The sequence below is a fragment of the Manis javanica genome, chromosome 1 (genome assembly GCF_040802235.1).
Source record: "Manis javanica isolate MJ-LG chromosome 1, MJ_LKY, whole genome shotgun sequence".
Lineage (NCBI taxonomy): Eukaryota > Metazoa > Chordata > Mammalia > Pholidota > Manidae > Manis > Manis javanica.
The window spans coordinates 127,356,790-127,428,878 of record NC_133156.1 but is presented as its reverse complement, the minus strand read 5'-3'; the positions used below and the strand labels follow the sequence as shown (position 1 = coordinate 127,428,878).

At 36.5% G+C, this 72,089-nt stretch overlaps 1 long non-coding RNA gene across 1 annotated transcript; it reads left to right on the top strand.

The window, feature by feature from the left end:
- Nucleotides 1-42,252: 42,252 nt before the first annotated feature.
- Nucleotides 42,253-47,681, top strand: LOC140848983 (uncharacterized). Its single transcript, XR_012130360.1, has 3 exons — nt 42,253-42,450; nt 45,515-45,817; nt 46,899-47,681. It is a non-coding gene; the product is annotated as an uncharacterized lncRNA (long non-coding RNA).
- The last annotated feature ends 24,408 nt before the right edge of the window (nt 47,682-72,089 follow it).

Sequence of the window (72,089 nt, the reverse complement as noted above, 5' to 3'; positions counted from 1 at the left end):
ATTATTCTTTAAACGCATGAGTTTGTTATTATTTGGATTTTATGACTTCTGCAACAGAAATACTTTAAAAAGCTTAACTTTGTCAAGGTTTCATGTTTCAATTTAAAGCCAGTACAATATGTTTCACAGTACTTTTAAAAAGATAGTATCTATTGCAGTAGCATGGTGGCTTACACAAAATTTTCAGAGCCACTTGACATTGTAACTTAGTAAAAATGCTCCCTTCATTACTCAACTTTCTGCTTTTTGTGTTAAAGTAAAAGCCTTTTGTTTTCTGTCCTTTACTTATTCAGCCTAGTTCAAACTGACCATCTCTAAAAATCATCAACTTATGTAAGGTGTTATGAAATGAGCCCTACAATACTAAAGATTGTAGCACATCAGATGATTATAAATTAGTAGAGAGGAAGGAAAATTCTGGGTGATCTGGTGGCCTTCTCTTTAAGTAAAGTATCCTCATTTTGTACATAGGTTAATAATTGGGATTTTTATATGACTGTTCTGAAATGATCAGTCTTGTTTAGATTAACTCCGTTAGATTTAGATCAATGTATAATGTATCATATTGCCTGATGAAATAGTAGAAATTTATATATTTTAAAGAAATTGTTAAGAGATTTGGAAAGATGAACTTGAGGTTTCTGAGAATAATGTGTCAAAAAGGAGAAGATATATGGCGGTATAATTAAGTTATTATTATATGGTGCTATAATTAAGTCATTATTATATGGAGGTATAATTAAGTTATTATTAGGGACTCTATTACAGCCTTTTGATCCTTACAATTAAAGCATATGGTCTCATAAAGCCATCTCCTATGAATTCAAATGAAATAAGCAAGAAACATAAATAATAGCTCATTTATTATTTTAAGCTGCTAATATTTGCCCTAGGACCAAATTCCTGCCAAAAGAGTTTCTTAAATTATTCATTCATCTTTAATTCTTGCCTACTTTAATTTACATTTGGAAGGGCTGAAATTTTAATAATCTGTATTTTAAATCGCTATTGGATGGTACAGAAATTGCTGTTCACTCTTTATGAACCAAGGTATTGACCATCTATAATTAATATAATATATATTGAATATATTTTATGCTGCACAGCATTATAAAATACTGTATGGTCCCTGGTATACCTGCCCTCTGTAATTTCCTAGTCTTAAGTGTGAAGTGTGAGTGGGATTTGTGAATACGATGGGATATCACTCTGATGATTATTATGTTAAACGGCAGAAGGAATTATGGTCTCTAATCAATTGACTGAGTCAATTGAAAGAGATATTATGCTTAGTGGATAATACCTTAACAAGAGAAACAGAGTTCTTATGGCCTTAAAGAATCAAGATGCCATATTTAAGAGATGATCAGCTGGCAGGGAAAGGCACTCAGCCTGCAGGAGCTAAGAACAGCCCCTGTTGACAGTCACCAAGGTAACCACTGTCCTAAAACCACAAGGAAATAAATTCTGCCAACAGCACGTGAGCTTAGAGAGATTCCTGGCCTCAGGTGAACTTGCAGACCTGGCTGAAACTTTGATTTCAGTCTGTGATATGCTGAGTAGAGGACCCAGTCAGAGAGCACCTAGAATTCCAAGTTAAAGATCTGTGAGATAATAGAAGCTGCTAAATGTGGGGTAACGTGCCACTTGACAATAGAAAATAAACACAACACTCTTCCTGTTTGGAGGGAATCTACCATTACTTCAGTCTTGATGAAACTGAAATATTGAGGGCACGCCCTTACGGGAAACTGTGTGCAGTCCTTACAGCCAGAGGAGCAGGTGTCCACTTCTGTCAGAGCATCTTTGTTCTAAAGGAGTCTTGCTAGTCACCATTCAAACTTCATTTAATGGATGTATTTTAAGACATGGGATAAATCAAAACAGGTTCTGATTCAGTTCTGGTTCTACTTCCTATGAAGATGCTAAACTCAGCACTACTCTTAGTTGCCACCTCAAAGGTCAATGCCAGGAGGATGATAGAAGGAAAACAAGAAACAGAGAAAATGGTGAGAAAACCATGAAGTGACAGAGATCTGTGTTGATCTGGTGTGGGTGGAATGGTGACTTTGGATTAGAGCAGGAGGCATCCAGGCACCACTGTGGCAGGATATACAAGACAATAATGATGGAGTCCCACTCTCTCATTTGCTACCTCCACTTTGGACCATAATTCAATGACCACCCATCTGTCCAGTTTCCACCATCATGGCCCCACTCTACACTTGGCTTTGATAAAGTAGTGCCAACCACAGTCTGCCAGGCAGTGACTTAATGCTCTGGTCCATGTATCCTCGTGAGTCTTATCAGGACATCATTGATTTCTGTGACTTAAGTAACTGAGAAAAATGGGTGGGGCTCATTTAACTCTAGGTAAATGTGCCTACTACTCTCTGAACTAATATGACTCTTGAATTAAAATGCAAAGTTTAGTCCTTTCTAAAGCCACTTAAGTATTGGTGGAAAAGGATAAAACTTTGATTTGAGCAATTAGAGGAAGAAATGACTGAATGTGACTTTGGTTCTGAGGGCTTTTGAAGTGGAGCCTGGTCACCGCCAATATGAAATTCAGGGGTGACAGTATGGCATTGTCATCAGTTTCCTTTTACCCTGATGGGCAAGTAGCCAATGATATCAAGGGATTATGAACTCACAGGCTTACATACTAAGATGTTTAATAAGCACAATTATGTCAAAGGAAAAATAATGCTGGATCATAGCCCCCAACAGAAGCAGACATAGTAGAAGAAATGTCATTCATATTGGTGTACTTAGGGAAGTTAAAGTGGACACTTGATGATTACACTGGGGCAACAGGAATGAAATTGGACAGCTCCATGTAAATTGACTTATTGTGAGTCTACTAGTAAATACATAAAACAGATAAGGAAACTTATGAGCAATATGAGGGAAAAAATATTGCATTGAAAAAAGAAATACGGAGCAATATTAAACAGAAAAAGTGTTGAAATCAGTAAATAGGAGGGTAGATTGTCCTCTGCATATGAAGCACTTCTATAATCAGGCCTCACCTTCCAGATTTTACATCTTATGAAAATTATTTCTAATATGCAATATTTGTCTTCATGTGGAAAATGAATATAATTTCTCAGTCTACTGACTCTCTGCTAAGCTATGGAATCTAAATAGGATGTAATAAAGTGATCTTGTTTCCATTGTATTACATTAATAATTACCTCTTATTTATTGCAAATGTAATAATCTAAAGTTTATTACATTGATATAAAGTTTTATTTTAAAAATACGTTCATTTCACTAAAAAAAGGAGTGAGGCAATTTAAAGAATATATTAAGTAAGCATAGTGTATATAGAAAAGAAACTATTCCAAAGATCTGCCAATCATTGAATTTCAAACAAACTTTGTAAGTGAAAATTGGGGAAAAGGAAAATTTAGTCCCAAGAGGGAGGGAGGGAAAGAGAGAGGGGGAAGAGAGAGAAAGAAAGGAGGAAAGGAAGAAAGGAAGAAAGAAAGAGAAAAGAAAAGGATTGGAGCATTTGAAACTCAGTGTGTTCAAAGCTCAGGAAGTAATTTGGTATAATGAAAGTATAAATTACCCTGGGGACATGACAAGAAATAGAACAGATCAAGAAAAATACCGTAGTGGGTCAATATACTTATGCTATACTAAGAATTTTGTATTTTGTATTTTATCTTGAATATAATGGATATTATAGTATAATATAATTAAATAGGTAATATAATCAAACCTCTTTCATAAAGATTACTTGGCAAAAATATGCAGTGGAAAGCAGAAAGGTGTGGTATGTTAGGATGCCAAAATCAATTTGGAAACTATCGCAATAGTCCAAGCAAGGTGTAAGTGTCTGACCTGCTATGTCAGAAGAACAGATAGAGAGGGAATAATAAATAAAGACAGTATTACAGAGGCAAAAATCAATGTCTAAGTGGATGACGAGACAAGAGCCTCAATGAGAGGATGAATACTGAGATGTGTCCAGGTTTCTGACTTAGATGACTGCTCAAATTAATGTCAGTTGTATTTAAATTAGCAGTATTTGTTCTTATATAATAAAGAATAAACAAATTCTTCTTGACAATTAATTATGTGCCAAGCTGTGTGCTAAGCACATTTCCTACATTACCTCATCAAATCCTCCAAAGTGGCAAGCAAAGTTGGTGATATTATGATGTACATGTTACACAAGAGGAAACTAAAACTTAGAGTGGTTAAATAGTTCACCTGCAGCACAGGAATGTGAACCTAGGCTGCCTTATGCCACCAACTGGACTTTTAAACTCCACCTGCCATGCCACTGATACTGTTTATAAACGCAAGCATACAGGAAAATAATGAGGGATTAGGGGGACATAAAATGACTTCTCTTTGGTCATACTGAATTTTGCATGTCTGTATCACATTCATAATGCATATTTCTAATAGGCAATATTAGAGGAAGTAGAGTGGTTGCTAAAACTTGAGAATTACCAGTAAAAGAGTAGTGGGGAAAGCATGGATGTGCAACAGGTAACTCCAAGAATGTAGAGTTTAAGTGTTTAAGAAATTCATAGAGGGGATAGAGAAAGATTGACATTTTAGTGATAGGTAGGAAAGCTGCAAAAAACTAATACAGAGAAAATGAAGGGGATAAACAGGAGAAAAAGTGGAATGACATTACCAAGCAATTAAAAATTGTTAAAAATGAAGAAGGTTCAGCATTGAAAATGTCACATAGAGACCAAGGAAAATGAGTACTTAAAAATGACCTATGAATTTGACACGTACATGAGCATGAGCAACTTCAGAAAGAGCAGTTTGGGAGGAGTAGAAATGGATTACTCTGTGCTAATGAGGTGTTAGAAGGTAAGGAAGGGGTAGTCTATTAAAAAACTTGTCTGGGGATGGGAAGGAGAAGGAGTAATGATACAGAGGAAAACGGATTGAAAGAATGGCCTTGTTTTAAAGATTACAGAGTTGGTATGTCTTAATCATGAAGGAAAACACTAGCAGAGAAGGTAAGAAAATAAATAGGGGAGAGGACAGATGGTGGAGAAAATTCCTGAAGAAAAGTCTGATGAGGATTCAGAGCACACCTAGGACCAGCGATTGATACAATGTATGAGACGTAATGGAGACCTGAAGCTGGTGTGGCATGGATAGCAACTGGTTTTTAGGTTAGGGTAATACATTGAAGGATTCTTATCCAACAGTCTCCATTTATCTGTGGAACGTTAAGGCCAGGTTTCTCTCTCTGAGAGAGCAGAGAGATACCCAGGAATGGAACAGATGATACCCAGGAAAGAATTATAAAGACTTGGAACAGCATCTCAGGGAAAGAAGAAAGGAAGTTCTTGGTTGGGGACATAAAAGCATTGCCAAATACTCCTTTATTCAGTCATGGAGGCTGGCTGCAGGGAGGGAGGGAGATGCTACGATTGATCAAGACTTTAGAATTGGCCAAAAGTGGGACCTGCAAGTGGGACTTTTAGGTGAAGGGAAAGCTATGTGCAGAATCACCCTGACTGATGGGTATTTGACTGGATACGCAATGTAAATGAATGGAAAGGATCACATTACTACAGAGCAGTTTTAGGTCAGGACAGTTTTTAGTGTGTGGCTTTGGAGTGAGTTGCAAAGTGAATAGTAGTGAGAACTTTACAATCAAGATTGCAATGAATGCTGAGGTTTCATAATGAAATGGCCATCTGAATTGATACTCCAATCCTATAGGAATATAACATGACTTGAGTTGAAAATCAAGTTGCCAAAGACCCTAGTGAAATCCAGTTTCCTAGTAGAGGATGATATAGCCGGATTTCACAAGGCTACAGGAAAAATAATTTTTGCGTAAAGGTGTAAGTAATATTTTGGGATTTAGCACTTGGATCTCCACTGCCTTATGCAACTCCTTGATATTTTAGGGAGAAATATTCATTGTTGCTTGTATTATCATTGCAGTGTAGGGGCTGTCTTAAGATAAAGGCTAAGTGAAAACCAAACACCAGTGGGAAAGGACAGGCTTCCTAGAGCACATTGGTGATGGTGGCCCTAAGAATCACGAGTATGATTACTTAGGCTGATCCCAAAGGAAACTTCATCCACCTCAAACACTTTCTTGAGGAGAGATTCTCAACATATGCACTAATATAGAATACTTAGCTACTCTATTTAAAACATCTGTAGGATTTTATCGTGGTTTATTTTTCAGTATCTAAATTTTACATTTTGGGATAATGCTCATCTCAGCAACTTAGTATCTCCAGCGAACAAACATAAATTAGAACACAAAAGCCCATGCAGCTATTTACCGGGTGGGAAAATCTACTAGGTGGAAAAAACTCAGAATAGAGTGAATGTAAATTATATATTTGTGTGGAAGAACTTAAGTTGTGCAAAATATGCTATTCCATCAGCAAAACTCATAGCATTTATAGATCAGTAAAACATCTTTGAACACTCTTCAGATATCTGGCTTAGCAAAAACATGTAAAAGCACTTAGTCCTGTGTTTTTTCTGCTGGATAGTAAAGCCTGTGAATACTTCACAATGCAAATTTAATCTTCATTTTTCTTTATCATCTATGTCAGCCTCCATCCATGCTGAATTTGTAGAAAATATTACCATTTCTGAATCAGACATTTGAGAGGAAAGATTATGGGACCTCAAGGCTGTAAGGGACATTAAAGGTCAGGAGCCCTTCCACACAAATAGGCAAACATTTTCATGGTCAGAGTTGCCATAATCTCCCACGGTTCTCTAATGGAATGCTTGTCCTACACAGTTATCTGTGTGAGCCATAGCACTCAATGACCTTTCACTCCACTGTTCATCACAGGCAGCCATGGGGTTGGGTTGTATTGGGGTCACTTCTGTAGTAATGAGACAGTATGTTGAGCATGTTATTAGCTGAACTGTATCCCTCTTTCCCCCTAAACTTCATATGTTGAAATCCTAATCCCCAATATCTCAAAATGTGACAGTCTTTAAAGGGGTAACTGAGTTAAAATGAAGTAATTAGGGCAGGTCCTAATTCAGTATGACTGCTGTCCTGATAAGAAGAGAAAATCAGAACACAGACATGCATAGAGGTAGGACTGTGTGAAGACACAGAGAGAAGACAAGCCAAGGAGGGAGGCCTCAGCAGAAACCAGTCCTACTATACCTTGATCTTGACTTCCAGCCTCCAGAATTGTGAGATGAGTTTCTGTTGTTGAGGACAGTCTGTGGTACTTTAGAAAACCAACCCTGGAGTGAAAGGGAAACGTCCCCTAATATGCTAGTAAGCAATCTGCAGGTCCAGTTTTCAAGACTCTTCTCTCTGCCTTACCAGTGCCAAACTGGTTATCCTAGCCTTATACAGATGGTTCATACAAAGAGTTAAAGTGGAGAGAATAAGACTGCTAATGGATCTGTGTGTGTCTTCAAATCCCATCTTTTTGTACTATTTTTGACCTTATATTTCAGAAGAAAGGTTTAAAAAACAAGCTTAGCTTTCCCTGGGGGTAACGAGGTAGGAAAAAGAAAGAATTTAAATTACCTGCTAATGAGTACAACTCCTTGGTGTATAAAGCTAAACTTTAAGTCACTAATTCAGAGATTTTTTTTTTTTGTTTAATGTATGATTTCAGAATACACTCCAATTTAGTGTTTAGGGCATTAGGAAAACTTAGAAGCACAGCTTGAATGCATTCTAATTATAAAATTAAAAGATGGGATATTGAAGTACTTAGTATTCCACTTACATACTTTCAAACAATAATGAGTGTTTCAACATAGGCAGCGGTCTTATAAAATTCAAATGGATGATAGCTGGGTTATGGTAAATATGAGCAAAATGTGATTTCCTTATCTGAAAAGAAGTACATAGAGTGAGAACATACCAAATATTTGCCTGCAAATGTCAACAATATAGTAAACGTCAGCAATCTTTTGAGGGATTACAAAACAGATAGAAAATGACAATAGTAAAACAAATAGTATATATTGGTAATTTTTTTAATAGAGAAAACATTTCCAGTAGATAAACGCTAACTTTTTCCACCTTTCCTTTACTGTGTGATGTGGTGAGAATTCTCCAATACTGCCACACAATTACTGTGAGAAACTTGATGATCATTTGATGAAACATCATGTAACAGGTTGTGTCCACTTGCCAGATGAAGATATGGTAATTATAACTGTGCTGTGAATTGTCCCTAACTAGGAATCCTCATACTACTAATATATAATTAGCAAATAACATTTATTAAGTGGGAAAAGTATGTGCATCTTTTCAGTTGGAAAAACTAAATCATTAAGATAAGTTCTGATGCATTTGCCTCTCAACTATGGCCCTGAATTCAGGTAATGTAGGCTATTTAAGTGGACCATTGATGAAGGAAGAAAACAAATAGTCTAAGACATAGGTACGGATAGGAAGCTATGAGAAACTGTGGACCCCTTCCTATTGAATTTCGGGATTAATGAAAAAGTGTGATTGAAAGTGTAAAAGTGATTTAAAAGTTTATTCTTTTGCTTAAAATCCTCTACATTTTATAGGCTGAATACATTTTAAATTGATTATGAGACATCCCAAAAGAGCAGTTTGAATAGTTTGGTTGGTAGTTAATTTGGACATACTATAAAAATATTTCATTCTTTTCAAAACATGGCTTCACAATAAATTTATTGTACTTAGTTAATATCATTGTTTTATTTCAAATATATATGATTTTCATTTTGTTTATCTTTCTTTTATTACAACTTCTAGCTTAAGATGAAATATTATCATTTAAAAAAATGACTTGATAAATAGGGCTGATGGTTTAGTGTCCCATCTTTCAAGCATCTCACTGAAATGACATATGTCAGTGTGGATTTTGTTAAACGACTCATTTACTTTCTGAAACAAGGTTTTTTAAAATACTGTGAAAGCCTTGGTTGATACCAAACTAGGAAAATAAAACTGCAACATGAATTCTGTCATCACTAAAAAAATTAAAGCAATATTAACAATAAAAGTAGAGTAGAAAAATATAAAGACATATATGTGTATTGGTTCAAGTTTGGTTGGATATTCTTTTTCACTCAGCTCATTCCTGAACCCGCACCAGTGACAGACCTGAAGGACCTGAAGCTGTTTGTTCTTCTGATTTTTTGAAGGGAGAATCAGGAAAACCTTATTGATGGTGAGCTTGAGTCAGAATTGAACAGACAAAGTGGGATTCCAGGAAAAGAGGAGAAATGTAAAAAATCTGAGATTTGCAAATGAAAGGAAGCATGAGTAGCCCAGAAAGAGGGAACTCCTTCATGTCAACAGGTAGATAATGCGGTGTAGACAGATGGTGATTGATAGGTTCATTGAGGAAAACATTAAAAATAAAGGTCTGCACCATACTATGGATCCTATGTATGTACTTGATCATGTGAATTTTTTCTCTTACGGAAACAAACTGTCCCCTGCCAATCAGTTACGTCATGAGGGATGACATACAGAAAAAAAAATAAAAGGAACTTGGTATCAGGCTTGGAAAATAAGCCACAGATACAAGAAATTAAGGTCAGAGAATGACTTTTGTCCAATGGAAAGCATATTGGAACAGGCTGATGGTGATGCCCATCAGGGGTGAGGAATCCACAATCTCAAGACAGAGATCACAAGGTCACAACAAAGTGCTTGTTCATTGGGATCCACAAATAATTCTACAATCAGAAGCAGAAGCACTGGAGGAAAGAAGAGGATGCACACTAGCTAAATACACAGAACATGAGAGCCATCCACCCTGTGCCCTGCAGCTGTCTGAGCCCAGTGGATGTGGAACGACGGCAGCAAAGCACCAACTCTGCAAACAGCCTGGCAACAGGAGAGACAGTAAACTACCATGTCTAGAAGACACGGTCCCCAGGAGGTTGGCTCCTATACTCACAATGAATTTACCACAAATTCAGAATGAAACATCATTCTCATTTGGACTGAGGATTAAAAATTTATTGTGGTTAAATTAAATTTAAAATATGAAGTAAATTTTAAAATATGAACAACCAGTTATCACCAAACATCTGAAGAAAATAAGCAGCATTTAAGAGTGGATTCAAAAAGGACTTCTCCCTAATAGTTTTATAGAGTAAACACTTAACACTTAAAAATTAAAATTAGTATAATCAATATTGAAAGAATACTGGAAAGTTAACACTTCACTTTAAAATCACTTAAATACTGAAAGCATAGGTGCTAGAAAATATAAATTTCTTGGGGAAAAAAATAATTGCCCAAACAAAATTAGATAGAATATTAGTTGAAGATCATAATTGAAATGGCTGGGGACAAAATTAGGGAATTAGAAATCTTTAATACAAAAATTGAGAAGAAGACTTATGGAATTAATCCTTCCTATGATATTTTCCCATTTATCAGTCATGTGAAAATAACTGGTAGATTTATTTATGAACTACTAAGTGACTGTCATGATTCTAGAAAGTTTATTTTCACAACACATTGTAAGTAAGAGTATGTCACTACAGATGAATATTTCAGAGGTTTAGAAAGACTAGCAATTATCTTTAAGTCATTTAGATAAGATATTCAGTAACCATCCTGCCTCTTGGAATACTAAAATATTTAAAGATTTGGGTATTTAAACCTGGATTATGTATAAATACTGGGGTCCTGGATTCAGATAACTATCAGAAGTCCAAATAAGTATGCCATATTGTATTGAAGTACAACATTTAGTATGTTGTAGTAATACATTTTAAAGAAGAGAATTTCAGTCTCAAACATAAATGTAGTATACACTTACATACACTTCAGAGTGAATTCTTCCCAACCGGTAGTTTAGCAGCACCTTGACATCTATGTACTATAGCTGTATTTGCCTAAACTGGGAATCATAGCAAATCATACAAATAAGATATCTTTCTGCCAATGACTGTGTAATTTCTCATACTGTCAATGGTAATTTTGAAGTCATACATTCGTGGTGAAAAATCTTTGTTTCACAAATTTTTATGCGATACTCAACATGATTCTGGGTTTAGCAATGGCAATCTTACTATGCTTTCCTTTTTTTTTTAAGTTATAACTTCTTGCTGGTTGTATGGCCAGAAATTGAACTAGAGTGGCAGAATGAATACATTTTATATTATACATTAACATTTTCTTAATAGTATAATATCTGTATAATGAGAAAAAATATAAATATCTTAGCCTCTCAATGACTTTCATTATCCTTCTATTAAACAACCAAAAGTTGGCTTTAGCATTGGCATTTTTTTAAGACAGAAAAGTGAATTGAAAAGTTAGATTACAAAGATCCAACATATTTCAACTGCTGATGAATGTTTGAATTTTTTTCCATAGATATTCAGTCATTTTTAACTCACTTACAAAATAAGTGAAGGTCCAAGCAGAAAAAAAATAGTTCCTCCCTGTTGTTTCCTGTCTATCAATATTAATAAAGGGTACATATTTCAGAAAAGCTTTTAGAAAATAGAGGAAAAAAAACATGTATCCAAAACCATGGAGATACTCTGGATTTTTCTCACAAGAGCTGTTGGATAAATAACTTGCCTGTATTATGCAAATAGTTTGCCTTTTTTCTGTAAATACCATTATATCATTTACCCATGAAAAAATGGGAAATATGCATTTCTTCAGAGAGGACTTGAAACTCTGAAGAGGGATATAAGTAAAATTCTTGTTCTTGAAATACCTATATGAGATAGAGTGGTGGTCATGTATTTTTAAATTACATTCTATAACATCCTAAAAGGCAGCCAACTAGAATTCTTGTATCACCGACAGCAAACCAGAAATGCAATGAGAAACGAAGAGAACCAGCTGGTTAGTGACGGGGCTCAAAAGCATTAAAGCACATGTCCATCCTAACTTACTCAGAAGCACTTGAGTTTTTGTGTAATAACTAAAACAATATGTCAGGAATTTTCTATTGGGAAATAAAAAAGGAAAAAAACATAAACTACTTTGATTGCAGATAATAGAACATTCCTGCTTTCTGTAGACTGAGTAAATAAATATTGTCTGTACATTCAGACTCTGTCAGTCAGCTCTGCCTGAGTACAAGCTTAATAGGCCATAAATGCCAGAGCAGGAAAAGACAATAAGTTGGAGAACTGTTATTGGCAGCCTTAACAAGCTCTGATCAATTGATTTATGTAGAAAATCCAATTAGACCTGGCTGACCAGAGCTCCCTTGATGTCAGAATGAAGTCCAATTGTAAGCAGAGGTTGTTGTTAGGATCCCCCTCAACCAATGGAATTGATTAAGTGTTTAAACCCGCTTTGGTTTAGTTCCTTAACAAAGACTACCATTACTTTTTCACACATATTAAGAGTCAGGCCCATGAAAGAAGACATAACAAAGACTTGGTTGGTGAAAATAATCATGCGATTTTGCATATATTTATAAGTCACAAAGTATGCTGTTTTTCTTAATTAAATACAAATTTAAGTCTTAACAATTCTATGGGAGAAAAACAAACAGTGAAAGAACACCTTCCTATGGTCTCCATTTCTTGTCTTGTCACCAGAATTCCATAAAACTTCATTTAAGTTATTTAAAAAAGTATTTGGCATAGCTGTTAAAAAACAGTTGTCTCAGTGAGCCAAGATGGCAGCATGAGTAGGGCAGTGGAAATCTCCTCCCACAATCACATATATTTTTTTAAATACAACAAATACAACTATTCCTAAAAGAGAGACCAGAGAATACAGTACAACAGCCAGGCTACATCTACATCTGCGAGAACTCAGCATGTCATGAAGGGGGTGAGATACAAGCCACGGCCCCATGGGACCCGAGTGCTCCCCCACCCCAGCTCCCCGGTGGGAAGAAAGGAGTTGGAGCAGGGAGGGAGAGGGAGCCCAGGACTGCTAAATACCGAGCCCTAGTTATCCGCACCAGGAGCATAGACACGCACTGCATGGTGTGCTGGATATTAGGGAAACGGAAAAGTAAAATATATGAGCAGGTCCCGAAGCCGGCTCTCCTGGGACAAAAGAAAAGCATGTGCTTTTTGAAAGTCTTAAAGGAACAGGGGCCTCACTGCTGGATGGAAGCATCCCAGCACACTCAGCCCAGCAGCTGGGAATCCTGGAGAATTTCAGGTGCCCCAGCCCCCTGGGAGACAACACAGCCCTGAGGGCCCTCACCATGATAAACAGCCTGCCAGTCGTTCCCCATCTGGTGCCGCCCCACCACAGCGTCTGAGCAGCTGCCCAGAATCTCCTCATGGTATGCAACTGCCTGGGCCAGACCCAGAGGCTGTCGCTGATGTGCAGCTGCCCAACACAGGCAGATGAAACTGGGACAATGTGCGAAGGGTCGCCATTCTTGCAGGAGAGCACACCCAGTGTGCCTGCCACTTCCTGCAGGGCTCTTAGGCTACCCTGATGACAACCATGGCAGCTTAGGGGATTAATCCAGAGGCTGTGTCAGGTATGCGGGTAACTGATATGAAAGGACTTTGTTCTCCCAGATGACACATGCACTACCTGCCTACAACTACCTCTATCACCATGAAAAGGCAGAAAAATTTGGTCCAGTACAGAATTACCCAGACAACTCCCAAGAGAGAGCCTAGGGAGATTGATTTAACCAATCTTCCTGAAAAAGAATTCAAAATAAAGGTCATAACCATGCTGATGGACATGCAGAGAAATATACAAGAACTAAAGGATCAAGTTGGGAGGGAGAATACAGGAATGAAACAATCTCTGGAAGGACTTAAGAGCAGACTGGATGAGGTGCAAGAGGCCATTAATGGAATAGAAATCAGAGAATAGGAACACAGAGAAGCTGACGCAGAGAGAGATAAAAGGATCTCCAGGAATGAAAGAATATTAAGAGAATTGTGTGACCAATCCAAACAGAATAATATTTGCATTATAGGAGTACCAGAAGAAGAAGAGAGAGAAAAAGGGATAGAAACTGTCTTTGAAGAAATAATTGCTGAAAACTTCCCCAAACTGGTGATGTTGAATTTTGTCAAATGCTTTTTCAACATCTATGGAGATGATCATGTGGTTTTTGTCCTTCTTTTTGTTGATGTGCTGGATGATGTTGATGGATTTTCTAATATTGTACCATCCTTACATCCCTGGAATAAATCCTACTTAATCAAGATGGATGATCTTTTTGATGTATTTTTGAATTTAGTTTGTTAATATTTTGTTGAGTATTTTTGCATCTGTGTTCATCAGGTATATTGGTCTGTAGTTGTCTTTTTTTGTGGTGATTTTGCCAGGTTTTGGTATTAGAGTGATGCTGGCTTCATAGAATGAATTTGGGAGTATTCCCTCCTAATCTACTTTTTGGAAGACTTTAAGGAGGATGGGTATTAGGTCTTCACAAAATGTTTGATAAAATTCAGCAGTGAAACTATCTGGTACATAGGTTTTGTTCTTAGGTACTTTTTTGATTACCAATTCAATTTCCTTGCTGGTAATTTGTCTATTCAGATTTTCTGTTTCTTCCTTTATCAGCCTTGGAAGGTTGTATTTTTCTGGAAAGTTGTCCATTTCTTCTAGGTTATCCAGTTTGTTAGCATATAATTTTTCATAGTATTTTCTCATAATTCTTTGTATTTCTGTGGTGTCCATAGTGATTTTTCCTTTCTGATTTCTGATTCTGTTTACGTATGTAGAATCTCTTTTTTTTCTTGAAAAGTCTAGCTATGGATTTATCTATTTTGCTTATTTTCTCAAATAACCAGCTCCAGCTTTCATTGATTCTTTCTATTGTTTCATTTTTCTCGATTTTATTTGTTTATGCTCCAATCTTTATTATGTCCCTCCTTCTACTGACTTTGGGCCTTATTTGTTCTTTTTATAGTTTCATTGTGAGTTTAGACTGTTCATTTGGTGTTGTTCTTCTTTCCTGAGGTTGACACTATTTTGTTTATTCTGGCCTGCCATATTTACATTTTCTTTTAATGATTAGAAGAACAAAGGAGCAGGGTTAATTTTGTCCTCATCTAGGAACAATTGCATTTTGTAGCATATAATCATTTTTTTTTAGATTTGTCATATTTAAATTTAAACTTGATCACTCATTTGTTCATAGTAGCCAACATAGTACTTGGCATGAAGTGTATGTTTAAATTATTGAGCAATAAGACAATAAATGAAAAATATACCACATATCGATGGGTATCTATTTGTTTTATCCCCAAAGAGTGTAAACTCTCTTGAGAACAGAGCACATGGCATTTGAACTTTTCCTTCACAGTAGGCACAAAGTGCATGACATGTGATAAGCTCTCAAATTTGTTGAAGGAATAGAATGAACAATTAAATTCATAAATGATATCTGTTGTCCACAAAAGATTACAAATATTTCACAAAGTTACACCGTAAAAAACATTACTTGGACTCTGATAGTGCAACATCAATCTCTTTTCCACATTTTACTTTGAGAACTTTCTTCTTCTCTAGAATCTTACTTAAAAAAACAGCTTCCAAATATAGTGAAATATTATTTTAATAGGCCCCTTAATGTTTTGAAATCTTGGACTTTTTAGTCCAAGAATTCTACAAAGAATTCAACGTTGTTCAGGAGTAGTATTTGCACAATGATAAAATATAAATATTTAAGCTGGGCACGTGAGTATGTGAGACCACGTTAGGAAAAGAAACTTCGTGAACTTGGTGAACTTTTTATCAAATCAATTCTGTTAAATCTTTTGGTTTGTTGAAGCCAAGGGAACTTTAACCATATGCTATTAAGAATTTGACAGAGACTAGTGGAACCAAACATGGGAAAAAAAACACTGCTCACTTCACGACCAAATGACGGTTGGCCCCTTCTTGAGAAAAGCTTAATTAATTCATACTAATGCACAAGAAGTACCAGTAAAGCCATGGACTCCAGGTTGTAAACTACTCAAAAATGTGGGGGAAAGTATTTTCTCCCAAAGGAACTTCATGAGTCATGATTTCTTTCCAATATAGTGTGAATAACTAGCTGCAAGTGGTGGGTTATTCTCCTGTGGACTGTGAATAATAACCTCTGAATGGCTTTCAAATTCCCAGGAAAATAGTCACACTGAGTCTTCAGTTTATATCAAAACACAACCAGAATTAGAGAGAGAGGGAAGCCAGAATGTAAAAAAAAAGCAGTAAGAAAAGAATGCAGTGCTAAGAAAAGAGTGAAAAAATTAAGAATAACAGTGAACACTGAATAATTTTTTAAAATTTTCCCTAATATTCCTTCTCGTCAATTGTGTTGCTAACTTGTAAAATTTAAGGCATGTACTATGTTTTTTGAGTTTTATTTTTGGTCATGATATATGAGGCATAGTAGAGAGTCTTTTTATATAATTGGTATCACAAAAATTCAAAACTCCTAAAATTACTTATTTTACATGCTTGATCTCATCAAAAAATCATACCAATTTGATAGTAGGCATAACTAGAAAGGGAGACTTCTGGTTAAGGAAGCATTTTGTTTTGTTTTTACTTACCTGATATGCCCACTCCAGACACAAAATTTTTGTGTGCATTATAACCCCTGAATTAGCCAGTTACACCAAATTAAGCTGACAGTATTATATGGACCCTATTGAGACAAAGAACTGACCAATATAACAATAAACAAAATACTATGTATATAGAGAGAGCATATATATACATAGCATATATATGTAGCATATATATATATATATATATATATATATATATATATTGTACACAACATAAATGGATTCAATTTATTATACTGTTAAATTAACCTAACAACATACAGCTTTGGGAATCCACACAGAATTTGTTCTACACTTTCAGTGACTGTCAGTATTGTAATTTTCAAAGCTTCTGTAATACAAAGTTTATATAAATGAAAAAGTTATGCACAGTAATTCACTTATGAAAGACAATTTTGGCAAATTTTTTCCATTTATTAAAGCTGGTTTCATCACAGAGTGAGACTGTGAACCTAAACATCCAAATTCAATGAAGTCATGTTTATAAAATTCATGTAACTTAAACAAAATGAGGTAATAAAATCAACTGGAAGCCCAGAAACTTTGGGTACAAGCAGCAAATTAAATAGTCTGTCCTCCTTCCCAGCTGGGCAAATTCCAAGGTATCCTTCTGTCAATGTGCTCACATCCCAGCTGGGCAGCTTGAACCCTCAGCTGATGACTAAATGAAACAGGCTTTCTCTAGAGGAGGGCCATACAGCTGGCTGGGTCACTGTGCCTATGACCTCAAACTCAAGAAGACCTCTCCTTTCTTCAAATTCTGTCCATGTACTTTGAACCAACTATTGTGTTAAGATCAACTGTAGTGTGTTCCGTAACAGTCAAGTAAAGATAATAATAAACATAGTAAAAATAATAAAAAACTAGTAAACTAAATAAAATGCCTTTCTGTTAAAAATCAGAGTTCCTACATAGTAGGATTAAGTCCTTAGATAGAAGAGTATAATCTCCTCTGGTCCGTTTGAGATTTCTTTTCTTTTTCTTTCCTTCTTTTTTTTTTTTATCTAATGCTTTCAGCAATTGTTTAACTTCTCTGTGATTCTTTGGTCAAAGGAATAATCATTTCTTTAAATTCTCTGAACAATTTGATTCAATTCTTTGTACAATTATTCCTGATTCCTGTTTTAAATACAGAATTTCTCTAACTTTATTGCTTGAGTGAAGCTTCCTCTAATTCTCTGAGAAAAGAAAATTACTTTTGTTTTATGTGTATAACCTTGCAACTTTGTGATACTCTGAGCCCATTCTTTGTGGCCTATGCTTTTTGCCTTGATATAAAAATGAGACGCAGATTTAAATTCCTTTCATTTCAGGGGAATAATATAACTTCCAGATAGGGACTTTGCTGAAACCAAATCTAGAACATGAGCATAAATACAGTTATTACCTTTGTAATGTTATAAATATAATTCCTGGCTCTACAGCTTCGTGTTTTACAATTTCTGTAGATAGTGATTCTTAGACTTCTGGGATTTTGAAACATTTAGAAAAATGAAGAGCCAGGGAGTCACTTTTTAAAAGTGAACTTTTTCTAGGTTAGTATAGATTTTTTTTAAGTGATTTACTTGTCACCAATATGTCATAGAAGAAATATTTTAAAAAATAGGAATAGATTTCAATATAAAAGATGACTTTTCAAACCATACAGACTTAACTTTAAAGAAACACTCTCTATATCATCATCTTATTTCTCTAGCTATGATGGAAACTTCACGGGTTGGCACTTTTCCTAAGACAGGAATCTGGGAACCATGGGCTTAGCTTGTCATGTAGTCACTATATACATGTTGAATACTTTGTACTTTAAAGCCTTAAACATATACATGTGTTATGTGGTACCATTTATTGAATTTATTTATTTCATAGGAGCTGTTTTTATATTTTGCGTATATATGTTGTAACTATAACTTTTGGAAAATTAAGCAAGCCTTGTTTAATGGTTTTTACGTTTTCTGTTGCTTGACATATGATTCTATCCTCTCATTCTGGGAAATTGTGACTTTGCATGATATATGTTTAGAAGGATTAATATAAATTTAACAAAAATACTGAGAATAACTGCTCTCAATGATTTATTAGGTAAGTAAATCCAATCAAGAAAGATTTGGAGATTTGTAATTTATCGCAATATCTAGAACCAAAAGTATATATTAGTGAAACTACTTCATTAGGAAGACAAATTGAGAAGACATGTCCAAAACTCAATCTCTTTCATACCCTATGGGCAACCACTTCTATTATTTTCTTATAGATACTTTCAGTGATCTTTTATTTGTAGATGTAAGCAAAATTTGAGTTAGATATTTTACATGTTGATCTTTCTTTCACAAAACTAAAAGCTGTAGACTTTAGATGCCTTTTTTTTCACTTAATAAAAATATCAAAGATATTTCCATATCATAATTTAGACACTAACTGTATTCTATCTCTTTTCAACATTTATTGAAGTATACAAGCCTAGAGAAGTACAGCTTTATATATTTCATGCAAGAAAGTCATCAATTTGCTGTTACTGTTTTGCAACATACATAGGACACCTTTGTTTAATAGTTAAATGTTCACAGATTATTTCATTAATTGATCATCAGTTTAGAAGGAAGTTTATGAAAAAACCATGTTAGAAAGAGTCCCAATTTGCTTGTTGTTCAAGGTGAAAAATAATTACTCATTATATAGTTACTTGGTATTTCCTGTAAACCCTATTAAATGTATGCTGGAAGCAATGACTCAGGAGCTCTGTAGATCTTGCCAGTAATAATGAGCAGGCACAGACATACTATAGTAAAAGAAATGGAAATAACTAAGACAAGCTAATAGGTTCAAATGCTTTAAAATCCTAAGGGTCATTTTATTTAGACTAACGATTTCAGATTTACTCAGAACATTTGACTTATTTACAAAGCCATTTCACATTTATACAAATATTTCACATTAACAGTCCAGAAATACTGTAGACTCCTGGCTGGAACAAGTATAGCTCTTCGTTTAGGAGTGTAGGCTCTGTGTCTGATATAGCTTAGTTGTATTCCAGGAAAATCATACAGTGAGCTGCAGAACTTGGGAGAAAAGTGCATCCCTCCTAACTCCAGTTGTCTGATTTGTAAAATGGGGAACTATTTCATAACATTGCCATTCTTAAATGAGAAATATATGTTTAGCAAAGAACTTAGAAAATAGTACACATTATTCAAATAAAATGTTGATGATGATAATAATGATGATTAGAACCCCAATGAAAGCTAAAATATTAACAGAAATTAAGTTAAAACTGTACCTAAATTATGTATGATGTTTAAGTTCCTTTTTGAAATAGGCATTTTTAAAGAACTGAGTGCTCAAACTTATATTTAATTCAGATAAAAAGTGAATTTCTGTCATATATTTTTATTCTGGTAGATATATTTTATTGAAGATTTAAGTGGTGATACTTCTCAATGTGATTGAAACTATTTACTTTGTAAAACAATTGTAATAATGCTTCTGATGCTAACTTACAGCGATGTTAAATTTTTATAAAGATATAAAAGAATTTAAAATAAATAAGAAATATATTTCTAAATGTAATAATTCATAAAAAACATACATACAAACATAATAGATATATGTGCGAATGTGTGTATGTGTGTGTTTGAATGTGTATAAAAGTCTTGAGACTGAAAACAATATGTGACAGAAAGGTTTGAATATACCAGTGTGAGTTTTGTTAGTCACCTTGGGAGAGTAAAGCATTTATTTTAGGTCTCAATTATACTATGTAATTACACTATGACTTTGTTGTACTATATTGTACTCAATTGCTTGTGAACCTTAATGCAGCTCTTAATGTGTACCTAAGAGCATACAACAAAAAGCTTAGAAGTGTATTGTACTTTTTATTCATAATTTTGTAGTCATGGATTTAGGTATCACTCACACATATCCAGGAAAAATATTTATTCACTTTTATTATTTGTATTTTTAAAAATCATATGAATCACAATAATATTGTTGTCCTCTACTTTATCCCTCAGTTTTATTCTTCTCATTACATAACCTCTGAACCTCACTTCAAACTCTCTTCTGAACTCCCTAGTATAATTCTACCATCCATTATAATTACATTATCCACTTAATTTATCTTCATTCTAGCTCAAGATCTTGCCTTAATAAAACTGCACTGTTTGCAAACATTTCCATAGGACATGTGGATGCAATGTGGACTGTCATCTGTTCAACAGAAGGGAAGCTGAAGACTGGCAGAGCTGGGTTAGAACCTTTCTTCCATTTACTAGCTGAGTGACCCTAGGCAAGTGATTTCAGCTGATTGGATCTTAGAGTCCTCATCTACAAAATGAGACATTTAGTCTCAACTCACTCAACTCAAATGTTGTGGAGATTAAATAAAATGATGCATGTTAAGTTCCCCACACAGTTCCTGCACACAGATGATTGTTGGTACATAGTAAATATTACAATTATTCATACAATTATTTTCTGAAGTGGTGGCATTTTCCAGATCTTGATTTGGGACAGTTCTGTTTTGTTAGGCTATAGGGCTCCCTTCAGAAATGACCTAAGTAGGAAAGATGAAGAATGAGTGCAAAGGAAGCCCAGATGGGAACATCAAAAATTTATGTTGGCAGTTTTTTATTATGTCTCATACAGATAGCAGTGCTGAAAATCCAAATGTATAGTCTGTATTACAATTATTATACAGTGCTTTTTAAATAGACTGCTTTTTGGTAACTTTTGTTGGGTGTCTCTTGAATTCTACTTTTATCAGAGATTTTATTCACAGAATGATGAGAATGAAGCATCTTATCCATAGTATTTTTCCCTAGAATTGGTTAAGTGATTTGTATTGGGTCTGCTCTGAATATTTAAATCAGTAGAATTCCATAACTTAAATTTCTACAGTGAGTTCCTATCTCAGTAGTGAGAGAGCAGGCCCAACATATGCTATTTCTTTCATTGATTACTACTAAAAACTCTAAAGTAAATACAAAAAGAAGCTACCTGAGGACTCTAAAAAGAAAATAACATCAGGCAGTTGGGGTAGAAAGTCAAATCTTGAAGAATTTCAAGTACCACAATGAGTTTACTGGTTTGTTGTCCTTTAAAAATCCCAGCTTTGAGATGAAAGAACCTGAATTCCAGAAATGCTTGCAGGTACAGGCAGTAAAAACTCTGAGAGAAACCATTTATTTCTGTCTTGAGTCTAGGGAAAAAGGCTTCTGTGAGACAACAAGTGTAGGGTAGGGAAGAATTCCTTGTTTTCCTCAGATCTCTCTCCCAGCACTGCCCAGGAATCCCCAGTGTCAAAATCTCACTGCTACTGTGTCAGGGATGCTGTCAATGCAGCCATGTTGGCACCTCAATTCTATCTGGCAGAAAAAGCTAGGAAAAAGGGGATCCTGTGGTCTGAAGAACATGGGAGGATTTGTTTTTGCCTACTATTTTTTCTCCTACTTTTCTCTTCCTGCTGACCCCTTGAGAGGGAAATCAGTTATGTGGATATCCACATTTGCACAGGGGGGGAAAACCTTGAGGTCAATAAATTTCTCTGTTCAAAGGTACTGGAGAGGCCAGGGAGGAAGGATCAAGACAATATGCTAAATCTGAACCTGAGATGACATAACAGGCTTACCCCTGAGATGCACAAGAACTGAACGGTTCATTAGTAACATATCTGAGGCTTTGAGAACTGGACTATAGTATGAACTACCACTCAAGTCTTCCCAGAGGAGCAATATCCTTCATCATAAAACAAATCTTATTAAGATAACTGAAATCATATAAAGTATACCATCTGTCAGTAATGGAATTAACTTAGAAATCAATTATCCAAAGATATCTGGAAAACCCCAAATATTTGGAAATTAAACTATGTAGCTCTAAATAACCTACAGATAAAATATTAATCTTCAAGGAATTATAGAAAATATTTTAACTAAAAGAACATGAATATATGATATATCAAAATTTGTGGGATTTTGGGCTAAAAGGATGCTTAGATAAGAATGTATACCAGTAAATTCCTATGTGAGAAATGAAGAAAGCTCTCAAGTGATCTAAGAGTTCACCTTAAAAAACTAGGAAAACAAGAATAAATTTGAATTATGCCAAAAGAAAAATGTTAATAAAGAGCAGAAGTGAGGGAAATGGAGAAAAATAAATAGGAAAGTCAATAGAATCAAAAATTGCTTAAGTAACAAGTTATGGTCTTTGACATTGTGAAATAAAAAAGCAAACAATAAAGTAGTAATCATACAAGTGAATAAAATGATCACAAGGGGCCCAGAAAGAATACAACCAGTGGTGGAGTAATTCCTTTAGGTCAGGCCTTGAGGAAGAATTCTTGATCGTCACTTTAAGCTGACGTGCAGAATCTCACCACATAGAGAGTTTGTGAAGGAGAATGAAGGTCTTTGAGACCTGGAGGTAGAGATGCAACATACATAACATTCCTGAAGCAGAGAAGAGTGTATTTCTACAAGAATAGCAGGATTAGCACTTACTGAATCATAAGGATCATGGTACAAATTATGGGAGACATGCATTCAGTTTTCTATTCAAGAAACATTTATTGAGCGCTATTACTTATTCTAGGTGCTGCTATTAGGGCAGCAACAAAAAATGTCAAAGCAATTGACCTTATGGAATTCTCAAAATTATGGGGGATCATGATAAAAAACCAGATAATAATTTGTCCAGTGGTTATGAGTGTTATGAAGAAACATTCCATAAAATGTTTCTACTACTCCAGGAAGTATATTAGAGAGTGCGAAGGAGAGGTGACAGTTGTTTTTTAAGGTGAGTGGTAAAAGAAAGCCTTTTTGATGAGTACACTTTGAGCAGAAAGGAGAGAAGCCAGTCATGAGGATGACCGGCTGAAAAAGATTCAGAGGAAACAGCAGCTACAAATATCTTGTGGTCAATATATTTGGGAAGCAGTAAGGAGTTGAGTGCGGCTGGAAGGAAGTGAACCAGAAAGAGAGAAAGAAGACACCCACATCCCATAGGGCCCAGTGGGCCATGCTAAGACTCTGGCTTTCAGGCTTACAGCAGAGAAGTGATACAACCTGAGTTCCTATTTCTAAAGGTACTTTCTGGCTGCCCTGTGGAGAACAGACTGGGGAGGTGGGCAGGAGTTGGGTAGATGAGAGGCAGAAGGAAGGAAACCGTACTGGAGTGGGTTGAGTGGGAAATGGAGGAAGAAGTGCAGACAGATGGTTTAAACAGAGTCCAAGGGCTTGTTGTCAAGAGTGGAGGGTCTGACTGAACACAAAGACCTGGTAGGATACACTTGGTTACAGGATGAAAGACAGATGTGGTGGCTCCTCTGACATGGTGTAGGCAACTTCAGGTACGTCTTTTCTGGTTATCTCTGTGTTTGTGTATTTCCCTATAGAACTGACAATAATTAATCTCCTCAGATTAAAGTGCATGGAGGAGATATTGCAGACCTGAGGTAAGAAGAAATACTGTAAAATATATTGTTTGTGAAGCTAGAAAATTTAGTAGAGAAATGTAACATATAAGTTTGTAAGGATACAGTAGAAGCTCTAAAATCAAATTTTTGGTTGCATCCTGGCTCCACCACTGAGTAAGTGTTTGGCCCTGGGCTAACTATTTAAAATTCCTCAGCCTCAGTTTCTTAATCTACAAAGTGAACATAAAAATAGTACCTATATTACAGGTTGTTCTGAGGGTTAAATGAGCTATCCCCTGCCCCTACCCACACACTTTTAGAATAGTCCCTGACTTATATGATGCACTCAATAGATATTTCATATTTTTATATTATTTAGTATTCTTAAGTTTTATTGTAATAATTTTGCTATTTATATAATTATTTTTTTCCCTAGTTCTAAAGCACTTCCAAAATAACTATTTGATTTGATTTGAACCCCTGGAAAATTTGGAGGTAAAATTAGTCAGGGTTCTGAAAGACCCAGGGAAAAGTTGACATTGCAGTCTCAAGTCTGAAGGCAGTCTAGAGGCAGAATTCCTTCTTCAGGGGACCTCAGTTTTTTCTCTTAAGACCTTCAACTGATTGGATGAGGTCCTCCCATATTCTGGAGATAAATCTGCTTTATGTAAAGTCTATGATTAAAATGTTAGCGAAATCTAAAAACCACTTTCATAGTAACATCTACACAGGTGTTTGACTAAAAACTGGATACCATGGCCTAGCCAAGTTGACACCTAAAATTAATCTTTATGTGGTATAACCATAAGGAAAGCTGGAATCTAGATCTTCCAGCTCATGTTCTTTTGTTCTTTTCCTTACTATATGTTCTAAAAAGCCAAATACGAGTATTTGGTATGATAGGCTTTCCTATCACTTCACAGAAATACTTCTACCAAACTTTCAATTTGACAAAAATTTAATAAAACTATCAGAGAAGGTCAATGTAGTGAGGAAAGGATGTAGATTTTAAAACAAATGACACACACAAACAACTATTAACAAGGAACTATAACTTTACATCATGTAATCTTCACCTCAATCTTAAAACTTTCAGTAAATTATAGACAAGGAGGTGGTTATTAGGAGAGATAATATATTTGCCATAGAGCACTCACACGTAGCGAGGCTGGGACTCAAATGCAGAAATCTGTGATTTCAGAGGCTAAGCTCTATTTTAAAATGCTCTGTCTCCTGGTGGAACTTGAAAATGGCAGATGTTTGAGTTCAGGCCCTATCACTGGTCAGCCATATTACTTGGCATATCCTTTAACTGATGTAAGTCCCAGTTTCCTTCTCTATAAATGCTAAAAACAATATCTGGCCATTCTATCTGGCAGTACTTTTTGAGATCTACATGAGAAAATCTATGGAAAAGTTCTTTTAAACTAAAATAGGCTTCATGTGTGAGTTCTTGACTATTTTTATAGTAAGGAAGATTACCATAATAATACATATTATTGTGTATATTTATCATATCATATTATATATACGTGCATGTGTGTGTGTAGTGTGTGTGTGTGTTTATATATATACCTGTTATATATTGTTCTGATGAATTATTTTAAAAATGAGGCTACATCACTATTGCTGATCTTGTAAACTCACAAAATTTAAAAAATAGAGGGCCTCAAGTCTTGGCAATTTACTCTGATTTTTATTACCTCAATCTTATTTGAAAAAGAAACAAAAATCAACGCAAATTAAGGTAAGAAATGTTGACTAGTTGATAATTCAAGTTTGTATTCAATCCCAAAGAAAAATACTAACAAACGCATTTTAATTTTAAAAGGCATCTTATCATCTGGATGCTTTTACTCTGCTGACACACACCTGCCACATACTACCTGAAGCAGAATTGGACTCATATGATTAACAGATACATCTCACAGTCATTTCTATGGGATGGGCCTGCAGGGCTCCAGTCATTTGGGATTTATTTAACCTCAGTTCTGTGACAGGTCAGCAAGAGCTGGAGATATAGAGCAGCTAAGATTGTGACAAAATCCTACAACTCAGTTGAAGAGGTTTTTTACTTTCATTTCCTCCAAATACAATAAATATCTCAGAGACTGTTCTTTATATTTGATTCTAATAATGAAATCCATAAAGTGTTAAATTAATAAAGTCATTGAGAAGTAGAAATTATAGGAACATTCTATTACATGTGGCTAATGATACTTCCTTGTGGTCAAAACTTTCTGTCTATGTGAAGAAAATTTATTATTAAATATAATAATCTTCTTCTAATTATCTTCCTTAAAATATAATTTAGTCATTTTGATACAGCATTTTCAGTGCTGTGAAAATGAAAAGTTGGTAATATATACTAGAATCTCTATACTTTCCTTCATTACTATATTTTCCTTACAAATTATATTTCATCTTCTCTGTTACATATTAAAGAGAATATTAAACTGAATTCCATTTGTACACACATGCACTCACACTTCTAAACAGAATGAAGAAACTACAATGGGAATTAGTTTGGACAACTGAGCAAACTTCACCAATATAACTAATTTTGTCTTCTTTTAAACTGTGACTTAACAAAACATTGAATTTATCCTTGGTCGTTTGCTTATCACTTTTCAAGGGGGAAAAAAGTCCTCTAGGAATGTGGGTGACACTCTATTCCTACAAAAATTCCTCTCCTGGTTTTATATCTTTTATTATTCTGTCTACAATAGAGCATTTTTTATACTTTTAAGTTTATGTTTTGTGTTTTGTTATTATTGTTTTGTCTATAGTATAGACAAGATTACACGATTTTTTTCTGTTTTTTTTTAAATTTCTCTATTTTGGGTAAAAATGCAAGTAAAGAATCCCATCTGATCTTCTTCACTAGCTCCTACCTTACAAAATACATGTAGCTTTTTTAAGGCTGGGTTACTTGGAATTTTATGTTATCTCTTATATTCACTTAGTTTCATGTCTTGAGATGGTTTATGAGCCCTAATCTCTAAGTCTTTCTCTTCCACATTGGTGCTAAGATCCAGTTCCTTGTTTTGCTGTGGTTTTTCTTTTGTTCTCCAGGCCAGTGACTTATACTATATTTTTTTTAACATAGGTATCTTCTATCTGATGATAAGAAGGGCTATAAAGTCCCAGTTCCAGCACACACAGGATTTACAGTCATTTACAGAGGATACCAGTAGACCTCATTCTCATTCTTGTTATGTGAAAGCTCTTGACTTTTCATGATTTGCTTTTTCTAACATTATAAACAGTTCAGCAAACAACCTAGAAGTGATCTCTGATTTCAGGACCATAAAATGATTCTTCTACAAAGATAGTCATGTCATCTTTATGAAATGCAAATCATATTAATCTTCATCTCTTCTCTCATTAACTTAATTTTAATTTAACTGATGTTTGTTGAGAAATTGTGGCAGGTGATTAGGGTACAACACTGAATTAAAATGAATCAGTGCACATAAGAGCTGATGACTCAGGAGGGATTCAATAATGCATAGCGATTCTTTAAAAATGTGAGCAGTATCAGATACCATTCTTTGTTTCCTCTTTTATTAGATCAAAGAGTGTTGATGTTAGGTATTGTGCTGGTAAAGAACTTAGAATTTAAGAAAATATAAATAAACATGGTTCCTACTTTCAGGAGCAAGCAGTCTAATAGGAAAAGTAGATACAAAGAGGCCATTGGGATGCAATATAGGAAATCTAAAGAAATCTTTTGAGTAATTTATCAGTCCTATAACAAAGGCTTACTTTCTTATAGAGAATGGGTTTTGAGGCAAACACTGATAAATATGTGCGCTAGGAAACAAAGTAAAGTGTTATTCTATCAATGAGTAAAGCAGTTATTAGACCTTGGGGTGAACAGAAAATAAAAAATAAGGAAGTGTAGGTTACTTTTTGAAGTGTATGGAGGAAAAGGGTAGGAAAAAGATTGATGAGGAAAGTGAATTAAATGAAGTAATGTTCATTTTTTAGGTAAAATTATTAATTAAGTAATTAATTAATAAAAAACTAAGAATTTGTTGTGAGAATAAATTCCTGATTTCAAAACCACTGTTGCCAGTTCTTAGCTGTGTGACCCTCAGCTTGTTACATAGCCACATTTTTATTGTTTTTAGAAGAGGAAGAATATCTCCTCTCAGATTGTTATGAAGAATAATGGAAAGATGGTAAGTAAAAGATTTGATACAGTTACTAAATCTAGTAAGAACTCAACTGGCAGACAGAATAATAAGAAAGTGAATTAAGATGATACAGATTAAGAATTTCACTATTCACACTTTCAAGAACTCTAACCTTGATATTCACTTAAGATAACCTAAAGTTTACTTTTGTTTTTATCCTGTTTTCTTGTCACCCTTCCTTAACCTGCTCCATTTCCACTGACCTGAGGGAGGTTCCCCAGATATGGCAGTCCATGTTATGTCAATACATCTTTGATTACATGAAGCTTCTATCTGAACTGTTTTCCCTCCACCTTTGCACAACTCATACCGTTCACATGGTTTCAACTTGGTTTTCAACAATTATGAAGTCCTTCTGGACTCTCCATCTTAGTTAGAACTCACCACCTCCCTATATCCTTCCACCACAGCACCAGACACCTCTTTTCACACCCCCCTTTAAATTTCATTCCAGTTTTGCTTCAGTGACTACCTTCCCATTTTTCACTTCTTTAAGGATAACCTAAACATCAAGACTTCCTTACCTTTGCTGCCTATATAACCAGCAAAGTACCTGGTAGAGCTAAATATTTTTATTTTAAACAAAGAACTTTGTATAGATTTGTGCAGTTACAATTATAGAAAGAATAAACAAAAGAAACATAATCATGAAATCTATGTAGTTGAGGAGGAAAGTCAAAGCAACAGCAAATTTCAAACACAATCTTCTGCAACAATAAGCATTTTACCTCTCAATTACTCATGCATTTCCAATCCATCAGCATATCTGTACATTCTAAATCCTAAATGTGTCACCAATCTCTGTTACTTTACTCTACCCCTGCATTAATTCTATTTGGACTGTTGCCATATCCTCCTATTGTATTTTCCAGTTTTCACCCTCACTCATTAGTCCTCAAACAATCATATCTCCACATACAAACTAGAGTGATTTTTATTAAGCATGTACCAACTTATGTCATTCTCCTGCTTAAAGTCCATCAATGTCCCTCCCTATAAATGATGTTCAGGTGAGTAAGAATAAAATCTACATTCTAACCAAGGCCTCCATGGCCTTTGCTCACTTCTCTAACACCATCTTTCAATATTCCCTGTCCTATATGCAAATACTCCTGAATAAACTATGAATTCTATACTTCTTCCTAAGGTTGGCTCCTTTTTGACATTTAGGTCTTAGTGTAAACAGTTTCTCCACAGAAACATCTTTCATGAACACCTGTTAGATTAATCATGGCTACGTATAACCAAGGCAAAACAAAACCAAATAAATAAAGATGTGAACAGCTAAGAATGGAATTCTCACATGATATAAGCAGACAGGGTTGGGTTGAGACAGTGACTAGTTCTATCCTGTCCCTCAATTATCTGAGTGGAAGGGGAGGGTTCCTATTTTAAATCTTATCTCATAGCAAGAGGGCATATCTCTGAGCTAATTTTCTTAAAGCAACTTCTCCAGTAGCCCCACATTTCACTTCCAAGTATTTCTCATTGGTGAACTTAGTCTCATGGCAAAATAAATTGGTAAATATAATCTTTAAGCTTGGCAAATTAAGTCAGAGGTCGTTAATGAATCAAGAAATTAAAAGTGGATGTTGGGTTAACAGCTAGCAGTCTTCACCACCATGTTGTATATAAATTATCACCCTTTCCTACCCTGCTCATCTATTCATCTCTTACTCTTGTATCATACCATCTTATTTTCTTTCCTGTATAGAAGCTATTCATCCCTTAAATTATTGCATTTATTTTCATACTATCTGACAACCTTGAACCACCACCACTACAAATATGAATCCATGAAGCCAGGGGCTCTGTGGTTAATCGGTATGTATTCCTAGTGCCCAGGACATTACCTACTTTTAATAAATCTCAATTCCTATGTCGTACATGAACAAATAATCTAATAAAACATGCTAGGTAATATATGCCTGAGAGGTTGTGTGTCTCTACTTGGATATTTGTGTTGCTTTTATCAATTTATATTAACTAAAATTAAAAGTTTTTAAGTAATTCCCTATAGTGTCTCAATTTTTCAAATTTTATTTTCTTAGTGTTCTTGTACGTCCCCCAAACAAGCAAAAACTTCTCATTCTTTATTACAAGAAGACTACTTAGTCCCCATCAACACACTTTTAGCATCTGGCACCTGAAACAAATATGTTAGTTTATTTGTGAATCATTAGAATCCAATTCAGACCAGTTTGGACCACAAAAACTAGTATTACATTTACAGAATGGACAGAGGGGTTGAAAAAAACTGCAGGGAGAGTGGTGTTTCTGCTGGGACACAATATTAACTAGAAATGGGTACTTGAATTCCGTTGTGACCTCAGCACTCAGACATTCCCTTGATCAACAGAGGAGCTTTCTCCTGTGGAGTGACAGGATTCCCAGCAGCTCCAGAGGGCACCTAGTCACATACAAATACCAACGAGTCCCTCACAGACCTTATCGTTGCTCCATATCACACACATACGGGTATCTCTGAGAATAAAACTATGTATCTATGTGTCTTTTGTTCTCTGCATTGTGACAGGTTACCTAGAGTATATGAAACCTCTGTATCTATAGCACATCCTTAAACTCAAGAGAAAGTAATAACAGGAACCCTTACATACTATGAATGCAAGTTTACCTAACTAAGTTTGTATGACATTGTTAAAACCAATGTATAGTAAGACAATACAATTTTTATTTTCTCAAATGAGAATTAAAAGAAAAAGCCTGATGATGTAAAAAAATGAGTGTAAGTGGCCACTATATTTTTATTAGAATATTGAAAGATTCAAAATAGTTTTCTAGTGTATTTTTTATATGCATATTGTCCATGTTCTTAATATTTCAATTTAGATTATTCAGGAATACAGGAATATTAATAGTACACTTGCAATTCCTCTTTCCTCTGCTCCCAACTATGAGTTCAAGATTGTTTCCTTCAGGCAACTAAAATTCCTTCCTAGCACTTTGCTTTTATCTCCTCCATTTTATCACACATCCCGTCTTACTAAAAGACTAAATTATATTTAAATACTAGTGTGAAAAAATATATTTATCAGAGAAAGAAAATGATATCCTTTATTTGAATTCAAATTGATAAAGACATTTCAAATTTTATCTGGCATAAGACAGCATAGTTTGCAAATAACAAGTTGGAGAAGAATCTGTAGAGCATACTGGCATACACCAACTGAAGGTTGGATTTAAATAATTAGTGAAATCACCATTTGTGTGCTAGAAATATGATATTTTAACTCTGCACATCACTGCTGCAGATATCAAGTCTAGAAAGCTTGATTTTGAAGTACTTATGATCTACTATAGGGGAATTTTACCTTCAGGTGAGAGCCAGAAGCTGTGCTGGTGAAAATGAATCATTATCATTAACAATCTCCTCATGGAAAAGCAAGGCTTACTAATGACCGAGCATTACTCAGACACAATATTTTTCTGTTTTTAATCACAGGGTGTGGGATAATCTTTTTACAAGGGCACAGTATTTTATCTTTGCAAAGGTCCACTGAGAATGGGAGGGATCATTCATAAGGTAACTGTGGGGAATTAGACCACATTATGACTTATCTAGAAGTTCCGTGGAGAGAAAAGGAGTGCAGCATTTCCACATAAGCAAAACGTGGGCACTTCAGGATCTATGCAAGACAACCAAGCTAGATAAGAAATCTATCACATCCTCCCTGCGGCATCTGCTTGAGGCCTGCTTATATCAAGAATGTTGTCAAGCTGGAAGTGCAATGGCCAGACACCAAATTCACATAAATATTTCTCAGCTTAAATCAACTTTCTCATAATTCTTGTGGCTTGGTGGAAAAAAGTAGGGAACTGCTTTTATATCACTCTCATTTCTAATCATTAATTAATGGATTTGTTAAAGCTATTATAGTTTGTTCTGCATTTCCCATTTTTTTTACTTCCTTGCTGTATATAACACCCCACTTACAATTTACAAAATATTAGTAAAATACTCAGCCATGCAAACATATTTCTATCCTGCCTTTGCCTCAGTAAGCGGGTATTTGTAGCCAGGCAATTGACTGTGTTTTTCAGAATGTTATTGGGAAATAACTCAGAAAAAAAGATAAAAAGTATAGTTTTTTTTTTCCTTTTAGACCCTGCTTTTACACCATACAGATAATTTTAGCACTCTTTTCTTCCATGACAGTTTCTGACATGAATCCATCAATACTAGATTCATCGCCACTTCCTTGTTTGCTAGCAACTTTAGAACAATTGTATTGATCCATAAATAAATGGAAGATAGTTTGGCTAGCAGTTTTTTGGTTCTGTAGAATTTATATAACTTACCCAGAGATTCCAAAGGACTATACTGCACTGGAGAGTGGTTGGTTAATACTCAGTGGGATACAAAAAAATATTGAAATGGCAAGACCTAAGATTCTTCTTAACCATTAAATCCATGGACCCATACATTACAATTCTGTAACTGGTAGGATTTTGTTTAAATATTAGAAGGTTAATATTGGTAACACTGCTTTTGGGAAACCAATATTGAGGGAAGTATGACACAAGAAAAAGAGTAAGAAAAATCCTAGGATTTACTACTGTAACAGCTGGTTCAGAGTTAGAGAGATAGTATATACTTTAGAAACCTCAAACAGAAAGTGGTGTGCAAAAAACTAGAAAAGTTTGATACATTGAGATCTTTTTCTATGGGAAAAAAAGTTCACACAAAGGGAAATTAATAAGCCTTTCAGCTTCCATACACTACCCTCACCCTCCATCCCCTGGTTAAGAAATGTGTAGCTTTCAACACCAAGGAACAAAGTGTATCTTATAAGTACTATAACTTTCTAGGACAGAGAGACTTTCTCTGTGATGAAGGGGTTCTTGGTCATATGTCTGAGGCAAATGAGGACAGGAGTTCTAAGATTATATAGAGGATATTGGAACCTGAAAGTTTTAAGGTAGAATGGCTATACTTTTTGTATCAAGATAACCTTTGTAATAATTTACATAAATTGAATGGATTCAAGAGAATAATTTTGCAAAAGTCAATTATCACAACTATTTAGAAGCCCAATGTCCTTTTTTAAGTTTGACTAGGATTCTTTTCTTCAGGTTATTGTTGAAAGTATGTCAAAGGATAATACACCGATAAGTGTACATTTTTAACCTTCCCTAACTCTCAGCAGATTATGAGATGAAATGCACTAAAACTGATGGCACAGAGGTATTAACCCAAATAATAAAAAGTGCAGGAACTGGAACGTTAAATCTGAAAATGACTAATTTTTCTCCTTTCTAGAAAGAATTATAGGATTTTTTTTTCTTTTTACAAGAAGGAGTTAATTTTTAGTATAGAGTTTTGATTCTGAGGTTATATTTTCTTGTCCAAGGAGTAATTAGAAAATACTAATGTCTCATGGTTAAACTCTATGTATGTACATGTGTGTGTGCATTCGTGCATATGTATTATAAAGACAGATCTATGAACCATGTGGAAGTGCCCATATTTGATTATTTTGGACCTCTAAAATGGTAACTTGTATACTTTAACCTGGAGTCGACAAGACCATAAAATGGGAAAAAGTTATTTTTCTTCCCATTTTCATACCTCAGTTTCCTGCACATAGGAAGAATTTAACAATTATTAATACTTGTAAAGATAAGCAAGTGGACTAACTCAATGACCACTGTTAGCAGTGAGAGGACTGACATTCCCTAGATGGCATTTGTGTTCCCACCACAAGCAAATAAATTTTGCCATCTTTCAAATACAAAAGCTTTAGAAATGAATCTGTTTCACTACTCTTTCTTATACAGGTTTGTAGATCTGAGCTTTGTTATTGCAGTTGTTGTTATTGGCACTGCTATGTAAGTGTCAGAGCTATTCTGTCTCTATTCTTGGCTGTCATTTTGTTCTAAGTTGCTGTGGTTTTAATTTGGACAAAGTTGAGAAAAATGAGTTTCTCAAGCCTAAGTTAAAAGATGGATTGATTATAGATATTAGTGTCTGAAACTGTTAAGAGTTACAACATCCTTCCTATGAAATCATAGAATGTTAGATTTGGAAGTAATTTGCAAACCATTTACCTCAAATTTTAAGCAATTCATAATGTAAGAGAAGAACTAGAAATGATAGGAATTACTCCAAGATCATGAGTTAGTTTTTTATTTTTGAAACTGATTAATGTTAAATTAATGAAACTAGTTTGTAGTTAAAAATTTCAGACCATTACCTAAACATATATGTTGCCTATTATTTAAATATATTTTGGAAACTCAATTAAATTATTATTTTCTCAAAGAACTCCAGTATGTCAGTGTTGGCCATTCTGGGTTTATGTGTCTTGGTTTCTTTCACTTCTCCAAGAGATTGTACTCCCTCCCGAGCAATAATAAGTGACTCCAGTTTAGGTGTGTTTGTTCAGTATCCGGTTCACACAGGTTGTCTGCAAGGCTGTATGCATTACACTGTTTACATATTCCAGATTCTAGTTTGCCACTTCCTGATTGGAGAGTCTGGGTTCAAATGCCTATGTGAACATGTGGTTACACATCCTAGGCTTGTATGCCTAGCAGCATTATGTAATGACATGCCAGTACTGTGGTAAAAGGAATCATACAATATTTTAATTCAGAAGTAAAAATGTCTCTCCACACAGGTCAGATACATCTAATAAATAGCAATCAACAAATAATTAATGATCATAGGGTTATATATGTAGATCTCTATGTAGCTGTGCTTTTTGGGGTTTTTTTTTGAGAATTCATTTCAGCCAATGCACAAATGGGAGCCAGTCTAAAATTCTGATTTCAAGGAAATAGTCTTACCCAATCGGATATCTATTAGCAATTCTATGTGTACCCCTATTACGCAAGTTATTATGTCTTTCATCCAGAATGAAGGTACCTTGCTAACATTTTAGAAAATTTGAAAGTTTTCTTCTATATAGCCATCATGTATTCAAAAGATGGGTTGTTTCATTAATAGACAAATTCATTTTACTACATATATGGGGTTTTTGTCCATTTAGTACTGCAGTTACCAGTTGGTTGTTAGAATAAAAGATATTTTTTTTTCTAAATGAGTGAGAGAGAGAGAGAGGGAGAGACGTACATAAACAATTTCATTCATGGTAATATTTTTAGTCCCATTACTTAGAATTATTTTCTTGCCTTGAAATTGACTGATGAATGAATTAAATATATCTCAATTTTCAAGGTAGAAATGTTTCATCAAACAAATTATTTCCTTTTCCACGGATTACACTGGCAACATCATTTTATAATTAAAAACAAAACTTGGAAAGAATGCCCATGGTAATATAAAGACCACATGAAATAATATTAATCTGTCCCATATAACTGTAAAACTAGTATGCATAAGATTCTGTATGTGACATTAAAGAAAATTCCACTGTTTTCAACAACAGTTGCATGAGCCAAATTGGGATTAACAGTTATCAGTGCAAGGTTTCTTTTCTTCTGAAAAATAATGACTCTAAAAACTCTCTGGCCACTGATTTTCAACTTTTATTTTCACAATTGATCAACAGCAACAGCAACAGAAAAAGGAGACAGTTGTTAATTCTTTTAGTGTAAAGCAAGAAGACTTACTAAAATAAAAACTATCTGATAAAGCTAATTTCTTGATTCATTGAAAGCCCTAATATCTTAGCTCAAATTTATCAGTTTGTAAAATAAGCAAATATTTGAGGAAATTTTGAAAGTATTTTGGTGTTTGAAATAGAAACTTTCATGGAAAGTTCTTATGGCCTTTGGGATCAGCATCATTTCCCCATTTCTACATCTACTTTAAGCTCCAAGATCATTTTATATACTCTAAAAACTCAGAGCATCACCCAAATGTGAGACCTGAAACATAAAAATCCTAAAAGAAATAGGAAGTGAACTCCTGGATATTGGCTTTTGCAATTTTTTTCTGGGCATGTGTCCCTACGCAAGGGAAACAAAAGCAAAAATAAAAGATCGTGACTGCATCAAACTAAAAAACTTCTGCACAGCAAAGGAAACCATCAACAAAATGAAAAGGCAACCTACTGTACACGAAAATATATTTGTAAATGATATATCCAATTAGGGTTAAAATCCAAAATATATAAAGAACTCATACAAGTCAACAATAAAAAAATAAATAATGTGATTAAAAAATGGACAGAGGATCTGAATAGATATTTTCCAAAGAAGACATACAGATGGCCAATAAACACATGAAAAGATGCTCAACATCACCAATCATCAGGGAAATGCAAATCAAAACCACAATAATATATTACCTTACACCACTCAGAATGGCTAATATCCAAAAAACAAAAAATAACAAGTGTTAGTGAGGATGTAGAGAAAAGGGAACCCTTGTACACTGTTGGTGGGAATGTAAATTGGTAAAACCACTATGGAAAGCAGTATGGGAGTGTCACAAAAAAAGACTAAAAATAGAAATACCATATGACCTAGTAATTCTACTTCTGGGAATTTACCCAAAGAAAACAAGATCACTAATTCAAAGACTTATATGCGCTCCTATGTTCATATCAGCATTATTTATAATAGCCAAGATATGGAAGCAACTAAAATGTCCATTGATAGATGAATGGATAAAGATGTTGTATGCATATATAATGGAATATTGTTCAGCCACAAAGAAGAATGACATCTTGCCATTTGCAACAACATGGATGGTCTAAAGGGTATTATTCTAAGTGAGATAAGCCAGACAGAAAAAGCTAAATGCCATATGATTTTACACACTCATGTGAAATCTAAAAAGCAAAACAAATGAGCAAATAGAAATAGACTCGTACATAAACTGGTGGTTTCCATGGGGGTTGGGGGTGGGGAGATAGCTGTAATAGGTGAAGATTATAAAAAGGTACAAAATTCTTATCACAAATTAAAGTAGTCATGGGGATGAAAGTACAGCATAGGGAATACAGTCAGTAATATTGTAATATCTTTGTATGTTGACAGATGGTAACTATACTTATCATGTTGAGCATTTAGTAATGTAGGTAACTGTCAAATCACCATGTTGTATACCTGAAACCAATGCAATATTTTATAGCAGTATTTTATATCAACTATACTTCAATTAAAAACAATAAAAATTCAGAAGTAAGTTCTGGTCAAAAGAAAAAGATTTGGAATGGTCTCTGACAAGATAACCAGAATACATACCATAAGTGAAAAGCCAAGAATAATGAAAATGTCATAAATATGGTGGCTCACAAGGTTCACTCATTGGTTCCAAGCACAAATTGTCCCCCTAGTGCATGGAGGCACTGTCTCTGTTCACAGAATCTTCTATCAGGAAGCTTACATTTAAATATGGAAGATATACATTATTCTGTCAATTTAACTAAGCTTATAAACCTTCATGGTTTGATATTTTAGAAGTTTGTTACCATTTAAATTCAGAAAGAGTTGCTGGTGTTAAAGGCTGTTTTTTTACATGATTCATCCGTATCCCTTTAAATGTCTAACTAGTTGGGGTAAACATCTAATAATGTAGATAACTGAGAAAATATGTAAAAGTAAATAAACACAATAAAATTTTGGACAAAAAAAATAAAATTATTGTGTTGTCGTGACTGTAATATTGCCATTGTTGCTGCTTCTTTAATATCAAAATAGTATCACCTACAATTGATCCCCTGTGGACAACTGGTATTAGCTGAGTAGGGAAATGTTTACATGGTATGACTTTGAAGACATATTCCTGAGTGTATCCCTGCTAAACTACTAACTCACTCAGCTGCCTACCATTATTAATTCTATGCCTAGAATTTCATTGTTACAAATGAATTACTTTAATTAAAGCATTGTGGCTTCAGGAATTTGCCTTTGAATGGGTATTAATCTGTTATTAACCATTTCCATTTCATCACAAAATTAGTCAATCTATTATCTGAAGAAGCCAGGGAACAATCCACCCAGCCAGCATAAATGTAATAGAGTGAAATGAGCACATACTACAAAAGCAGAGGTTGTAAGTTGGGCCTCAGACTCACCTCTCTCTGGCTGTGAGCTTGGGTGAAATTATCTTCAGGCTTCATTTTTCCTCATCTGGGATATAATTCTTATCACATATGGTTGTTGTGAAAAGTCAATAAAATTATATTTGCAAAGCACTTATCATATTGCCTAGTAAAGTTATTCAGTAAAGGTTAAATTCCTCCTCCTTTCAGCAAATTTTTAATGAACACCTAATATACCCACACTCTATGCCAAATGCTAGAAATACAATGGCAGAAAAACAGGCATGCTTCCTACCTACTTGGAGATTACATTTTAGTGGGAAAGAAACAAATTAATCAAAATCTTATACAGAAACTCCTGGTACTAATAGACATATTAACAAGAGGTTCACAGACAATGCCTGCATAGACTGAATGTGTCCCTGCAGAATTCATATGTTGAAACTGAATCACCAATGTGATAATATTTGGAGGTGGAGCCTTTAGGAGCTGATTAGGTCATGAAGGTGGACCCCTCATCAATCAGATTAGTGCCCTAATGAAGAAAACCCCAGAAACAAGTATCACCCCTTCTTTAAAAAATAAAGTAAAAATCTAACTGTCTTTCACTGAGTGGTTTACAAGTGTTGTATTAATTTCCCTTTAATTCCATTTATACTCATTGAAATCAAAGAAATGGTATTTCAGTATTATGGAGTCTAAATCTTTATTACCAACTATTTAATAAATAAATGAAGTTGCATTGATTCCTGTGGCTGTTGTAACAAATTAGTACAAACTTGATGGCTTAAAACAACAGAACCCCATTCTCTTTGTTCTGGAGTCCAGAAGGCCAAAATCAGGGCCACGTGTCAACAGGGCCACATTCCCTCCAGAGTTTGTAGGGAAGCTGTGTTGCCTCTTCAGGATCTAGTGGCTGCAGCATCTGTATCACTTTTAGCTCTGCCTCCATCTTCAGATGGTCTTCTGTCAGAAGATTTGTAAGGCCACTTGCTCTTTGGTGTAGGATCCACCTACACAGTCCGTGATGATCTCTTCATCTCAAGATCCTTAACTTATTTCATCTGCAAAGACCCTTTTTCTACCTAATTTTATCTTCAAAGCTTCCAGGAATTAGGATGTGGACATATTTTTTGGGGAGCTACCATTCCATCTCCCACAGAGGTTAGGAAAAGGAGCATGGTGTTGTTTACTTACAGCATCCTTTAGGAAGATAGAGATAGCAGACTGAGTCACCTTAAAAATATGACTGCTCTTCCTGAAAATCCTAAGATTGTTTCTTCTAGTAGAAATTTTGACTTGGTGGACATGGATGTGCATTTTCTTCTTTTGTGGTAGCTAGACTAAAATGATCTCCAAATAACTGTCAGAAAGTCAGGACTAAGTGCTCATATTTGAGAAACTTACAGTTGGACCCATATGCCCTGGGCACAAATGTGAGAAAGAAGCAGCTGCAAAGCTCATGCCTACACTGTATCATGAATAGATTTTTTAAATAATCAGTTCTTAATCCTACAGCTCTTTTATTCCCATTGTACAATGACTTGTTTCAGGTCCGTAAGTGAATTGGCAAAATACAACTCACAGAACAAATCCAGCCTCTCCCCCATTTTTGTATAAACATAGGAACAAAGAATGTTTGTTACACTTTTCAATTGTTAAAAAGAATCAAAAGAAGAATCATAAAAGTCTCATGGCCATAAACAAAGTCTTCTTGGAATACAGCCATTATACATATTTTATTTTCTGTGACTGCATCACAGTGGAAGAACAGAGTAGTGTGACAGTGATCTACGTAACATCCTAAATTTGCCTCTTGGCCTGCAAATCCTAAAATATTCAGTATCTGGACCTTTGTTTGCTGAGAAAGTTTGCTGAGATCTGCCCTAGATTTTGAACTATTAGATTATTCTGCAGCAGACTGTAAAGTTTTGAGTTTCCTTACATTTAATGTAATTTACATCAATAAAATAAAACCATCTTCTCTTTTGAATATCAACTATTATAGATAGTAAGGTTATATCTTTTGACTTATAGAAAAGTTCTGATTCTCTCTTTATAAAAATGCTGACTAGCTTGCCCCAATTTTTAGAAATGCTGTCATACCAATGATTCAGAATTCAAAATCAAATTTAAAAATTCTATTCCAACATTTTTGTCCAGTTTCATTTCCATATTTAGAATGCCAATGACTAGGGTTAAAAATCTCAAGACTTCAAAATTATTACAATAAAGATTTTGAGTTTTTGCATGTGTGTATATTGTGTATGTGGTCTAGTTTTTCTAATCTTTAATTTCCTTCTGAACATTTCTTTTTTTCTTTCTTTCCTCTAGAGAATAGTTTCTGAGTACACTATCACGTTTCTGAAATAATTAGAGCTATCAATTAAAAACAAAAGTAGGCTGAGCCCGAGTAGTTATCTATTTTTCTCCCTCAATTTGCAAGTATAAAGCAAGATAAAATAACAAGTGAAATTTCTTACACCAAGAACATATTTAGAGGTATAGATAACATTACCATGTTTTAAATAAAATATCTTATTTTAAAATATTTAGTAATTTTTTTATCAGAGTATAATTTTAATAACTAGACAAAAAAGAAAACAAAATATTTTCTAAATTGTTTTATGGTATAATTTTGTGAGCAGAATTAAGTAGTAAGACCTTATAAAAATTGTTAATTTATTAATAATAAAGGCTATTAGAAAAAGCTGAGGATTGGGTAGGGGTTCTCAAATCATTGCATATGTATGTGATTGTGAATATTCAAAATTTTAAATGCAAGGACTTCTGCATGTCAGGAAAAACATGACGAACAAATGGGAAAAGACTGTGGACTTAATTGTAACAAGGAGAATTCAGGATATAACTCATGCATTTTGTAGAGGAGATATCATCTACAATCAAAAGGGCAATTTGAACATCATGTGGAAAAATATAACATAAAATAGTCCTAATCTAATAAATTCTTCTGATTCTCTTTTTAATTTTAATTCACATGTAAAGGATAAAAGATGTGCATGTGTACCAGAGACTTCATAAGAATATTTGTCACTGCTATATTTTAAAAAGCAAAACGTTAGAAAACTAAAATCTATCAACAGAGAAATGGATAAATAACTAGAGGCATATTCATACAATGAAAAAATATACAGGGGTTAAAGTTGAATGAGCTAGAGCTGGAGTTTCCAACTTTTTCTTTTTTTGGTCAGATAGTAAATATTTTAGGTTTTGCAATCTGAGAAGGGAAATCAAGTATGCAATGTAGGTACTTAAGGAAAACAGAACAAATTTTCACAATTTTGTATTGATTCAAATAGAGTAATAATAAGTGAGCATAATTTTATAATATAGCTGAGCTAGATTAGGGAGAAAGCAGAGGGCAGACAGCAAAGGTGAGAAAGCAGAATAATAATAAAGCAGAGATGACTCTTTGGGAGAAGATACAAAGCAAAGAAGAAAGCAGAGAGCAGCTCTGGATGTCTCAAGGGTTTTGCTGGGTTTGGACTCTGAAAGTAAATTCCAGAATGTTTGTAGTCAGTAGGTCTATGTAGTGAGGGAGGTCTAGTTAAAATTAAAACATATCTATTAGAAGCCTGGATTTGAAGGCCACGAAGGCACATCTTAGTCTCTACTCCACAACTCCAACTCTGACATTGTAGCACAATAGCAGCATGGACAATACATAAATAACCAAGTGTGGCTGTGTTACAACATAACTTCAGGTGGACATTGCTATTCAAATTTCACCTAATTTTCACATGTTATGAGACATCATTATTCTTCTCACATTTTTCATGACCATTTAAAAATTGAAAAAACAGGTGACAACAAAAATCTTGGAGGTCAAATAAAACTGCATATCAACATATTCTTAAAAACTTTGTCTTGACTGAAAACAGAAGTGGGTGGAGAAACATGGGTGTTGGGACCTTTTGCCTCTTTTAGGCCTGTGACGGCCACAGACTGGAGGTTTCCATCCTCCCTTGTTACTTCCGAGTTCGTGGCCTAACTAGCTTCCCGCGCATGTGCTCTTGGCCCTAACTCTGCCTCCCCACCTAACCCGAAACCTGCCTAAGACCCTAGTGACAGATGAGATAATCAATTCCCATTGGTTTCTGTTACTTCCTTATCTTCCCCTATATAACTAAGCCTCTGATGGAATAAAGCTGAGTTTTGCTGCGCCCTTGAGGCTGACACATCTCCTGGCTTGGTGTGGTTTTGTTTTTCCCTGGATCTCAGGGGAGGGTGTCCAAGCTGCTGATACTTGCCCTCTCGCTCAGCCCCGGGGATAACAGGCTGGTCCTGCTTGTCCCCCCAACTTTTGTTGCTGAAGAGCAACAACTGGTGCCCCATGTGAGGAACGAGGAACTTCACTGACGAGCTAATTGGACTATGGGTAAGTGTAATCCCATAAAATATGGGACATTCTTCTTCCAAGCCTGATCTCTCTCTTGAATCCCTTAGAGTCCTCCTCCGAAGTAGAGGCCTAGAGCTCTCTGACAGCCAAGGTATCAAAACCTGGGAGACCTTAATTAAGGTCGCCCCATGGCTGCCTGCAAGTAATTTGACTGGGAAATTTGGGACAGGGTGGAGCAACTCGTACACAAAGCCCAAGTTAATCAGGGTGATATCCCCCCTCTGGGGACCTTCCCCACTTTAGCAGCCCTTAAGAGTTGCTTCCCTCCTCGGCCATCGAAGCCAGCTGCCAAGAACTTAATAGACAGGGAAACCACCTGGTCAGGAGCCCCTTCCCAGGGAGATTCTGATCTCCTTCCTTAGGCTGAGTCCATGCCAGCAGGACAAGAAAGCCATAAAGAGCTGGATGAGAATCATGGCAATAGCGCCATCAACCCTTTTGATGCCATCCCCTGGCCTCCCAAATCCACAGCTCCTTTGTACCCACCACTTCCTGGTACTGGTTCCTCTTCTAACCCTTTCAAATGATCATCAGCCCCCCCTCCTCCATGCCAACGGGCAGAGGTTCCAGCTCCTTTACCATATAAGGACTCATGCTCTCCCATTGGCTGCCAACCCCAAGAGAATCCATTGTTCCACCCACAACCTAACCCAGGGCCATGTCAGCTATTTCTGGTCAATGTTAATCCCGGAGGTAACCGCCCTGCCCCCTGGTACCCTTGGGAGCCAGGCGACCTTAAGGAATTAAAGAAGGCCATTCTTGAGGACAGCCCCAATGCTCCTTGGACTGAGACCATCCTCCAGGTACTTGCTCACCATCTGTGCACCGCCGCGGATTGGAGGGCTCTTGCCCAGGTGGTTCTCCCTGGCCCCCTTTATATTAAGTGTTGTGCTTTGTATAAAGAGGAATGCCAGCAACAAGCTGAGAGGAATCTGACATACTCTTTTACATATATAGGGATGATATTATCTTGGGGGCTGCTTGTTCCCACAAATTAGATGACCTCTTCAAATGGTGCCTTTCCCTACTCAAAAACTATAACTTTCAGATTGCCCTAGATAAAGTTCACCAGGTAGCTCCTTTTAAAATTTTGGGGACTACTTTAACATTAGATGTTGTCTCCCCTGTTAAGCTCCAGTTATGTATTCAGGACACATATACACTAACACAGCTACAGAAATTGCTGGGAGAAATCAATTGGATGAGGCCCTGGATTCCTATAACCACAGATGATCTTATCCCTCTTTTCAACCTATTAAAAGGCTTTGATCTAGCCTCAACAGTGACTTTAAACCCTATAAATAGAGACATATTAACAAAAGTTCAACATGCCATTGATAATGCTGCCTTAAAAAGATATGATCCAAACTTGCCACTGGTCCTCTATATTATGGCGGGAGAGACCCTCCTCACTGCCCTTTTGGCTCAGGAGGGAGATCCTGTACATTGGATACAGATATCTGTGGGAGGGGCACCCCGAGTGTACTCTATAGTGGATCAAATGGCTGACTGCATTGTCAAGGGACGAGATCTTTCTGTCCGTCTTTTTGGGTAGGAACCCCACTCTTTGATCATCCCCTTTTGGGTCAATGATTTCTCATGGCTACAGAGAAATAATTCCAGATTGGCAATGGCCATGGAGGGCTTTCCAGGGATAGTGGACTGTCACTATGGTCCCTATAAGTGGATGAGTTATTTTAGCCAGTTGGCATGGCAGCCACCAAAAATGTTCCTCACTGAGGCAGACCCCTCTTTCCCCTCTGTTTTTACCGACGGGGGCAAGCGGGGAGCCTCTGTGGTAATGTTCCCCCCGGGCACAAGTGAATGCCCTCTGGCCAGAACCCTCTTTCATGAGGTACATGGCTCCACCCAGTTTAAAGAGCTTCATCCTGTTGTTCTAGCTCTATCTGAGATCCAAGACCATCTTAATCTGTTTTCAGATAGCCTTTACGTTGTCAATCTACTGCCCAACCTTGTGGGCGCTCACATCAGACTTGACAATAATCCCATCACTCCTTTGATGATTCAAGCCCGCCATTTGTTAAAACAGAGACTAGTTCCCCTTTTTGTACAACATCTAAGGGGACATCAAGATTTGCCAAGCTTTTTGTTGAGAGGCAATGTTCTTGCTGACCGACTAGCTTCAGCCTACACAGTACAGGAGGCCACCTCTTTTCATCAACTTACACATGCTAATTGGAGGGGACTACACCATTGGTTCCCTCAGGTCCCCGTCAGAGACTTAAAAAAGATCATTAGAACATGTAAATCATGCCAGCCCTTTCTACAGGTTCCTCCGCGTCAAAAGGGCGGAGTGAACCCTCAAAGCCTGAGACCCAATTACCTTTGGCAGACTGATGTCACACATTTTGCCCCTTTGGGGAAGCTTAGATACATATTTCTAACAGTTGATACCTTCTCCCATGCTTGTTGGGCTACAGCCCATACGAGAGAAAAATCCAAACATGCCATAAGCCATTTTCTCCAGTGCTTTGCCATTCTTGGCTTGCTGGATCAAATCAAAACTGATAATGGTCACTGCTTTATCAGTAGATTTTTTATTGAATTCTTGAGTAAATGGCAAATTTTTCATACCACTGGAATTCCTTATAACCCTAAAGGACAAGCAATTGTGGAAAAACACAATCATGTCCTCAAATGTCAATTAATAAAACAAAAAGGGAGAACACTCCCCTCCCATGTTCAATTAAAGATGGCATTATTTACTCTGAATATTTAAAAGTTTGCCAAAGGCGAACACTTCTCACCCTTCCAAAGGCATTGGACAACAACTGTTACTTATTGGACAATTAGAGCCCGATGGAAGGACCCCCTTACTGGAGAATGGAGGGGCCCAGATCCCCTCATTACAGCTGGAAGGGGATTCAGCTGTGTCTTTCCAACCAATGAAAAAAGGCCGACCTGGGTCCCCGCAAGAGATCTCAAGTATTACCCCCCTAAGGAGTGGGAGTTCACTGATGTTAATGATGACCCAGAAGGCCCCACACCTCCTGAGGATATCTCTCTTCTTTCTCTCTTTCAGGGTCTGCAATGAACCCAAGGATGCTGGTCTTCCTGTTAATGGCAATAAATCTCCCATTAGCTAGGACAGGATTTGGAGATCCTGATCAAGCAAGAGCCATACTACAAAAAACCATAGGAGACCCCTGCATAGCCTGTACTTTCAACAAGACCTCTCCCCCCATAACCTGTTATACTTCTACCAAAACCTACCCTAATGGGCAACGGGCAGCTACTCTTACGAAAGGGAGAGAAAATGGATGCCCTGGAAGGGTTCTCGATCACAAATGTTGGCAAGGCCCCAGAATATCCTCACCCGCCCCAGGTAAACCCCCCTCTGAGTGTCCTTGCACCACTTTTCTTGCCTCCGTTCATGCTCAATGCTATCAGGAGGTTATCCCCTGCACTCACCAGAACAAAACATACTAGTATGCAACTCTGATAAAAGGCAAGGATGAATATGCTGACTGTTGAAAGAATAGGGGAGAGAACGTCTGCTGGAATAAATTTGCCCCTATAGGTGCCTCTGATGGGGGCGGAGTCCAAGACCAGGCTTGACAGTACCAAAATTAAAAAAACTGGTAGACAGGCTGATTGAAGACCAAAATCCCCCGATTTACCATCCACTTAGCCTCCAGGAGATCAGGGGAGAATTGCTTCTTGATCCTGAGACACAATCAATGATACAGGCTGCTTTTACCTTACTCAATAGAACCAATCCCGATTTAGCTAAGGATTGCTGGCTGTGCTTGAGGCCGGGACCATTACAAGCCAATGCTCTTCTTGTTAAACTGTCACAGGCCGAGCCCCAGTGCCAGCTGTTACCCCCAAGTTCTAGAGTCTATCTAGACCCTCTTTCCCCTAAAGGCCCATGCTTCAAAGCTGACCCCCGTACTGATAATACTAGTAGGATAGATGTAGGTCGAATCCACTATTCTTTTTGCCAACAAAATATTACTGTGAACAATACCTTTCTCCATCCCCCTAATGGAACAGTCTTCATTTGTGGGGAAGACGCGTTTGGCTTTCTCCCGACAGACTGGATGGGGCTTTGTGCTCCAGCTGTAATTTTCCCTGTCATTGGAGTGGTCCCTAACAATCAGAGCCTCCCTATTCCTGCTTTAGACTACATTGGAGGTAGATCAAAAAGGGCCATCCAAGTTATCCCCCTGCTTATAGGCCTTGAGGTGTCCACCAGAGCTGTCTCTGGGGCAGCAGGATTGGGCACCTCTCTGCATTATTATAAAGCTCTTTCTCAACAGATGATCGATGATATACAAGCTGTAGCCAGCACAATTCTTGACCTCCAAGCATAATTGGATTCCCTCGCGACAGTAGTCCTACAGAACCACAGGGGGCTTGTTCTCCTCACAGCTGAAAAGGGAGGCTTATGTCTCTTTTTACAGGAAGAGTGCTGCTTTTATGCGAACCGCTCCGGCATAGTCCAAAATAAGGTCAAGCAACTTCAAGAAGACCTCGAGAGACGCTGAAAAGAATTACAAGCCAATTTTCTCTGGACTGGGTTACATGGGTGGTTGCCCTATACTCTGCCCTTCCTTGGTCCTATCCTTCTTTTGCTCCTACTTTTCACTTTTGGGCCCTGCATTATTAACAAGATTATCCAGTTTGTCCAAAAAAGAATTGAATCAATTCAGTTGATGTGCGTGCAGGTACATTACCAGAGAGTTGCCACGGAAGCCAGTGACCCCTACGATCGCTGTGAAACCTTATGATGAGGCCATGCCCATTAATTCCCCCTAACTATCTCCCCGCACGCCCATGATGGGTAAGATCTCCAAGGCGGAGACAACCTAAGACAGGCCACGGAGGATGAGTAAGCTTGGGACAACCGAGGAGCTGCAAGGTACCCAGTGATGGGTAAGATCCCCAGAGGGGGACAACCTAAGACAGGGGCCTTGCCTGCAGAGACATCCCAGAGCATTTATAAAACAAAAAGGGGGAATTGTTGGGACCTTTTGCCTCTTTTAGGCCTGTGACTGCCACAGACTGGGGGTTTCCATCCTCCCTCGTTACTTCCGCGTTCGTGGCCTAACTAGCTTCCCGCGCGCGCACTCTTGGCCCTAACTCCGCCTCCCCACCTAACCCAAAACCTGCCTAAAGACCCTAGTGACAGATGAGATAATCAGTTCCCATTGGTTTCTGTTACTTCCTTATCTTCCCCTATATAACTAAGCCTCTGATGGAATAAAGCTGAGTTTTGCTGCGCCCTTGAGGCTGACACATCTCCTGGCTTGGTGTGGTTTTGTTTTTTCCCTGGATCTCAGGGGAGGGTGTCTAAGCTATGACACTTGCCCTCTTGCACAGCCCCGGGGATAACAGGCTGGTCCTGCTTGTCCCCCCGCCTTCTTGTTGCTGAAGAGCAACAATGGGTATATTAGTCATCTTTCTCTATGTTATGCTGAGATAACCAGCCTTAAGTCTCAACGTCATTGCAACAACCAAGTTGATTTCTCATTAATGTCACACATCAAATGCAGGTCAGCTGCCACTCTGTGGGCATGTCCTCCATCCTGAGACCCTGGATAAAACAGCAGCCCTTGGTAAAAATCTCCTGAATATAAACATAAGCAAGTTCTTCCTGAACATATCTCCTCAAGCAAGGGAAACTAAAAGCAAAAATGAACACATGGGACTACATCAAACTAAAAAGCTTCTATATGACAAAGGACACCATCAATGGAACAAAAAGACATCCTACAGTATGGGAGAATATATTTGTAAATGACATATCTGACAAGGGGTTAACATCCAAAATATATAAAGAACTCATACGCCTCAACACCCAAAAAGCAAATAACTGGATTAAAAAATGGGTGGAGGATATGAAGAGACAATTCTCCAAAGAAATTCAGATGACCAACAGACACATGAAAAGATGCTCCACATCACTAACCATCAGGGAAATGCAAATTAAATCACAATGAGGTATCACCTCACACCAGTTAGGATGGCCAGCATCTAAAAGGCTAAGAACAACAAATGTTGGCGAGGATGCAGAGAAAGGTGAACCCTCCTGCACTGCTGGTGGGAATGTAAGTTAGTTCACCATTGTGGAAAGCAATATGAGGTTCCCAATAAAAGTAAAAATAGAAATACCATTTGACCCGGGAATCCCACTCCTTGGAATTTACCCAAAGAATACAAATTCTCAGATCCAATAAGACATATGCACCCGTATGTTTATCACAGCACATTTTACAATAGCCAAGAAATGGAAACAACCTAAGTGTGCATCAGTAGATGAATGGATAAAGAAGATGTGGTAAATATACACAACGAAATACTATTCAGCCATAAGAAGAAGACAAATCCTATCATTTGCAACAACATGGATAGAGAGGGAGGATATTATGCTCAGTGAAATAAGCCAGGTGGAGAAAGACAAGTGCCAAATGATTTCCTTCATTTGTGAAGTATAACAATGAAGCAAAACTGAAGAAACAAAACAGCAGCAGACTCACAGACTCCAAGAAGGGACTAGCAGTTACCAAAGGGGAAAGGTAGGAAGGGAGGGAGATGGGGATTGAGGGATATTAAGTTTAGTACACATGGTGTGAGGGGTCATGGGGAAAACAGTGTAGCACAGAGAAGGCAAATAGTTAAACTGTGGCATCTTACTACACTGATGGACAGTGACTGCAATGCGGTATGGGTGGGGACTTGATAATATGAGTAAATGTAGTAACCACATTGTTTTTTCATGTGAAACCTTCGTAAGAGTATATATCAATAATACCTTAATAAAAAATTTAAAAAATAAAAAATAAAAATAAAATAGCAGTCCTTACCTTGATTTGTGTCAAGAGCAGAAACATGCAATATTCCCTAAAGTTTCAGCATGGAGATGGTAAGTTATATAGCTCATCCTGACTTCAATGGGAGAGAAAAGAGCAGGGCAGCCCTGAAAGACACAAGAAGACACAAAAGGATATACATTTGCTGAAAGGACGCATTCAGAACAATCTTCCACAACAAATAAAGTAGAACATTTAAAACAAAGCCAAATATATAATGTCTTATTATATGTGTATTTAGTAAAAAATATGCAAATATTGACTGTAATATAATATGATCAACTTCAATTTGGGGCTCAGAGTAAAAGAATGGATTTGGAAATAGCAATGCAGTAAATTGTAGTTTTAATAATCATTTAAAACAAACACTTCATTAACTTTTATTATTTCTGTAGGAGTTCAGCAGCATTTCTTGTCTGCTCTATTTATAATATTAATAATTCAAGATTGAGTGAGAATGTTACTATGGGTAGAAAAAAATCAATCTTCTTTTTTAGTTCCATATGGTCTCCTATTAAGCCAGTTACTATATTACCAATTTACTTGTATACTTTCCACAAAATAAAAAAAAGTAATAATAATTTTTATCATGACATAAAGAAATCATTTACATTCCCCCATAGTTAGGACCAACTAAACGCTGTGTAGGTAAATCTAAAATCTACTATAATTACATTACTTTTACTAAGTTGTCTAAAAAGAAGGGACTCTGATAGATTTAGCTTACCATTTTGTTCAATATTGCTTTAAATTTCTAAGAATTAGATGTAGAAGAAGTGTTTAGTATGAGGTACTGTTTATGATTAGTATGGAGGATTTCACCACTTTAATTTGTATTCCCTTTTCATATGATCTTATCTGCTATGCCATTTCTCTTAACTGACCTAAAGAGACCTTGAATGGACTTTTCCATATCACCTTGAAATATGTGTAAATAAAGTAATGAGGTCCTACCAATGCTGAGTATGCATTTTTTTTCCTAAGAGACAATTTAAAATAAAGATAAAAACTTGAAGGTTATTATCAACTATACTATCAGCTGAATATTTAAATATTCACTGCATTCTATAATCATCTTTCAAGAAGTATATTCTTCAAAGTTCCTTGAGAAAACTTATTATTCTAGGAGCAAAAATAAATATGTTCTTCAAGATCTTGGAAATAAATTATTCCATCTCTGATTAAGTCTGGAAATGATAGTTTGTGGCACCTTCTTCCCCCAAAACATTAAATCTCAGTTTCATAAGGTGTCTTGAAAATAGAATGCTAGTATGAATGAGAGTGGGGGTAAAAATCAGAAATTTCTTACACAGAGCCAAAGTTTCTTTCAATTTTACACCAACCATTACACTTGCAAATATTAAGTCTCTTCTGTTTGATTTGAAAGGTCATGGGTAATAAGAGGCTTTCTTTTTGTTGCTGTCAGCTGGAGTACCTGATCCTTTATCCCTAATTCATTCCAAAGGGGAATTATTCTATTTCCCTTTAGCAGAAGTGGTCTCTTAGGAAGAACCCATACATAAATCCTACCACACAACCTGCAGGAATCTAAGCCAATCTTGCCTTTCCCAAAGTTTCACTCAAGCCTGCCATTCTGTGCATGCCAATTTAATTCTTAGAACAGCCAGAAGAACCTTTGAAAGATAGTGGAAAAATTTTCCTCCCCAAACGAAGCTTGCAGAACCTTGAAAAATAACAATCTACACCATTTTATATGACAGGTATCTTATTATCACGATGGCTCAAGATAATCATATTAAGAGTAATTATAGAATATAGGAATCTAGCAATATCAATCCATAATTGTATAGAGGACATTAGAATAAAGAACCTGTAGGGGAGGAAAAATAATTTTCCCTCCATGCTTCTAGGTTCTTGGCTGAGAACCCCCATAGTAAAAGACAGATCAGCAGGAGAAAAACAAACAGAAAGTTTAGTAACACCTATACCTCCTGTATTTGTGGCTGATACCCAGGAAAACCCAGAAACTCCCTAAAATGGCCCAAGCCATCACATTAAATTATCATTGTAACTCCAGGGATAAAATATGTTCTGACCCAGGACAAATTACCTTTGAAGCCAAAATCAGTCAAAGGGAGAAACAGAGTAGGCAAAACCATTTAATGCCTACAAGCAGTCGTCCACTTCTGCTTGCCCATGTCTCTCACGACCCAAAAAGGGAAAAAAAGGGACCCCACACAACCTCTCCAGTCCAGATATGCCCTTTCCCCCTTGTAATCACCTATTGATATGGAGATGGACTAAGGTGAGGTGGAGATTCTGGAAATATTGTAATTTTACCCACAACCATCTTCTACTAAAGACAAAATAAAGAGAAGATGTTGAGGGGGATAGTTATGGAGGATCAGCAGGAAAAGCACAGTAAACAAAGGTGAGATTGTTGTGCAGGTATAGGTCATTGCCTTCTTCACTGTCAAGAGTGTCTACATAGTCTTTCTTCTGTTCCTGGTCAGAAAGGGAGATTTCCATTATAAATGTAAATTTTTCACACAAAAGGGTAACTTCTACTGGTTTTTCAGAGTTTTCCCAATGTCTGCTGTTTCCCAAAAACAATCAGCCTAAAATAATTCTTATGCCAAAGAGGTATTTTTGGGGGAAACAAACTTTGCTCTTCTTTAAACCATAGTAATTAATACACAGAATTTTGAAAATACTTTGCAAATCTGCAATAAAATGAAGAAGTAATTATGGTAATATTATAGAAATAATTATTCCCTTAAAAATTACAGGCATACTATAAACTTTAGCTATAGTTATTAATATTTAAAAACAAGTGTTTGAGAATGGACCATGACATTCATGTTAAATCTTTATAATCATTCAGTAGTACCTTCATGTAATTAAAAAATACTGTCTATATTTTTGAAAATAAGCAAAGTCAATGGAAAAACTTAGTCCTGAATTTCAATGGCAAGTCTTTTTACTTTTGCAGAGGAGCTGAAAGTATCCTCTAAAAATTCATTTCTGCCTGGAACCTCAAATGTGACCTAATTTGGAAATAGGGTCTTCACAGATATAATTAGTTAATGTAAATTCATGCTGGATTAGGATGTTATTGGTACCATTATAAGAAGACCATGGGAAGACACAGAGGGGCTCACAGGTTGGCTATGTGACATCAGAGTTAGAAATTGAAGTGACATGTCTGCAAGCAAAGGAATGCCAGGCATTGCCAGAAACCACCAACAGCTAGAAAGAAAAAGGAAGTGTTCTCTCCGGGAGCCCAAGGAGTAAGCATGTTCCTGCCAACAGGTTGATTTCACATGTCTGGCCTCCAGAACTGTAAGATAAAAAGTTTCTGCTATGAACCACTCAGCTTATGGTAACTTGTTATGACAAGCCAAGGAAACCAATAGAGACTTCAAATAATATTAGGAAACTATAAATTTTCTCAAATAAATTTCGTTAAAATGGTAACTAAAATAAATCAACTTTGTCATTTAGAAATTAGCAGTATAGCATAGCATGGATGGCACTGATTAAATTCAGCAATGTATTACTTAAAGATACTACATGTGATAATGTTTTTGAAAATGTATGTTTATTGTAAAATTGTGAACATCTGTGTACATTTTCACTGACTAAGGATTCTTTCTACTCCCAGTTTGCTAAATTTTTATCATGAACTATTGTTTGAATTTTGTCAGATATTTTCCCTGAATCTATTATTTTATCATTTGTTTACTAACCCTTTATATTGTTAAGATAGTGAACTGCAGTGATTAACCTTTAAAATTGATTAATAAATATTATTCTGAGTGAAATAACCAGACCCAATAGGATATAAAATATATCATTACATTTATTTATATCCCAAAGCAGGCAAAACTAATGTAAGCTATTACAAGTCCGAATGTGATGACTACGTTTGGAGCAAAGGATATAGTGATTCAGAGAAGGCAGTGAGGTGTCTACTTCTCACTCATGATTTGTATTCCTTCCTATATGTATATTTCAGAAATCAAAATAGTTAATGCTTAGGAAAATATGGATTAATCATGAGTGGTTTGGAGAATAGTCTATAAATTCTCCTGGAAAATACATAGATGTTATATTTTATGATATTTTATAACTACTTGAACTGTCTATTAATATAAGTGTATCCATGCTGCCCTGTTCTTTGATCTTTCAGGGTTTGTGACTGTCTGAGATAGCTGAAGGCTTCTTTGGAGTCCATTCTTAGTATCTTTCCTAATTGGAACCAGATCCTGCAGTACATTCAAGAGTATTGCTGAAAAACATAGCTTGTGTTTATTAGAAGCATCTTATTGCTACCCTGCCAGAAATAAGAATGGAAAAGCCTTTAATTTTTTTCAAAAATCTGGGATATATTTTTCCCCAGAGCACAGATTACATGTGCGTGGCAACATGTGCACACACACACACACACATTCAGTACTTAAACACACATACAATATATAAGGATTTACTGTAAAATGTACAGAGCTATTTCATCATTTATTATTTTCATTTCATTCACTAGAAACTATACTTATTAAAAAAATCACTTCTCTTTTCCCTTTAAAATGATAACTTCCATTCCAAGATAGATTAAATCCTCTTGGCACTGTCTAATGAGAGGCGTCATAAACTCACCAGAATTTGGGTATACTAGAGAAAAATTAAAGATTTATCTGTGTTCCTGAAGATAAAGGATGCAACAGGTTTTGTTCCTATCTACTGGCCAGAATTACTTTGTAATCTAGATCAAAGAACTTGTTTACCCACTGGACTATGAAATCTTTCCAATTTGTCCATTGAGGAATAGGCACTATTGATACTAAAGAGGCTTAGATGGCATGTCCCCCTCTCTGTTGATGTCTAATCAGTAGGTAGTCCTCACTGTAATCAGTGAGTAGTCCTTCTTAAGCCCAATGTCTCCAACACTTGTCTCTTCTAACCAGAAAACAAATGTATATTCAGTGTCTACTATGTTTTAAAGAAATGAATGTCAAAAAGAATAAAATATTAATACTGATTAATACTGATCTCAAGCTGATCACAGTTTAGTAGGGAGAATTGCAGGTAGAGTTCCAGGACTCCTGGGAAGATATAAAAAGGGGAAAATAAACAATGCTAAATTCTGCAGGGAAAACACATAGTATTAAAAACTTGGACAAGTCCATGGGGACAAATTTCATAGCCTGGGTTTCTTACATTTCATACTTCCTCTTTGTTCCCTGTCCCTAACTTTCAGTCTCCCATTGAATTAATCAAGTTTTCTTCATTCTATTTTAACTTACTATGTTTGGCATTTACATGGTGGCAGAGAAAGCTGTTGGCTCTGTGAAAACTATTCTTTCTCTTTCTTAACGATAATACTCTCTGATTTTTAGGTGGGTAAAAAGCCACCAAAAGACCACGGAGCAAACCTATGTTGCTGAACCATTTGATTAAAGTCTTGCAGAGAGATTGAAGCCAAAGCACCTTGTGACAGTCACTAAGACAGCTGGAGAGAGCGCTATGCCACACACACCTTTTACTTCTTCCCTAATTCCTGCTGGATGGACACTTGATGGATATGTGGAATGGGAACCAATATCCTAAACCACAAAATGATTTGAAGTGCTGAGTATTTGGTGGGGGCAAAGGAGAAGGAAATTAGATCCATGGGGATGCAGTAGAGCAGAGCCATCACAACAGCCATGAATTATCACTGCAGACTTTCAGGTGAGAAAAAGAATCTCTTCCTTGTGTAAGCCATTGCATTTTGAGTATCTGTAACTCTCAGCCAAACTTAATTAAGGCAACACACTTCTAAGAACCTATGAACATTATCCCCTCAAGGCAAGCACTTCATCACAATTTTACTTCCTTCCGTTTCTCCCCCCAACTCACACTTTCTACATTTTGCTCTGGATTAGTATCAAAATACATATTCCTTAAAATGTTTGTGCAAAAATGAGCTTGCTTAACATTGCCTTTGGCATTTGTTTTCCTCCTTCTGAATTCATCTATTCATCCTCAGTGAAGTACATTTTACAGAGTCTTTCAAGGTAGAGTCTGATGATAAATTTTCTGAATATTTTATTAAACATTTTATTAATCAGTAAACCTGTAGAATGCAAAACAGTTTGTCTAGAATGGAATTTATAAAATCAAATTTCTTATGTTTTAATATTTTTTAAAATTTGCTCACTGATTTCTTAATCAAAATATTCATGAAGCTAATTCTGAACTCAATCTGACTCTTATTGCTCTGTAGGAAATTTCTATCTTCACCCTGCTAGCTTTTAGGGTTTTGTCCATCTGGAAAAAAAATACCATAATGTTTTGAAATATGCAGTTGTGTTTTTATTTTTAACCTGATTAGTGCTCAGTGACGTCTTGTAATCTGAGGGTCCTATCTTCTTTTCATTGCATCACTATCTTTATTTTTAGTCTCTACTTTGAACCTCTGACAGAGAGGTTAGTACCTCTGTCACTCTTCTTCACCTCTCTTTCCTTTTCCTGTTTACTTTCCATTTTATCCTGGTGTGCTGTGTGCTGGGAAAACCCTCCCTCTAATATTCCACATCATTAAATTTTGTTCCGCTGTATGTATTCTACTACTTAATCCACCTATTGATTTCTTTTTCTAATTTCAGTAATTATATTTTTCACTTCCAAGATCTCCCATAAATTCTTCTCTTAACTGCCAGTTCTTTTCCTTGCAGATGTGACACCCTAATTTAAATCTATTGATTTAATTCATTGAATTAATTTTCAATTAACAATTGAATGTTTAATTTCAGTTAACAATTAAAACAAATTCATTGAATTCATTTTCAATATCCATTTTTCCTTGGGCCTAACAGTTTGCTGCCTCTGATGGTCCTGGCACACACCTCAGTGATTTGGTAGTTATTGACTGAGAGCTCATTTGTGCAGTTGAGAGCAACTGTTTGGAGTGTGGCTGTCATTGCTTGTGATTTCCACTTGGTGAACAGGAAAAATACTTCTGGTTCTTGTGCTCGGCTCTGTGAGAGTAAAAGATGAATAAGATGTGTGATAGGATTCAGTCTCAAAAGATATTCTTTGGTCTTAATTTCCCACAGCTTTTTCAACCACCCAAGGACACTGCTTTGCCCACAAAACTGGAAAAAAATAAAAACACTTCTAATATTTATTGATTATTTATACCCCAAGTTCAAACAGTCATCCTCTCAATCAAATACATCTGTTCGTATAAAGAGCTGCTGTTAGACAGCTTTCACACCGCTTTCACTGAGACCTCACAGAAACTCATGGATTGGATTCTGTGGATAGTGACTCTGTTTTGAAAAAGGCACGATTACATTTCAGGACAAACTGATAGCTTTTCTTTTGGTAATGCAGCTACTGGACAAAATCTATTATTTTTTTAATACTCTATATAAAAAAATTAAGGCATTAAAAAAAGTACTAAATATATAAATCAGTGTAACCAGCACCCCTGTTAAGAAATACCATATTTCCTCTACCCCAGAAAGGTCTCTCATACTCCTTTCATTGTCAATCTGCTACACCCCAACACAGTTTAGTTACTATTTAGGTTGCTACCACCCCAAGTAGCTTTATGTGTCAGAGAACTTCATGTAAATGGAATCATAAAGAGTGCATTTTTCTGTGACTGGTTATCTTGTTCAACGTACTGAGGAGATGAATTCATATTTTGCAGGTAGTCAATTAATGAATGGTGTATCACAGATTTTTACCTGTTCATGCACTGATGGACATTTGTTTTATTTTTCCCTCCAGTTGGGTATTATAGCTAAGAGCCACTATGAATTTCACATAGAAGCCTTAGTGCAGACATGTTTTCCCTTCTCTTAGGTAAAAATGTATAGGAGAATTGCTAAATCAAATGGCTAAGTATATGTAACTTCATAAAAAATTGCCAAAATATTTTCCAAAATGACTGTTTCACTAGATTTCCCCATCAGCTTAATGATATTAAAGCATCATTTTATGTGCTTGTGGGCCATTTGAATGTCTCCATTTGAAAGTTATCTACTCCAAAATTTGCTTATCTTTTCACTTATTTTTTTGACTTTTGATATTTTAATATTTTTATTATTGAGTTGTATCTTCATAGATTCTGGATTGAGATCCTTGGTCAAGAATATGCATCGTGATTTTTCTCTCAGTCTGTATCTTTTCATATTTCTAATGTTACCTGCCTTTTCAGGTACACTTTCTTTTAATGATGTTTAAATTATATTTATTTTGTCTTTTTCTTAGCACACTCCAAAGTCTCAAAGGTTTGTTTGTTTTTTCTTGGTTTTTTTTTTACAGTTTTAAGTCTTACATTTAGATCGATGATCTATCTCAAATTAATTTTCTCTGTGATATGAGTAAATTTGTTTTCTCTGTTTCTGACACAGATTTGTTTTAATTGCTATAGCTTTATAGTATGTTTTGAAATCATAATAGTGTTAGTTTCCAAATCTTTTTTTTTTTCAGATTGTTTTGGCCCCAAATTCACTTATTTCTTTTAGTAGCATTTTTGTAAATTACTTTAGCATTATTTAATGTATATAATTATGTCTTTTGAGAACAAGGACAATTTTACTTATTTCATCCTAACTTGTGTGACTTTAATTTATTTTTATTGGTTAAGTCATTGGCTAGGGTCTCTAGTACAAAGTTAAATAAATTTATAATTTCTCTTCCTGCTTCTGAATCTTAGGAGAATAATTTTTACTATTTCATCATTATATATAAGGTTAACTGTAGTTTTTCCATAGATGTTCTTTACTGGCTCAACTAAGATGCTTTAATTTTTAGTGTGCTGAGAGTTTTTATCATGAACTACTATTAACTTTCATCAAACACATTTTTCTATATCCATTGATAATATCATGTCATTTTTCCTGTTAACATGTCCAGTTGCACTGATTGATTTTTGAATGTTAACAAATAAATAAGTCTTGCTTTTCTGAGATAAACCTTTTTGGTCATCCTACATTAACAGGTAGATAGATATTTCTGAATTCAAATTGCTAATATTTCATTGAGACTGTTTACATCAATGTTAACAGGAAAAATTAGTCTGTAATTGGTCTGTTCTTTCCTTGTAATATCCTCATCAGTTTTTAGTATTGAAGATATGCTAGGCTCATAAATAATGTTAAAAGTGATTTTTTTCTATTTTATTAGTTTATGTTAGATTGTCATCATTTTCTCATTAAATATTTGATAGAATCAACTAATGAAATCAACTTTGCTTGAGATATTTTTTGTGGACAGACTTTTGCTAATGCATTCAATTTATTTTTAGGGCTATTCAAATATTCTAATTATCCCATCTAAGATTTGGTAAATTGTACTTTCCAAGAAATTAGTCAATTTTATCTAAGATTTTAAATTTAGTGTGCTTAACTGTACATAATATTCCCTTATTATATCACTATCTGATGACTCCATAAAGGTGTCTTCTCTACAATCCCTGATTTTGATCATTTGCCTTATTTTACTGGTTAACATAACTAAACATTTGTCATTTTTCTTAACCATTTTAAAGACCCACCTTTCACTAGTTTACTCTTTAATGTTTCATTTTCAAATTAGTTTATTTCTTCTCTTTTTAAAAAAATAGTCTTTTATTTTTGTTGGGTTTAATTGCTCTTCTTTTCTAACTTCATTAGGTATAATCTCAGCATATTAATTTTAAAGCACTTCTCTTTTCTAATATAAGTTTGTAAAGACATACTCTATAAGGACTGATACAGATAATATCCTACAAATTTGGGTATGTTGTGTGTTCATTCTCATGTAGTCAAAATATTTTCATTTATCTGTGGTTTATTTATAACTACAGTTTTTTATAAATTTTTTCTTATTTTCTAAATATGTTATTATTTTGATATCTTACTTATTTTTAATTCCATTGAAGACAAAAATATATTTTATATGAATACTTTTTAAATTTAATCATTTAAAATTTTTTGAGATGACTTTATCACCTGGCACATGATAAATGTTAATGTAAAGGTTTGCCACATTTCTTTAACTTGGTAGAACTTGAACTCCACTGCCCAGTGAAGTGAGTGAGCAGGAGCTGAAATTTCGAATCAGCTCTTTGAGCTTTACAGTGGTTCTTCTCACCTTTGATTCTTTGAAGACTTGCTTGTTCATATAAATTCTTGGATCAGCCACTGGTTTGAATGGAGTTTATAGAACTGTGCACATTGTCCTTCTGTGGTTCCCTCATTTCTGCATTATCTCTCATCAATTTCTCTCCAGTTTAGTGCTCTCAAATACCAGGAATAGTGATTACTACATATTCTTTCATGACCAATCAGAGGAATAAGACTACAAGATTACAAGCATTAGTATAAAAGCATATAATTACATTCCTAAAGCAGTGACATGATCTAAACTGATATCTATTCAATCATAAAATAATGGCAGTTGATTTGCCTCAGCTTACCCATCAGAATCAATTCAAGGTGCCGAAGAACTGACCACTTTAAACACTGTCATCTGCTACATGAAACTGGCCAAAAAAATCAAACCATGGACCAACTAATAGTCCTTTATCTGCAGGTTATTGCTCAGGGTATTTCTGTGGTCGTCTCACAGGTCTGTCCTATCACCCTACAATATTAGCAACAAATTTTGTGCTCCTTTAGATTTAATTGTTGCTACTTCCACAGAACTGTAATGGAGGCTAAAGTAGTTGAAAAATACTACTGAATACTAAAAATATTGTTCAAAACCTAAGATTTTTTTTTTCTAAAATGGGTCAGCAAACACAATTCACCTTTTAGTAGAAATGAGTTCTGGAATTGCTCCCACTTGAGTGACATTAGCATTATCTTTGACTGTGATGATAATTACATCTGTGTTCTATCCTGAGGTCCTACATCTGGTAAATTATTTTCTTGACTGAGTTAAATTCCGGTGTCAGTAAGGGCAGCAGAAGGCACTCCATGCCTCAGGGCATCTCATCTGGCCACTTATCTTTGACCTGTGAACTCCTACACAGTAGCGTCTTGTACTTCACCAAGCTGCACTACTGTGTTAGGGATCCATTTGTGACCTTTACTAAGCCATCGAATATGAATAAGCAGTTAATGAGGGCTCTGTATCTATGATGTAACTAGTTCATTACATAAGTGACTGAGATCATTCATGGAAGTGTTCATTAAACTGAATGTGAGAATATCTCACTACTTGAGGCAGGGAAGGTATAAATTTAAATATGATTATGAACATTAATAATATTTAAAGCAAAAATTTTCTCTGAATTTACATATATAGACTACCCACAGGAAATATAAAGCTATGTATGGCTCCCCTATACTTTTGGAAACCTGCGAATGTTACAATGAGATCCCAGAGGAGTTGGATTTTATCCTCGCTGATTTTGGCAACATCCTCAGGAAGTACAAAAACCTAATTCCTCTGGGATCTCAATGTAATATTGAGGGACTCTTTTATTTAATGGAAAATGAGTGGAGGGTATCTATCTCTCTGTCTATCTATAAGATCTATCATCTGTCTATCTATCTATCTATCATCTATCTATCTATCTATCTATCAATCATCTATCTTATAAAATGCTGAGAGTGCTTCCTGTTTGGCAAATTGTATTTTTCTGAATTCCTCAATAGGCTTTCAACACAATAATTTGTTCAGAAACATTCTATGATCAGTAACATCTGTTCAAGGTATTCACTTAACACAAGAGGCTGTCACCAAATGGGCCCAGGATAGAGTGGGAAACGGAAAGTACAATATCTTTGGCTACAGTTAATTGCTTAGTAAAATGGACATTGGAATGATTCTATTCATAAATTATTCAAATCTGTGCAAAAGCACTATACTGGGGCAGGTAAATTTTATTGTTTAAGTTCAGTATCTCTTTCAGAATCAATCCATGTTTAGAATCAGAAACAAATTGCAGGCATCTGTAAGAAGTAAATTTTATGTCTAGTCAATAGGTTTCTTGAATTGTGAAGCATTTTTGAGCATTTCTATGATAAAAAGCCTGAGTGAAAACTTAGAGATAAAATACTCATTTTGCTAAGACCCCAAATTCCAAAGTTGAAATAAACAATACATGATACACAGAAAAATGAATCAGATTGGAAAATATAAAAATGAAACATATGGTTTTAAGTATACCTATTCATGGAATTTTTTCTTACTAAATTATAGGCAGCACTTTGTTAGCAATCCTGTGATTAATTTAATGTAGGAAATATTTTTGAACATCTACTATGGAGAAGTACTCTCACGGGTAAAGTTGAAAATGGCCACAAAATAATTACCGTAAGTTGTATGACAAAATCTTCTTTGTCAGACCAAGAAACCCCCATGGCTACATGGGGATGTGGGGTTAATTCCAGATTGGCTGTCTAGAAGCCAAAGATTAAAAAAAGAAGAGGAACTAACAAAGGGACCAAGGAATAGATAATAGACCTCAGAAGAGGAGCATAGGCTAGACCTTCATATATATTTCTTCTCTAACTGTCTGTGGATAAAATTGTAATATTCCAAAAAATCTCACCTGGCTTTAGTGCATCTCCATATAAACAGGTATTCTTAAGGGGTGGAGAGAAGTAGTTCATCTCCATATCAATGGGTAATTACCTGGATAACCGAGGGCTTATCTGAACCTGAGAGGTTGTGGGGAGGTCTTGCTTGCTTCTGCAAGACCAAGATAGAGAAACAGCCCCCAGACCTCAGTTTGTAGTCAATAAACAGGTTTTAAACTTTATTTCTCCCTTTGACTGATTTCAGTTTCATCTACATATTGTGCCCTGGGATTTCCTCTCCCAGGATTTACATCTGGCGGTAGTCGGCAGGACCTCTGAAACCAAAATCTGTCTAAATGGGTGCAACCTTTGGGAGGGCTGCCCCTAGAGATAGTGGGGAGATTCCCAAAGCCCCTCTGTGGAAAGTGTGGGGGCCCCCGTGGATGCAGCAGCAGAGGATGCAGCTTCACTGTTATTGTCCCCCTCATCTGTGGGGCTTCCAATTTGGGAGCCCCTAGTGGAAAATTAGTCTAGAGTAAAGCACCTCCTAGAGGGATGTGGCCTTCCCCAGAACTGTGGAAGGGTGGAGACACAGGAAGTTGCAGAATTAGTCCTCTGTGAGTTAGAAGACTGCTTAAAGGCCCTAAGTAGTGGCCATGTAGCAGCTGGCATTGAAAGGTCTCTTTTCATTGAGATAATGAAAATGTTATCCAGGAGAAAGAGGATTGTTGAGAGGGTTAGTGAGGAGAGGAGGGACTTAGGTGGGAGAGAGACACACTTCACGTTGCTTGGAGGAGCTGGGTGATAACCTATGGGATGCCATTAAGGAAGAGAGACAGTTATTGAAAACACAGGTCATGCTCCTGGAAGATTCCTTAGCAGCGGTGAGGGGGAAGGCAGCAGGAAAAGCTGCATTGAGGGAGGCCGTGGAGGAGGGGAAGGAAAGAGTGGTGCCTTCAGCCCCGGAGATGGAGGGGGAACCAGGAGGGGAAGAGAAGGAGGCGGGGCCATGATCTGCTGCTAAGACCACCACTCGAGGTACCAGCCTCTTGTGAATTAAAGGCCTTCCTGGCTGTAATTAAGAAAATAAAAATGAAACAACCACAGGCTCCTCAGGGGGAGCCACTCCCTCCCCAGGTTGCAGAGCACTCCATGCTTCATCCCTATACCCAGGATGAGCTGGTGGACATGGGCATCCGGTATATATATCAGAATCGCAGCCTACATGGCTTTTACGTCTCTGGGATATGGGGGTGGAGAACATTGTTATGTCCAGTACTAACATGAGTAGAATGACTTCCCTGATGACTCACCCTTCCCTCCAGCAGCAGTTGCAAAATGCCCATCAAGCCTCATGGAATCAGACACTTCTGGAATGGCTAACAGCTGCCATTGGGGTAGTTTTGCCTAATCAGGGTGATTTATCATATTTACCCAATAGCTGGAAAACATATGTAGAACTCCAACAGGTACTGTAGGAATGGGGTATGAAAAATATCATCTGTAATATGGACTCTCAGGGTCCCAATGAGGAGGTGTTTACTGTAGGAATGAGAAACCCGGTGCTGCATACAGCTGCCACATCTCTCTTTGGAGCCCTCGTGACTATTATTGACCCTGACATAGGGCAACCCCTAAGTGAGACTACTCGTACTTTAGCAGATCAGGGGGAGGCTGAAACAATAAGGGCAGGGAAGGAAGTATGGGCTACAACTGAAAGGAGAGGTGTAAAAGGCCCAGAGGAGGTCTTGAGGACCCAGATGTGGCTTGACTTGATAAAGGCTGGGGTAAGGAAAACTCGATGGGCAGACCAATAGAATCTTGTTAGAACTATGGCACCAATTAAAGCCAGAGCAGCAGTTCCAGCCGCTGAGCTCCAGGATATGGAAACCTCAGTCAAGGCCTCATGCCCGGCCTGTGTCCCTGCAAAACTTCCTGGGGGACAGTACTCGGGATTTGCCTGGGCCCTCACCCCCACAGGAGGGTGACTGGGCATCATAGTTCCACTGAGGGGGTTCAAGAGGTCCCCACCTTGGGGGACATGGTGGGGACCGGAAGCAATGTGTTGAATTAGCAATTCATTGCACCCTTGTGAATGTACACATATCCTGGCACTGGTAGACACAGGAGCTGAGTGTTCTCTGATTTATGACAACCCTGAGCATTTTCCTGGGACCCCGCTATGATAGATGGCTATGGGGGTAAGACAGTTAGAATGAAGAAAGCCCAAATCCCATTGAGGATAGGGCATTTACCCCCAAAGGAGTATGCTGCATACATTTCTCCCATCCATGATATATTTTGGGGGTAGATATCCTGCAGAGCCTATGGTTACAGACCACTGCAGGTGAGTTCAGACTGAGGGTATGTATGGTAAAGGCAGTTCCGAGGGAACATGCTAAGTACTCACCAGTAGCTCTGCCTGTATCTTGATGGATGACAAATACCAAGCAGTATAAATTGCTTGTGGGGTACAAGGAAATTGGAAAAACTCTACAGTAGTTGGTGAAGGTGGGCATCATAAAGCATATAATAGTTCTTTTATTCCCCAGGGTGGCCAGTGAAAAGGTCAGACAGGTCTGGGAGTATAACCATGGACTACAGGGAATTGAGAAAAGTCACACCCCCTTTGCATACTGCTGTCCCCTCTATAGCAGCCATTCTGGACACCCTCAGCCATAAACTGGGAAGGTATCATTATGTTGTAGACCTTGTTAATGCTTTCTTCTCAATTGACATAGAACATGGAACTCAGGAACAGCTTGTTGTCACATGAGAAGACCAGCAGTGGACATTCACTGTCCTTCCACAGGGATGTCCTTCCACATCCACAGTCCCACCATCTCTCATGGACTTATTGCCCAGGACTTGGCCACATGGAAGAAATCACAAATGGGACAATTGTATCACTCCATCAATGATATCATGCTCACAACTGATACTCTTTCAGATTTAGAAGAGGCAGTTCCTAGACTGCTGCAACATCTACAGGAGAAAGGATGGGCTGTGAACAGCACCAGGGTTCAGGGACCTGATTTATCTGTAAAATTCTTGGGGGTTGTCTTTTTTGGTAAAGCTAAAGTGATTCCTAAATCAGCTATAGACAAGGTCCAGGCTTTCCCTACCCCTACCACTGTGGCAGTATTAGAAGAGTTTTGGGGTCTTTTGGGCTACTGGAGGGTGTTTATCCCATGCTTGGCACAAATTCTGAAGCCCTTATATTGGTTAGTATGAAAAGGCAGCAGGTGGGAGAGGGAAGAAATATGTGCGGATGCTTTCACTGCTGCCAAGCAGGCAGTCAAGGCTGTGCAGCCTTGGTGTAATGGATGCATCAAGGCCCTTGAGTTACATGTTCATGCAACCGAAGATGGTTGTGGATGGGTCTTCAGCAGCAGTTTGAACGGACATGCCAACCCATTGAATTCTGGTCACAACTACAGAAAGGAGCAGAGGTCTGAGTCACCTTGATAGAGAAGCAATTGGCTGCTGTGCACCACACCTTGCTGCTTATGGACCCCACCATCAAACAGCTCCAACTAAGGTAATAACCACCTATCCCATTGTGAGGTGGGTGCAAGCGTGGACCCAAAGGCCACAGAGTGGCATGGCATAGATGCCTACACTGGCCAAATGGGGAGCATATTTACAGCAGCATAGCACCCTCTCTACTAGCCCCTTAAATGGAGAACTCCAACACTTTCTGGGGCCTGTGACCTATACCAGTGGAAAGCAGGAAGAATTTGCTTTTGAGCCATTGGTAGCAAGAGTCCTTATCAGGACTTGGTATACAGATAGCTCCGGTCATGGGCAGCCCCTGAAGTGGAGGTCTGTGGCTTTCCATCCTAAGACTGAGACAATATAGATGGAAGATGGAGAGGGGAGAGCAGCCAGTAGGCTGAGAAGCAGGCAGTATCACTGCTGAGAAGCTTGTGATCACCCAGGCAACTTCCCCCATAGTTGCCTGCACTGACAGCTGGGCCGTCTATTGGGGCTTGACTCTGTGGCCTCCAACATGGTACCACGCCAGCTGGATGGATGGTCACTGGCCTCCTTGTGGGCAAAAGTTGTGGCAAGACCTATGGGTCTCAAACTAAGACTGTATCATGTGACTAGCCATTTGCCTCTAGCAGCCCCAGGGAATTATGAAGCAGACAGACTGGCCCAGGTGCGCTGCCTAGAAGGAAAGCCAGTCTCTGATGTGACATAATGGCTACATCAGTGTTTGTTGCACATGGGGCAAAAGACAATCTGGGCTGTACCCCATCAGTGGAGCTTGCCGTTGACCTTTGAAAAGTCAGCAGAGCCCAGAAGGAGTACCTTGTGCTCTCTAAGAGGTATTTACACCAAGTCCCACAGCAACATGGGACAATAGTAAAGGGGCTGATACCCCTTGTCAGGTGGCATATAAACTATATTGGGCTTCTACCCATATAAGAAGTATGTCAGTATGTCATGACTGTGTCGACATGGCTACTGGACTATTGGTTGCTCTTCCTGCATGTCATGCAGATTAGCAAACCACCAAGAGGGGCCTAGAGCATCTCTTTGTAGCCTATGGATGGCCTCAGGTGGTTGAGAGTGATCAAGGCACCCACTTTAGTGGACATGCATTACAAGGATGGGTACAGCAATTAGAAATAAAGTGGAAGTTTCATGTATCATATAACCCTACCAGGGCAGGCACGATAGAAGATATAATGGTTAGCTGAAATCTGGCCTGAAGTCAGACACCAACAGTCTATGGAGCTTGTCAGTTTGTTTATGGACAGTGCTACAGCGTTTGAATGAGAGCCCCGAAAAGAAAACTCGAGCCTTATGTATATGCTAACACACATTGCTGCCTCTCCTATACAACTGTATGTGCAAACCAAAGAGGAGTTATGGAAGCCAGGAAATGGCCAGCAGAGCAACATCCTGCTGCCAGCCCCAACTGCATTAAACCCTGGAAGCACGAATGAATGTGGCCCTGGACATTTCTACATATGGACCAGCAATGGCTGACCCTTCTGGCCCTTTGGGGAAAAGGCCTGGAAGCTGGCCTCATATGTATTCCTGGAGTAAGAGCAGAGTAGCTTCCAAAGATCACAGTAGTGTACCCAAAATATCCGAGGTTAAGGGCATCTTATGGGGAAGTTTTGTTTTATCTTTATGGCCAGTGCATGTACCTCCCATAGCCCTATATATTGACCCATCTGTAACTCTCACAGGGAGGGGGTGAAAGTCTGGTATACTAGATCAGGACAAGTTCCCATTCCTGCCAGTGTCCTATCACAGGACCACTCTCTTGCATATATCCTACCTGATGGATTTGCCTATGCTGGTGTCATTAAAACAAGTATCTTATCACCCTTAAGGTTATTTTCTTCTACAGTCCTTGTGCCTGGATGTGCCCCCTGGCTGCAGCTGCCCTGTGATGATTGCTCTGCACTCTCTACCTCTTCAGCTACTGCCTGCTGGAATGGGCCAGCTATGGACTTAATCTGTATAGCACTCTGAACATAGCTGAATCCTCCAGCTTGAGGATTATCGTGATTTTATTGCTGTTGCTATTGTATGTCACTAGTCTGGTCAGAATGCTCCAGTTTTCTCACCCAGGGACCATTGTGGAAGAGGGGGAATGAATAGATTGTAAGGCGAGATTTCTGGAGGGGTGGCCTGTGGGTAATATTGTAATATTTCAGAATATCTCGCCTGGCTGTAGTCCATCTCTATATGAACAGGCATTCCTACTGGATGGAGAGAAGTAGTTCATCTCCTTATCAGTGGGTAATTATCTGGGAGAACTAGGGCTTATCTGAACATGTGAGGTTGGGGGGAGATCTCACTTGTTTCTGTCAGAGCAGGGGAGAGAAATGGCTCCTGGACTGCAGTTTGTAATCAATAAAGGGGTTTTAAACTTTATTTTTCCCTTTGTCTGATTTTGGTTTCAGGTAGGTATTTTGCCCTGGGATTTTCTCTCCCCAAAATTACGCTGTCCTTTTGAAACCAAAGAAAACTGCTAAAAAACCTTATTATTGGTCAAGCAGTGCTGAAAAAGGGCACCTGAAATCTTGTATATGTGGCTGCATTCCATATAGGGACAAGTTCATTTTTCTGACAATTAAAAAATTCAGTTGTAGGATTCCTTCTTGGGAATGATCAGATATGTTGGGCAAATAAAAATGGAAGGATGAAATAACCTAACACAATTTGCAATGGCTTCTGTTTTTTGTGGCCCATAGACAATGTGTTTCAAAGATTTCCTTGAAGTGTTATCTTTTGTGTGTGAACTTTGAGTATTGAGGCTGTTGGGGCCTGGTGGTCAAAATCTTGCAGGCATGATTTAATAAATAATAATTTATACTTGGTTGCATCATTTCTTAACACAAGAAAACTATTTTTACTATAGTTCTGGCATTAATATTAGGTAACATCCAGAAAGCATCTCATAACTGTTGATGTTACTCCTCTAGCTTACATCAACAAGCACATTCTAAGTAGTTCTGCTTTCTAGAACACTAGAAGTTAAACTGCTAAGTCTGGCTAAAATATTTTTGGAAACATGGCAAGAAAAGGATTTGATTGATTGTTTTAGGTGCAATCATCAGCTGCATAAGGCAGGTTGCAGAACAGCCCAGTACACAGAGGGATTCTATCTACTTCCGTTAGTTCTTTAGTGTCTTCATACTATTGTTGTGCAATCATAAGCAATTTCTCCTTGAATGGCACTGCTTAAGCCAGGTAATATTGTCTCTGGTCTAGTACATCTGGAATGATCTTTTATTAGAAGAAATAGACAAAAAACACCATTTGGGTTAAAATCTGGGCTACTTCACTGGACCAGGTATGTCATGAGTGATATAGCTGAGTTTGGTCTGGACATGTTCTAATACTACAGAGGAAATCTGGGCCTTGTATGCCAGTTGGATGAAAATCTGGGCCTTTTATGCCAGTTGGATGGAGACCTAGGCAACTCACAACCACCAACCATGTATGCATGTTAAATAGGTCATTACCAAAAAGAGAGTCCAGGTGATGAGCATCTTTGATCAGTCAAAAATAGCATTACTAAGGAATGGTATTTCCACAGTTGATATAGTAATCTTTGGGCCCAAAGCATGATCCATGACTGTAGCCAACTTGGAGTAAAAACCTGCTTTATCAAGATGTGTGATGGAACCTACAAAAGAAAAGACTGTTTGGGGCATATAATCTATACAATTCCTCTAGTTTACTGCTAGGGTATGCAGTGATCAACTTCTGTGGATTAAGCTTTCTTTTACTGAAATATAAAAGGATCCTGCTCCCTATATAGAAAATTGGAAAAAATCACCAAACCTAAGGCTATAACTTGCCAGTGAATAAAGACCAATGACCACTAGGATTATGGCATAACTGCATTACTCCCATCTCCCTAGTCAATATCACAAATTCATGACGCCTGAGGCCTCTCATACCTGATAGGAAGAAAATACAGTCCCACTATAGACTCACAGTACATAACAATTGATTGCCATCTATTTATAACACAGAGCAAAGTAAGAAAAGATCTTAGAAAAGTCAATAACCCTGACAAAATCATTGACATTAGGGAGAGGACATATAATGCCTGATGTCTCTCCATACAATCATCCTACATGAAAGATCTCCCATATGTTTGAATATGCAGATATTGACTTATTTTGATCTAGTGTACTTTACATTTACATTACAAAACAACATCAAATTTTCTTTTAGAAATTAGATTCAAGTGTATATTCTGAAAGACAAATGAAATATGCATTATGTAATGCTGAAAATCTAAATCTATGTGAGTGGTAAATTACAAGACTTAAAACTTACTCCTTGCTGTAGAAGAAAATTCTCTCTGTACAGTTAACCACAGCTTGCCTTATACTTGCCCTGGAATTATCAAGCTATCCTGCAGCAGAGAATGAGAACCATTATGCAAAAATAGAGGGATTATAACAGCTGTTCTGTGACCTCTGGGAAACCAGATAATCTGCTCCCATTTAACTCTAGGGGACAAAGGGATGAAGTGTCCTAGAATTAAACTGAAAAGAGTCTTAATATCAGGCCTGTCATCTTGAACATAAAACCCATTTGTCACTTGTGATCCTCTTTTGGAAAAAAAAGTAAATTAAAGTTACATTATTCGAGTTTATATTAAAATAAATACAAAGGAGAAAAAGATCAAGATATATAGTACACTTTTTGAATCCAGGATGCTATTGATTATAAGATACAGAGAGATTTTCAAAATACCAAAGCAAAACCAATGTGCATCTTACAGCCAATGAACTATGAAAACCAGAATGGCTGTGGCTTGCTGGAAATTTGTAGTTAGTATTTTACACAATTAAAACTTGTGCTCAGCTCATCCCTTCTGCAAAGACTGCAGAGTGAAGCTAAATGACATGCCTTGACTTGTGTCCGTTCCCACAATAAACAGAAAGAGTCCTGGATATTCTGAATAAAAAGAGACCACTTTACATTATATGCCTGACTTTTCTGAAGGGATCTATGAAACAGTTATCTTTTATTATTCACATTTTATAGATGAATAAACAGTCACAGTTTATCTAAAGTCACATAGCTAGAAAGTGACAGATCTGCGATTTGAACACAAGCATTCTAGTTGTTCAGTCTATATCTTAAACGACTGCACTGTATAGGTTCAATAAGGCACATAGGGACAAAATTAACTTCAAATTGAGAACTTTAACAAACATCAGCAATCCTAACTAAAAGTTTTATATACATATCTCATATGCAAATAAAAATTATAAATATATGGGAATCAACTTAGTGTGCAAGACTTACAAATAGATAAAATGTAAAATTTTGCTTTAGTGCACAAGAAGTACCTAAGTCAATCAGCTGTTTCTGAATGGAAAACAATATTTAAAAGTGGCAATTCTCTTAATAAATTCAGTGCAATATATGTAAAGAATCTAAGAATTCTTAGTGAAATTAGGTATGTTGATTCTAAATCCATTAAAAAAAATGATGAGAAGAACCAAAACAAAACACCACAAAGAGGAATGAAGAGCAGAATTAAACTCATGGAAAATTCAAGTAATCCACAGAGTGAAATGTAGGTTCAAGATGGACTTTCAGAAAACAACTCAGAAACAGATTCCTGCATAAATAATAACTGTTATATATAAAAGCATGACATTGTAAATTAGTTAAGGATGGGTACACTATTAAAAAAATGATTTGATTCAATCACAAATATTTGGAGAAAAAAGTTTATCATACAAATTAATTAGACACTATTGATCTATAGAAAACAAAATAATAGAACAACAATATATGACTGTTTCTTATATTCTTTTATGGGATAAGATACAATATTAATTTATTTTACTGGTTTTTATAATTTTCCATTTCATAATGGATAAAACAAATACTTGAGAAAAGGTAGTAAAACTAGTCACCCTTCCGAATTCTGTAGCCCCCATACAAAGTAATTCTTTTTTATTTAATCAAATAAAGATGAGGGAAGAATGTAGGAGTATAGAAAAAAATCTTTTGACTTTCTGCATCTATATAATAAAAGATGCTTCATAGTATTTATTCATCTGAATGGGTGTCTCTGAGTGAATTCCAAAGCAAAAATTAATGAGTGTTGAATTATCTGTCAGATGGAGAAGATCATACTGATTATTTCATATAACCAAAAACTATCAGACTGAATTTTTTAAGGCTGAAAATAATATAATTATATAGTTCTCTACTGAAAACTATTCAAAACTTATTATGCATTTCAGTCAATTACATAGTTGAAGGAAATCTTTCATTGTTCTTTTCACAACAATTTTCAACTTAAAAAAGAAAATTTATTTGAAAAAATGTGAAGACTGACTCACATGAATGGGTCTCTATATTACAGTCTGTCACTTCCTAGCTTGGTCTGAATCTCAACACTTAATTTTTCTGTAATATATTTCTCTAATTATATGCTGTGGTCATTCCAGTTCTTAAACCACTCATTTTCATAATTAAAGTATAATTGTTCCATTGATGCATTTTAAATTTATATCATATATAAAATATCCTAGAAAAATGCAAAAATATATTCAAAAGAGTATCTCATTTTTCACATTTCCTTCTCTTGTATATTATTCTTGAGATGAGTTATTTTGTTTCATGTTATTTTGACTTTAAAAAGAACAATAAAAATCTTAGTTATTAGGATACATCTCAACTTAAGAGGAACCCACATGGGTCATTGCCAAAACCATTATAAATTTCAATGTAATGTAATTGATTCAGTGTAATGAAATATAATTACAAGGCTTTTCTTATCTTTGCTTACAATCACAGAATC